Genomic DNA, 72,089 nt, shown 5'->3' on the forward strand with positions numbered 1-72,089 from the left:
GGTAGTTGAACCCATTTCCTCTGCATGACCTGTCATTGCCACAGTAACTAGATGAAACCCACTAGCATGTGTAGGAGTTGTTTGAGCCATATGTATGTGTTGTTCCTACCTTGCTATGCCTGCTATGCTTAGAGTCGTGTCAGGTCTGGTTCATCTGGGTGATGGGCTAGAGTGAAATGTTTATGTCAGTAATGAGAGTGGTGTGGTGAACACGATTTGGTAAAGGTATCGATGAGAGGCCATGTAGGAGTACATGGTGGGTTGTTTCATTGAAAGCCGACCTTAAGCACTGAGTTCTGTATGTGTGATTTAAGAATCAGCTACTACCATGCATTGGGCCCGAAACCAATGGACCCTCTCGGCTTCTTATTCACCCTAGTTCTCCGTCCAGGAATTGCAAGTAGTTTCTGGTGTTTGTAGCCTACTGGAGGCCGTGGACAGCGCTGACCGTAGGGGTGGGCTGTGATGCGGTAGGTACGTGGCACGGTGTACCGAATACCCGTTAGGTATCTCGGGAACCCTGTTCACATCGTTCGGGGCCGTATGGGAAACCTCGGCCGGACTCCCTGCGGATGGAACCTAGATAGGCGATAAACCTGGACTGGAGGCTTAGGTGATTAGGTAGGTCGTGGCCGACACCCACGTTGGGCTTCCGCTTGAAGGTTGCCGAGTACATGTCGTGTAAACGACGGTAAGTGGTGAGAGCGTGTATGAAGAAGTACACCCCTGCAGGGTTAACATGATCTATTCGAATAGCCGCGTCCGCGGTAAAGGACTACTTGGTTGCTTATACAGTTCATAGACAAGTAAATGGAAACTGTTAAAAGCCTCAAGATAAGTGTGAGTGCCGAGGATGGCTCTTCCGTAGGAAGACGGAGGCGGATCCTCGGTAGTGTATTGAATTGGTGAGTAGTGGACTCGTGTGCGCAAAACCATTTCAAGTTGGAGTCTCGTAGGATAGTCTAGCCAAGAGTCAAAGCTGGCTTGCTGCAATAACTCCACCAACCCTTCTTGATACTAAGCATGTATGTAGGATCTGATGTAAGTCTTGCTGAGTACCTTTGTACTCATGTTGTTATAATTTACATTTTTACAGAAGACGCTGCAACCCCTTCTGATGGGTTCTATGTAGACGTTGACATCAACGAGTAGGCTGAAAGACCCAGGTGGTGACCCTGAGCTTGTGAAGGACCTTGTAGTATAGCTAGGCTTCCCAAGCCTCTTTTATTTTACTAGTTGTCTGTACTCAGACAAGTTACTTCCGCTGCTGGTTTGTATGACTGTATGACTTGTATGTTGGGTCGTGAGACCCGTACCTTTGTGTATGTCATGTATGGCTCTCTGAGCCTTAAATAAAGTACTTGTGTCATAGAGTCATGTTGTGATGCTTCGTTGTATTTGCACATATCGAGCATATTGTGTGTATGATTGAAATGCTTGGTATGTGTGGGATCTGACTATCTAGTTGTTTATCTTTAGTAGCCTCTCTTACCGGGAAATGTCTCCTAGTGTTACCGCTGAGCCATGGTAGCTTGCTACTGCTCTGGAACACTTAGGCTAGCCGGCATGTGTCCTTCTTCGTTCCTGTGTCTGTCCCTTCGGGGAAATGTCACGCTTTGAGTACCGGAGTCCTGTTAGCCCGCTACAGCCCGGTTTACCGGAGTCCTGCTAGCCCAGTGCTACAGCCCGGACCCACTTGCTGATGACCGACACGTTCGAAGCTGGGTCATGAATGCCTGTCCCTGTAAGTCTGTGCCACTTTGGGTTTACGACTAGTCATGTCAGCCCGGGCTCCTTATCATATGGATGCTAGCGACACTATCATATACGTGAGCCAAAAGGCGCAAACGGTCCCGGGCAAAGGTAAGGCGACACCGTGGGGATACCGTGCGTGAGGCCGCAAAGTGATATGAGGTGTTACCGGCTAGATCGATGTGACATCGAGTCGGGGTCCTGACATCGTTGGCCATGTAGGAGTACATGGTGGGTTGTCTCATTGCAGCCGTCCTCAGGAACTGAGTTCTGTGTTTGTGATCCATGATCAGTTACTACCACACATTGGGCTCCGGGCGCTCCAAGCCCTCTCGACTTATTAATCAACTTGATCTCTGTCCAGGAGTTGCAACTAGTTTCTGGTGTTTGTAGGCAGTGTTAGTAGTCTACCAAGTGGCACCCGGTACAGGTGGGCTTGGGACAGACTAGGCACAGTGGCCCGGTGTACCAAGTGGCACCCGGATGGTGGGCTTGGGAACCCTGCACACATCGTTTGGGGCCGTAAGCGACACCCCGGCCGGATCTCCTTGCGGATGGAACCTGAATAGGCGATAAACCTGGACTAGAGACTTGTTCGGTTAGTCAGGTCGTGGCCGACTCCCTCGCCCGGCTTCCGCTTGAAGGTTGCCGAGGTACATGACGTGTACAGGGCGGTAAGTGGCGAGAGCGTGTGTGAAGAAGTACACCCCTGCAGGGTTAACATCATCTATTCGAATAGCCGGATTCCTCGGATATGGAAACGTGGACCCCTTATATCAGTTCATAGACAAGTGAAAGTGAATACTCTAAAATACGCAAGATAAGCGTGAGTGCTATGGATGGCGTTCTCGTAGGGAGACGGGAGCGGATCCATAGTGGTGTATTGATATGGTGAATATGTGGACTCGTGTGCGCCACCTCAAAAGAGTTACTTGCAGTCGTAGTTCAGGTTAGCCACCGAGTCAAAGCTGGCTTGCTGCAGTTAAACTCCACCACCCCCCCTTGTTGATAATGATGCATGTGTAGTTAGTTCTGATGTAAGTCTTGCTGGGTACATTTGTACTCACGTTTGCCTATTTTATGTTTTGCAGAGAGACTTCAGTCTCACTAGTAGTTCCGCTTGGACTTCGACGTTTAGCTTGTTACCTCAGCTACGATCTTGTGCCCTCGGCAGGATCTGGTAGATAGTCAGGCTTCTCAGCCTTTTTCAGTTAATAGATGTCTGTACTCAGACATGATAGCTTCCGCTTGTGTTTTGACTTGTATGCTCTGATTGTTGGGTCATGAGACCCATGTTTGTAATGTCTCGCTCCTCGGAGCCTATTGAATAAACTACTTGAGTCGTAGAGTCATTTTGTGATGCCATGTTGTATTGCACATATCGAGCATATTGTGTGTATGTTATTGAAATGCTTGGTATGTGTGGGATCTGACTATCTAGTTGTTTATCTTTAGTAGCCTCTCTTACCGGGAAATGTCTCCTAGTGTTACCGCTGAGCCATGGTAGCTTGCTACTGCTCTGGAACACTTAGGCTGGTCGGCATGTGTCCTTCTTCGTTCCTGTGTCTGTCCCTTCGGGGAAATGTCACGCTTTGAGTACCGGAGTCCTGTTAGCCCGCTACAGCCCGGTTTACCGGAGTCCTGCTAGCCCAGTGCTACAGCCCGGACCCACTTGCTGATGACCGACACGTTCGAAGCTGGGTCATGAATGCCTGTCCCTGTAAGTCTGTGCCACTTTGGGTTTACGACTAGTCATGTCAGCCCGGGCTCTTTATCATATGGATGCTAGCGACACTATCATATACGTGAGCCAAAAGGCGCAAACGGTCCCGGGCAAAGGTAAGGCGAGACCCGTGAGGATACCGTGCGTGAGGCCGCAAAGTGATATGAGGTGTTACCGGCTAGATCGATGTGACATCGAGTCGGGGTCTTGACACATGTGACAAACACATTTAAGTCTAACATACTTCCTATGCATAGGCATTTTATAAGCAAGCAAATTATCAAAACAAGAAAAGACTAGCATATGCAGGGAAGAAGAATAAAACATAGACAATCTCAACATGAAGAGAGATAAATTAGTAGCATGAAAATTTCTACAACCATATTTCCCTCTCTGATAATAATTATATGTGGGATCATATTCAAATTCAACAATATAGCTTTCACGTAACATATTCTCTATATGTTCCACATGCATGCAACGTTGACACTCTTCCAAAATAGTGGGATTATCATCAAATAAAGTAGTGACCTCTCCAAGCCCACTTTTATCAAAAAAAATCATAAGATTGAACACTCTCCAAATATGTGCGATTTTTTTTAGCTAAAGCTTACACTCTTCCAAACCCACTTTTGATATTATCGCAGGCATATTCAACATGAGGTTTAAATAAATTTTCAAGATCATAAGAATCATTATCACCCCCATCATGATCATTACAACAAGTAGTGGACAAAGCAGAATTAGCATCCCCAAGCTTGTGGTTTTGCATATTAATAGCAAAATTGACAATAATAGAATTTATAGTAACACCATTGCAATCATGCTTTTCATCCAAGGAGCTATCATGAATCACTTTATGAATTCCTTTGTTTAACACTTCATCACAATTTTCAGATTCATAAGTCTCCAACGTATCTATAATTTTTGATTGTTCCATGTTGTTATATTATCATTCTAGGATGTTTGACAATCATTTTATAATCATTTTATATCATTTTTTGGTACTAAACTATTGACATAGTGCCCAGTGCCAGTTGCTGTTTTCTGCATGTTTTTTACATCGTAAGAAATCAATACAAACGGAGTCCAAACACAGAGAAACTTTTTGTGGATTCTTTTGGAGCAGAAGACATCCAGTGGGCCAAAGAAGTACCGAAGAGGGAGCCTGAGGTGAGCATAAGACACCAGGGCGCGCCTGGAGGCCAAGGGCGCCCTGGTGGGTTGTGCCCACCTCGGTGGCCTCTCGAACCGCCTTTTGGCTGTATAAATACCCCAATATTCCAGAAACCCTAAGGGAGTTGAGGAAAATCAATTCCAGCCACCGCAAGTTCCAGAACCACCAGATGCAATCTAGACACCATCACGGAGGGGTTCATCATGTCCATTGGTGCCTCTCCGATGATGCGTGATTAGTTCTTTGTAGACCTACGGGTCCGTAGTTAGTAGTTACATGACTTCCTCACTCTCTCTTTTGATTCTCAATACAATGGTCTCTTGGAGATCCATATGATGTAACTCTTTTTGTGGGGTGTTTATTGGGATCCGATGAACTTTGAGTTTACGATCAAATCTATATTTTTATCCATGAAAGTTATTTGAGTCTTCTTTGATCTCTTATATGCATGATTGCTTATAGCCTCGTATTTCTTCTCCAATATTTAGGTTTTGTTTGGCCAACTTGATCTATTTATCTTGTAATAGGAAGAGGTGCTTTGTGATGGGTTCAATCTTACGGTGCTTGATCCCAGTGACAGAAGTGGAACCGACACGTATGTATCGTTACCATTAAGGATAACAAGATGGGGTCTATTTCTACATAAATAGATCTTTTCTACATCATGTCATCATTCTTATTGCATTACTCCGTTTCTCCATGAACTTAATACACTAGATGCATGCTGGATAGCGGTCGATGTGTGGAGTAATAGTAGTAGATGCAGGCAGGAGTTGGTCTACTAATCTTGGACGTGATGCCTATATAATGATCATTGCCTGGATATCGTCATGATTATTTGAAGTTCTATTAATTGCCCAATAGTAATTCGTTTACCCACCATTTGCTATTTTTCTCGAGAGAAGCCACTAGTGAAATCTACTGCCCCCGGGTCTCTTCTTTATTATATTTGCCTTCGCGATCTATTTTTATTTGCTTTTATTTTTAGATCTATTAAACCAAAAATACAAAATTACCTTGCTGCACTTTATTTTATTTGGCGATATATCTATCAATTTATTACAACTTTCTCACACCCACTTGCCAATTTCTGGCGCCGTTGCCCGAAGGGGATTGACAACCCCTTTAATATGTCAGGTTGCGAGTATTTGTTATTTATGTGCAGGTGCCGTTCATGTAGTGTTGCGTGGTTCTCCTACTGGTTCGATAACCTTGCTCTCATCACTGAGGGAAATACCCACCGTTGTTGTGCTGTATCATCCCTTCCTCTTTGGGAAAATACTAACATAGTTCAAGCAAGCATCAGTCCCCGTCACCGACCCCCTTCGACCTCGAGGTGAGACTAGCCAAATCCCCATGTTGATTATGATGTAGATGTTTTCATAGATGTAGTAGAGTAGTAGATGAGTAGTTGTGACAATTTCCATGGAATAGAAAATTTTCAATGTAGGTCTTTCAAATATGATGGAGAGTTAGACATGTGATATGTAGTGTTGTGTAGTACTAGTGCTTGCCCAAGTGGCCTATGTTTGCAGTGAACACCTCACAGTGGCCTATGTTTTGCCATAGTGTTGATTAATTTCCATTCCGGCAAATTCAGGCGTTCGATATATGTCCTTTTTAGCAATGGTCATATCGGATTTTTCTGTGAATTTTGGCATGACTTGTGCTAGAATATGTAGGAAATATTGAGTGGCCCGGATCTTGTAGAAAGATAATTAAACGACATTTCGGGTTGACTTTAAGTCTGTTGGGACTCCATCATATATATGAGAGAAGAAGAATGCCGACTATTGTCGTGGGTGTCGTTCTTCCTCTTCTTTCTTGTGATAGACCTTTTAGTAATGCACGAGAAGGAAGATAAGATCGACCATCACCGACGGTCACAAATGTCAGAGAGGAATCAGTGAGGGAGAGTCTCCACCATATATGAGAGGACAAAGAATCCCGACTGTTATCGTGTGGGTAGCTTCTTCTTCATTCCAAGGTGCTAGACATTTTGGTCTAATGCACTTTGGAATGACAGGAGTAGCTACCATCACCAACGGTCGAATATATACACCACGTGAGCTGAGAGTTTTCAAGAAAAGACTCGACGGACCGATACTCAACCCATGATGAATAATAATGATCTAATTTAGTTTTTATAGTACATATATTGAATTGTACAAGTTTAATCTTTGAATTATGAACATAGGAAATGTCTGACGACGACGATAGGCTCCCGGAGTGCGACTGGTGCGGCGACGACCAGGGTCTGTGCGACAGGCCTCACCTGGTAGACGGTCGGCGCTTCAGTATTAAGCTCCACAAGACCTTCGATGTTGAAACGGTACGCAACAACTACAAGTGTCCTTTTGTATTTAAGCATGACTTCTGCTTCTTCAACGTGTAATTTCCGTCTTTTACAATTCGACTAGCTTATCCCATGCCATGCAAGATGCTATGTCTTGGAGAAGCTGGATTTTGAAGATCATAAAAATATGGAGACAAAGATAGTTCACCTAAGGACCCATCATGGTTATGATTTTGCTGTAAATCTATACAATTCTGAGAGCGTATCCCATTTGGGTTGCCTAAATTGGGAAGCACTTTGCAAGCCATATGATTTTCATGAGGGTATGCTTGTCACCTTCGATCTTGGTGATCCTGACATCGACGAAGAGAATATGGACATTTGGGTCCTTGTTGATACGCTTCCACTTCTACCGCTATGTGAGTTTCTCAAACATATTTATTAAGTAATTTATATTGTTTATTTCAAAATAGTTGACAGCTTATTTTCATTCTTCAAAAATTGTACGGAAGATGGTGGACATAACCTACTACGCCGATAGCGCAGAATTAACTTATCAGGAGAAAGATCATCTTATCTTATTTATTATTGATGTTGAGAATTACAATATCAATCATGAAACTCCTGCACATTATGGTCAGTACGTGCCATTAGTGCACGTGTTGAACTACGATAACATCCATGGAGATGGCATTGTAAGATTTTTTTTTACTATTAATGACATCTGTGCATATTTTGCATAAATTCTTCTAAAGCTAAACTACATTGCTAACTACGATGTTATTATTATGTTTTTCAACAAAAAATCCCGAAGGATTGTGTGCCTGATCTTATGTTTCCGAAAGGTCACCTTGATGTTACTAGCTTACGGCCAGGTCATCCTAGGCTTCACCGCTGTTCATACTGAATTTCTAAAACCGATGAAGACATGACAATCAAAGAATGGAAAAAAATGTATGAACAATCATAGAGAGCTACTTAGAAGCAACATTGTGTGAAGCGCAAGAATTGGAGACATGGTAGTCTCCATTCTCCATAACGGAGCGTCAGGGCCTATCTTGTTTTATGCTATTTTACCTTAGAGAGGGTAGTAGGTCATATATGAGAGGAGTAGGTCCTAAGTATTAAGAATAATTAGTTAGTGTTGATTATGACTATGATGATGATTAGAAGTTGTTATTATGTGCTACAATGTGTTAGAGTTGATGATGATGAGGAGGAGGAGTTGTGATTATGACTAGTGACCAAGTTGTTATATGATGTATCATGGACGAAAATGATGGTCGTGATGAGTTGTTATATGACAATGATGTACTATGATGATAAGTTGTTATATGACAATGATGTATTATGATGATAAGTTGTTAATGATGATGATGATGATGATGATCAGTTATTATAATGGTGTATGAATACGACATAAAATAAAATAAAATTAGAATACATAGTAATAGTAGTAGTGCGGGCAGAGAGGCGCGCTGCCAGTAACTACCAGTAGCGCTTTCTGAAGTAAGCGCTACTACTAAGTAGGTATAGCAGTAGCGCGGGTGAGCCAACGCTACTGCTACACTTTAACTGTACTGTCGTAGCAGTAGCGCGGCCCAAAAACCAGCGCTACCGCTAGGCTTTTCCCTAATAGTGTTCCATAATCTTGACATGGTAATCAAAGCCTTCCTCTTTCATTGCATCTAGCAACCACCTTCTCCATCGCATCATCCAGCCTTTATCTTCATATCATCCAGCCTCCCATCTTCCCATCACACCCACCATGTCTTCCTTCAGGCAAACTATCTCCACCGGCTTGAACAATACCGTCTCTGAGCTTCTCACCAGACCCTACTATATTCTATGGCAAGTCCAAGCTCGCTCCCAGATCATGGGGATAGGACAATATGGGTATTTTGATCAAACCATTGCCGACCCACCAAAAACCATTGTTACTAAAACCTCCGAAGGGAAGGATCAAACCGTTCCCAATCTGGCCCATAGCCTTTGGCTTTCTCAAGATGCAACGGACATTCGGACGAGGAGGACGCAAAAAACATCCGGTTTGTGTCTGTTTTAGATCCAAATTTTCGACATAATGGATCCGAACGCACACAAAACGAACAGAAAATGGGAATGGGTGCCTTGCTTGGGCATCGTTTTTTGTCCGCGCGGGCACAAACGGATGCGGCTGGACCAAATGGGTCGCCGCGTTGGGTTGCTCTAAGAGATTGGAAATTTTCCACCGACCTACCACAATCATGCTAGGCAGTAATGTGATGGATTGTTTCCAGTATGTCTGTTATCTGATCATTGATGTATGGTTGAGAGGCATTTTGATCTCTTTGGTAAATTACACCAAAATTTATTTTCCTGGACTTTCGACTGCTACAAAATTTAAGTCCCGCGACTTGTTTTCCACTCTGCATTGAGAGGTTTGGGGGCTTGCCAAAAGTTGGAGGTGTTGGTGCTATTTTTATTTTATCTTTTGAGGTGGCTGACCAAATTACCTCGATTGAGAAGTCTTTCAAGAAAACATTTTTTTTCTAGATTGAGGCTAATTTGACTGTTTTTGCATGCCTCTTTTGAAACATCTTACGAACTACAACAGCATGAATGCATGATTGATCAACAAACGGTCGCACAAATATATCTGCATTTCCAAAGCAAAGGTGCCAAGAAATATTGACTATTTTTCCTTTACTTGGTCTAGCTCAAATATCACTACAATGAATGAATATATATAAATTCAGACCAAAATTACCATAAATTTCAATTTGTAAGCATTTTGCTGGCAGTTTAAAAAAACTGTTGAACACACTCTTGAAACAGAAAGAGAACCTCAACTAATACATGCACGCATTATAAATTTTGGGAACTCCACACAAAAGTAAAATATTAAAAACTCAAGGACATAATCAATACTGAATAAATGGACAACATGAGTTACTGGTACACTACTACATCAAGCAACCGAACAAACAACATTTAAAAATAACAAATTTTAATTATTTTGGATGTGTGCTCGCTCAGTTAGACGCTGCAGCGGCAACCTCTCGTGCCTTGGCGAACTCAAGCAGCCTGCCCACGTCCGGCAGGGCTGCCTTGGCCGCGTCGAGCCCGCTGAAGTGCTCCACCCACGCGGCCAGGAGCGGGGTCTTGGCAGCGTCGAAGATCTTGTCACCGGACAGCACCTCGGTTACCTTCATCCACGACAGCACGCCTCCCAGCGCAACGTCGACGAGCCCGACGCCGTCCCCGCCGAAGAAACCCCCTCCCTTGGAGCACTCCCTCAGGGCCCCTTCCAGGACCTCCACCGCCGCGAACGCCTGCTTCTTTCCCTCGGATTTCTCCTTCTCTGTCTTGCCCTTCAACCACTGCCTCCATGGGGCTACCAGCTGAAACACAGAGAAAGATAACGGTCAAAGATGCTCGTTGGATGCCTTAATAATAATATATCTACTGTAAATGGAAGGAACGGATGCCACTAGTTCAACCAATTGAGGATAATTTAAACCTTGTCGTCAACGTAGGCCACCCAGAAGCGAGCAACGGCGCGTTCGTAGGGGTCCACGGGCAGAAGCGACGGGCCGGTGCCGGTGAACACGTCGTCGATGTACTGCACAATGATCATGGACTCGCAGACCGGGGCGCCGTTGTGGATGAGCACGGGTATCTTCTTGTGCACCGGGTTGGACTTGAGGAGAAGCTCGCTCTTGTTGTACAGGTTCTCCTCCACGTCCTCGTAGCTCACGCCCTTGAAGGCGAGCGCCAGCTTCACCCTGGTAACAAACGGGCTTGGCCATGCGCCGAGCAGCTTGAGGTCATCTCCTCCGGCCATCTCCAACTAGCTAGCCTAGAACGATGGATGTGTGTGTGTGCGTGAAGGCTGAGATCGTTTTAGCTGTTTGTGATTTGCTGGGTACTGGCTTGATGAATGTATCGGAGGCATATCAACTGTTTATATAGTGACCATGTAATACAAACTGGAGTATACGTCATGGGTGATGCTGCTTCGAGGAGAGTGTCATCCGTGATGCCTGGGCGATCAGCAGATGCCGTCCTTGTAGTGCGTCGATGGATTTTTAAAGGCCTTTTGTTGGTTTCCTTCAATCATGCTTGACTGTGGAGATGCGTCTGTCTTAACTTATACACTTGAAATGTAGTTGAATTATTTCTGAGGCGCCACGTGCTGCTGCCTCCCCTCGCGCAAGCCCTTCCGTCAGCAGACCATCCATACAGGCGTCAATTTTTCTGACTTGGTTGCGAGCAGATGATTAAAATACCGTAGCTACAAGTTACAACAACATCCGCCTCTTTTGTCACTGAATGTGGAGATTGTATCTGGATTAAAATTTCAATGGCATAATTTTAAAAGGACCACCTACTCAACAGTTGCTCTTTTTTTGTGTGTGCTTTCCATCGATTTCGTTCAATCCAACTCCTGCTGGCCATCATCCTCCCCACCCCTTTTATGGAAAAGGGTTTCTCCCCGCTTTAGATTATAAAGCAACCGCCACAACAACATCCCTACTAGATACATTGTTCATCTTCTTCCTAGAACCGTCCCTGACACCCGCCCAACCGCCCGCTCCTTCCCCCTTGGCAGGCGAGCACTGCCTTGTAACCCCAACATGGCAGAGCATTTGCCTCCGCCGCCCTACAGCCGTCCCCGCCTCCCCGGCTTCCCTCTAGACCACACCAGATTCTAACCGGCAGCCCACCAGCACCCCCCCCCTGCCCTCACACGAACCCATTAACCTCTGACTCCTCCAGCAACACCACTGATGTGTCGTCCCTCGCCGTTGGCAACTTTGGAAGCACTGTGACGTGGTGGTCTTTCAGGGCTTGCCCCCATTGCTACCTCGGCTGCTACAGTTGTGTAGGGAAGATGTCATGCTTTGGCGTGTTCGCTTGCCTGCTGCCCTTAAACATGCATCAGATGCGTGGCTAGGCTGCCTGGTTGGTCCTTGGGCCACCTGATGATTGCCTTGCCCCCCACCCCCCCAAACTCTTCCCTCTCCCCTACTCTCCTTGTAAAAATGTACCTATGCATGTTGTCTTACTTGGGCATTTTGGCCCCGATATATGAAAATTCAGGTGGGGAAAACTTCCCTCGGTGAAAATTCAAAAAAAAAAGTTTTGATGAAAATGATCATGAATAATGTTTGGATTATTCCCTCCATCCCATAATGTAAGAGCATTTTTTTCACTACTGTAGTGTCAAAAATACTCTTATATTATGGGACGGAGGGAGTAGTTTACAAGCATTGGGACCACAATTGCACTACAAAAGTATAAGAGCGCTAGATGGTTGGTTAGTCTCCCAAAAGAAGAGGAAAGAATGCATTGTTGGTGATTATACAACCGTTGCGGTGCCCATCAACAAAAGCAGAGGGTAAAACAGTGTGCTAAAAAAACACAGGGTAAAACATGTAGAAAATATTTGAACATTGATTATTTGTATTGTATTGATCTCATCGTCATATGGGACATATATAGAAGTACAAACTTGAAGGGTAAGAAGCCTAGAGACTTGTGGTACAAGAAGATGTTTTATATCTACAATATTTTAATTTATCTCTAGTTCATAATCTCCAATGTGTTTGTATTCTAACATTCCCCCTCAGTCATAGCGGGAGTGAAGCTAATGATTACGACAAAATTTGAAGTATTGCGCTTATGTCGTCTTCTTCGCTGCGCCATCATCAATTGCATTTCTGATGGGTCGGCGCCTAGGGTAGTGACTACGTCCCCTTCTGTGCCTTCCTTGTCTTTCCTTCCCTCCCGCAGTCACAGCAGGAGTGGCATGGACGCTAGTGACAACACAGACGATGTTGACTGGAATTGTTGCCGATGAGTTATTGTAGACGTAGCTATTAATATGGATGTTGAGGTAGCCTTGATCGAGGTAGTCGTGTTCTGGAGTGCTGATGGTCGATACTTTCATGTAGTAGCTTGCTTTTGTGCCTTGTATCTACCATTTGGCGTTGCATCCTCGTTTTTTCTCTTATTTTTTGTTGTTTTGTTTGTTGTTATTTTGATATGGTGTACTAGTACTTTTTTAACTTCTCATGATCAATAAAAGCTAGTATCCCTACTATCCTCAGAGCAAATGTAGCAGATCCGACATGTTGGCAGCCTTGTGGAGCGAGCTCCATATGCATTTTGGAGGCTACCAAGATGATGCGCATACTCAGAGCCTCCATATTGGCTGCCTCCATATCGTAGGACTTAGTCGACAACATGACATATTTTGCCACAATCTCTCTGCCATCCCCATGTGAGGTGGGGGAAGGCAGCATGTGATGTTTCCTTCACAACACAAACAACTGTCATATGAAGTGCACTTTAAAGTTGGCTTCGATGCATCAAATATGGAGGCGGGGAGGCCAGATATGGAGGACCCTTCATAAATTATGGCAATTTTGATAGGTATGGCGACTCTGGTAGACTGTTATTCTGTTTGACATAATCGTCATATCGGTAGTTATTATGGCAATTGTTCCATTACGATGAGTCTGCTAAAAAACATAGGATTGCAGTGTCATACACATTTGAATATTACATAATTTTGATTTGCTTGATTGCATCATAGAAAAAACAAAACAAAAAAACTTTTTTCAAGGGGTTTGAGTGGATGCTAAAATTCTTATGAAATGTAGTACAACGAAAACTTTAGAAAAAATTTCTACAAAATCCAGTCCTTTGAAATAAACGACTAGCATATGAAAGATTCCTGAATCCGTTCAAAATACCTATGAAAATCCTTCGAATCAAAGAGAAATTAAGAAAGTGATCTTGATTAAGGACAACTTGACAAAGCGTAGTTGGGAGGATAGTAAATGGTGTTGTTTCTGTGATAAAGATGAATTCATCCAACATCTTTTTTCCTCAAATGCCCACTAGCCAAGTTACTGTGGTACAGTACATATCTCTTTTAATGCCAGTCCTCCTAATAGCATTGTCACTTTATTTGGGACATGGCTAAATGGAGTAGAGTATAATAGCGACGCATATTCGAGTCGGAGTGTGTATATTACTTTGAACTATACGGTATTGTTGGAATGACATAATTTTTAACCGACAAAACATCACAAAATTTACTCAGCCGTGCGGAAATCAAGTAGCATGTGGCATATGAGTGCAACTGTTGGGAGACGGTACCACATGATACTTACAACCGATTTAAATGACCGTCCAATAATAGAATAGGTGTTTAGTCATCTTGTCCTTATTTTACCGGTTGTGGCAATTTTTATTTTATTTAAGCTTGATTTGTGAACTTATATCGAACTACCTACTTGATGGCCACTTTGATAATATGGTTGTATACATTATTTTGATGTAGAGACCAGAAATAATCCTTTAAAAAAAACCATATCATGTGTCAGGTTGTGATGGAATCAAACTTAAATCCAAAAAAGAAATCACAAGGCTAACCATCCTCTGCCGAGAAGGAGCTCGTTGGTGAAGGGCCCGTAGGCGTCGGAGGTGTCCAGGAGAGTGACGCCGGCGGCGACGGCGTGGCGGAGGAGCGCGAGCATGTCGTCGTCTGGCTTCGCGGGGCCGTAGTTGCCGGACATGCCCATGCAGCCGAGGCCCTGCGCGGAAACCTCCAGCCCCTGCGAGCCCAGCTTCATCCGAGGCACCGTCGGCTTGGCCATGATGAACTAGCTAGCTGCTCACGGGTGATGATCGTCCTGTGTGACCTTTGCGGGGCTAAATTTCGTGTTTTGATCCTTTTATGCAATCTATTCAAGATTCGATCCTAATTTGAATTTTTTTTAAAATATGACTCTTTTGCTACCGCCATGGCGGTATGGTATAACAGCCTACCGTCAAGGTCCCTGGCGGTAGGGTTGCATGCCCTATCGCCAAAAACCTCCTAAATATTGAATATAGTGCGTGCTCGTGCTTACCGCCAAGCATCTTGGCGGTAGGGTTGTGCAGGCTACCGCCAGCCCGGTTGGCGGTAGCGATGTTTTCTACCGTCAAAGTCCCTGGCGGTAGGCTGTTAGACCCTATCTTCATGAACTCTGGCGGTAATAAAAGGGTCAGATCTTGATTTTTTTTAAACTAGGGCCAAATCTTGAATAAGTTTTAAAAAAGAGTCAAAACATGAAAATGCCCCTTCGCGGCGCTGGCGAGTCCGCTTTATACAGATTTTTGTTTTGTTTCGGCCTCCTGTCTTTGTGTGTTGACGGAAGTGCTTGCATCACGCATCAACAGAGATTCTTTTTCCGCTTTAGTCTACTGAATGTGACCAAAGACATGGTAAGTTTAATCAACCACGGAGCCCTGGTAGCACTAGCAGCCTGATCCCTTTTTACATTTTTTCTTGCGGGTGCCCTTTTTACATTTCTGCTCTCATCAAATTTTAGACATGTGCTTGTTCTCATGTGCAGTAAATATTTCAGGCAAGGCAGTGTTTTAATTCCAAGGAAATAGGGAAGGCGATGGTTATGAAAGTGAGCCTTGTGATGCAAATAGAGAGGAGTGAAGGGAGGGTTGTTGGCGACGGCGACCGGTGGGGTGGGAGTGCAGGTGGCCACCAAGTTCGGGGTCAAGTTCACCGAGGCGCCGCCGGGGTGAGAGTTCTGCGGCTCGCCGGCGTACGTCCGGCAGGCGTGCGAGGCCAGCCTGCGGCGCCTTGGAGTCGACTGCATCGATCTCTACTACCAGCACCGCATCGCCACCCGTCTGCCCATCGAGATCACGGTCAGCCTTGTTCCAGGATCCAGGCAGATGTCCTCGATCATCACAGCAAAGAAAAGTTCAGTCACTCACGGACCGTATCTTCAATTTTCACAGCTGACCAGCTGTTTGTTTTGCCACTAGATGGGGGAGCTGAAGAAGCAGGTGGAGGAGGGGAAGATAAAAGTACGTGGGCTTGTCGGAGGCCTCCGCTTCCATCATAAGGCCAATTCCACCGTGCGATCTCAAATGGACGTCTGTTTTATCCGGATTCTGTTCATTTGACTAGAAGAACGCCCGTGCGTTGCAACGGGGCCACATTAACTTTAAGAGTTCAATATTAATCATGTTAATAATACATTTAATATTCTCATACATATCAAGTGACATATGAAAATACGGTAAGAGTTCAATATTAATCATGTTAACTTTAAAAGTTCAATATTAATCATGTTAATATTCTCATACATTTAATAATCATGTTAATAATACATTTAATATTCTCATACAACTACAAACATGAAAAATGATAGCACCCTATGAAATATGGTAAGATTATGTGTTTTTGCACGCAATTGTTGTGATTTATGTGTGATTTTTTTAATGTGATTTCGTACAAACAATTATAGTGAATATATACTACTACCACTACCAACTACAACTTGTGACCAATCACATAAAGATATATATTTAGAAAGATGTGCATTGCTACGACTTCTAAATTGATATATCATACTGTATTTTGTCTCTTTTCACTTCTTTCCTCTCCTCATCTCGTTGGCTAGTCTTCTCTGATTATTTGTTGTCAATCCTTTTATCAAGGTTATGCAAAAAGAAAGTTCAAAATGTTCAGATCAAAAATAAATCTCTATGAAAACTAATTATTCAAGAGCGACGATGCAAATTAAAAGATGAGACAACACCTTGATGAAAAAATGCAGATCCACTTGTATGGCGTCCAAATATGTTACCCAGTGGGTTTCTTGTTCACTGAGCAAATTTCAGCACTTTCATGGAATTAATTAGTAGAATTATTGTAACACCAAGCATGTACAAGTATCCCAAGATGACCACGAGTGAAATTTCTACTGTAGTGCATACTAAACATACCTGACCTTTTTCTTCTTGAATCCATCAAATTTTCATTTCATTTAGAGCATCATGATGTCGTGAATACAACTTCAAAACTATTTAGAGCATCATGACCTCAACACTTCTAAGTCTGAAATCATCTCTATAAATGATCTGTGGAGCAATTCATAAACTGCAGTCAGTAGACAAATTAATTAGATTGTGCATGCATGAGACGATGGATTGTGTAGATGATCCCTAAGCTGTGGAACAGTATAACCAGAGAAAATAGCAGTCAAAGGGAGGAATTAGCTAGTTAGATTGTAGATGCATGCATGAGTCAGCCGGTGCAAGGGAAGTCGCGCGGAGCGCCATGACGAACTCGGAGTCTGGGCCCGAGCCGTTACACCTCGGCGGCAGACAGCGGCCAGCACAGCCGCTGCCCGCTGGGTCGCTACTCGTTAGTGCCCACCGCGCTGTTGAATCCACCGCCGATTGTAGCCACTGCATACAGTGTTCGCGCCGCCATGATGGTGCCCGACGAGGACGGCACAGGGCGGCGGAGTCGTGCATATCCAGCGGTGAGATCGAACAGCGAGGCGAGGTGACCGGTAGCGAACGGGCAGGACCTGCGGCGTCGGCTGCAGATCTCCTGGAACAGAGAAAAAGAGAGAGAGGTAGAGACTGAGGAAGGAGAGGTAGGGCGCAGGAAGAGGAGTGGGATACTGGTGTCCATGGCGAGGCCTCCGTTGTCCACCGGCAAACCTCCATGGCTAAGGTAAGGTGCACCTACACCCGTAACACACCAGCATGACCTGACGGTGAACGGGTTCACGTGACGAGCGCGGGGCTGGCAATCAACGTTTCCTAATCCTCCTCGCTGATGCATAACGGGCACGCATCGCTGCCTGGGTCGCTCACCATGAAGAAGAAGATAGGGTGGAGGAATTGAGCGAGGGAGGAGGAATCGAGCGGCTTGTACGGCAGGGGGCCAAACCATGATAAAAATCAGTACAACCCGTGCGAGGTGGAGAACGAAATGACTTGCCTATAGCTCATGATTCGATTGAGATGATAGGGAAGGAAGGAAAATTGTGATTTAGCCAGACAAAGTTTTGGAAAGTTCTGATTCAGCTGAGAAATAGATGGAAATAATGCCCCAGGATGAGGAGGTCACGATTAGGGTATGGCAAGAAGAACTTTTTTGGAAAGCTTTGATTCTGGTGATAATTACCATATTCGAAATTTCCTTAGTTATAGCCTTACCATACATGGATTGATTTATTACTATAATTATCATATTTGAGATTTCTAAGTTTATAGCCTTACCATACGTGGATTAATTGTGATTGATTACCATAAATACGTTGGGTATTGTCGGCCAGACGAGAAAGAGAAAAACCGATGGGAGGGGGGTGGTGGGAGGTGGGACGAAAAAAAAACCGGTTGAAAATAAACCGGTTGAAAGTGGGGGGGACTATTCAACCAATTCGTCCATTAGGAGTAGAGATTAGGACGATGGGGTCGTGTCCAAGCGTGTCCTAGGATGCGGTGGTCGTGTGCCCAGCGCGCGGCTCATTCCCTTTGCCCCATCCTATCCGCCAGGTCAAAAATGCCCATATTTTCATTAAAACTAATTTTACAACCTAAATATTTGTCTGAAAATTATAATAGTTTTACAACCAAATCTAAATTGTCTTGACTGAACATAAAATGGACCAATACATCTATTGGTTGCCAATGTGATCCCATACGTGCTCAACCAAGTCATTTTGAAGATTCAAATGAGTGTGCGAATCACACATCTCACGATAGAATTGAGCAAACTGTTCAAATGTGGCCGGGTCTTGATGCAGGGGCTCAATATTTTCACCTTGATAATCAAATCATTGGTCGAAGATACTCTCATCATGCTCGTCCTCGACGATCATGTTGTGCATGATCACACAAGCAGTCATCACCTTCCAAAGCTTCCTTTCATCCCATGATAGTGCAGGGTTTCGAATGATACCCCACCGGGATTGAAGCACACCAAAAGTACGTTCCACATCCTTTCTAACACTCTCTTGCATTTGGGCAAATCTCTTTCTCTTCTCACCTTGAGGTTTCGAGATTGTTTTAACAAAAGTTGACCACTGAGGATATATGTCATCTGCTAGATAGTATCCCTTGTTGTACTGGTGCCCGTTGATCTCAAAGTTGACAGGTGAGGAGTGGCCTTCTGCAAGCCTTGCGAAGACTGGAGAACGCTGCAGCACGTTGATATCATTGTGAGAACCTGCCATGCCGAAAAAAGAATGCCATGTCCAAAGATCATGTGATGCCACCGCTTCTAATATGACAGTGCACCCGTTGACATGCCCCTTGTACTGGCCCTGCCAAGCAAATGAACAGTTCTTCCACTCCCATGCATACAATCTATGTTGCCAAGCATGCCTGGAAAGCCTCTAGCTGCATTGGTCGTCAACAATCTCTCTGTATCAGCGGAGGCCTCAAGTACTCTGGGCCAAACACCTCGATCACAGCCTGGCAAAACTTGTACGTTGACATCAGATATGTTGTCTCACTCATACGCACATACTCATCCACCAGATCGCCTGGAATTCCATATGCAAGCATGCGGATGGCCGTGGTGCATTTCTGGTAAGAGGAGAATCCAAACTTGCCAAGGGCATCCGTCTTGCACTCGGAGTATGGGTCATGAGTAACCACTCCCTCTCGGATATGATTGAACACATGCCTTGACATTCGAAAACGGCAACGGGATTTATCCGGCTTGAAGAACGGGGTGTTGGCAAAGTAATCGGCATAGAGCAGGGCGTGGCCTCTCTCCCTGTTGCGGTTCAGGTTGGGAGCACGGCCAGGGACTGACCCCCTGTACCGAGGAAGCTGCCGTTGAATGTGGTCGTGAACGACCAGTGCAGCCACCACAAGATCTTCATCATCCGACAATGAATCATCCTATGAACAAAGGAAGTGATGGAAGTGAAAGTGTGTTATATCGACTAGAGGGGGGTGAATAGGCGATTTTTATGAAAGTCTTCAAAACATGGAAGTTTCGAAGACAAATGATAGAAATGAACCTATTTCCATGCATCGGAAGATAGACTACACTAGACAGACAATAGTCAAGCATTCAATGAAGTGAAACCACAATGACTAATAGTGTTGGGGAATGTAGTAATTTCAAAAAAATTCCTACGCACACGCAAGATCATGGTGATGATATAGCAACGAAGGGAGAGTGTTGTCTACGTATCCTCGTAGACCGAAGCGGAAGCGTTGACGCAACGTAGAGGAAGTAGTCGTACGTCCTCCGGTTCAACCGATCCAAGTACCGTTACTCCGGCACCTCCGAGTTCTTGACACGAGTACAGCTCGATGACGCACCCTCGATCTCTGATCCAGCAGAGGCGCCGAGGGGGAGTTCCGTCAGCACGACGGCGTGGTGACGATCTTGATGTTCTCCTGTTGCAGGGCTTCGCCTAAGCACCGCTACAATATGACCGAGGTGTAATATCGTGGAGGGGGGCACCGCACACGGCTAAGGAACGATCAATGATCAACTTGTGTGTCCTAGGGTGCCCCCCTACCCCCGTATATAAAGGAGGGAGGGAGGAGGTGGCCGGCCCTAGGGGGGGCGCGCCATGAGGAGGGGGAAACCTACTCCAAGTAGGTTTCCCTCTCTTTTCCTTATCTTATTTGGAGGGGAAAGGAAAGAGTACTAGTATTAGGAAGTAGTACTAGTAGTAGTAATAGGAAGAGGGGGAAGGAGAAAGGAAAGGGGGGCCGGCCCCCCTCCCCAATTCGGATTGGGCTTGGGGGGGCGCGCCCCCTTCCCTTGCTCCTTCTCTCTTCCTCCTACATGGGCCCAATAAGGCCCATATACCTCCCGGGGGGGTTCCGGTAACCTTCCGGGGCTCCAAACTTCTCCGGAACCTTTCCGGTGTCCAAATATATCCGTCCAATATATCAATCTTTATGTCTCGACCATTTCGAGACTCCTCGTCATGTCCGTAATCATATCCGGGACTCCGAACAACCTTCGGTACATCAAAATACATAAACTCATAATATAACTGTCATCGAAACCTTAAGCGTGCGGACCCTACGGTTCGAGAACGATGTAGACATGACTGAGACACATCTCTGGTCAATAACCAATAGCGGGACCTGGATGCCCATATTGGTTCCTACATATTCTACGAAGATCTTTATCGGTCAAACCACATAACAACATACGTTGTTCCCTTTGTCATCGGTATGTTACTTGTCCGAGATTCGATCGTCGGTATCCAATACCTAGTTCAATCTCGTTATCGACAAGTCTCTTTACTCGTTCTGTAATACTTCATCTTATAACTAACTCATTAGTTACATGCTTGCAAGGCTTAGGTGATGAGCATTGCCGAGAGGGCCCAAGATACCTCTCCGACAATCGGAGTGACAAAACCTAATCTCGAATTATGCTAACTCAACATGTACCTTCGGAGACACCTGTAGTACTCCTTTATAATCACCCAGTTACGTTGTGACGTTTGGTAGTACCCAAAGTGTTCCTCCGGTAAACGGGAGTTACACAATTCTCATAGTTACAGGAACATGTATAAGTCATGAAGGAAGCAATAGCAGAATACTAAACGATCAAGTGCTAAGCTAACGGGATGGGTCATGTCAATCACCTCATTCTCCTAATGATGTGATCCCATTAATCAAATGACAACACATGTCAATGGTTAGGAAACATAACCATCTTTGATTAATGAGCTAGTCAAGTAGAGGCATACTAGTGACTATATGTTTGTCTATGTATTCACACATGTATCATGTTTCCGGTTAATACAATTCTAGCATGAATAATAAACATTTATCATGATATGAGGAAATAAATAATAACTTTATTATTGCCTCTAGGGCATATTTCCTTCAGCCTCCCACTTGCACTAGAGTCAATAATCTAGATTACATAGTAATGATTCTAACACCCATGGAGTCTTGGTGTTGATCATGTTTTGCTCGTGAGAGAGGCTTAGTCAACGGGTCTGCAACATTCAGATCCGTATGTATCTTGCAAATCTCTATGTCTCCCACTTGGACTTGGTCCCGAATGGAATTGAAGCGTCTCTTGATGTGCTTGGTCCTCTTGTGAAATCTGGATTCCTTTGCCAAGGCAATTGCACCAGTATTGTCACAGAAGATCTTCATTGGTCCCGATGCACTAGGTATGACACCTAGATCGGAAATGAACTCCTTCATCCAGACTCCTTCATTTGCTGCTTCAGAAGAAGCTATGTACTCCGCTTCACATGTAGATCCTGCCACGACGCTTTGTTTAGAACTGTACCAACTTACAGCTCCACCGTTTAATAAAAACACGTATCCGGTCTGCGATTTAGAATCGTCCAGATCAGTGTCAAAGCTTGCATCGACGTAACCATTTACGACTAGCTCTTTGTCACCTCCATATACGAGAAACATATCCTTAGTCCTTTTCAGGTATTTCAGGATGTTCTTGACCGCTGTCCAGTGATCCACTCCTCGATTACTTTGGTACCTACCTGCCAAGCTTATTGCTAAGCATACGTCAGGTCTGGTACACAGCATTGCATACATGATAGAGCCTATGGCTGAAGCATAGGGAACATCTTTCATTTTCTCTCTATCTTCTGCTGTGGTCGGGCATTGAGTTTGACTCAACTTCACACCTTGTAGCACAGGCAAGAATCCTTTCTTTGCCTGATCCATTTTGAACTTTTTCAAAATTTTGTCAAGGTATGTACTTTGTGAAATTCCTATTAAGCGTCTTGATCTATCTCTATAGATCTTGATGCCCAATATGTAAGCAGCTTCACCGAGGTCTTTCATAGAAAAACTTTTATTCAAGTATCCCTTTATGCTATCCAGAAATTCTATATCATTTCCAATTAATAATATGTCATCAACATATAAAACTAGAAATGCTACAGAGCTCCCACTCACTTTCTTGTAAATACAGGCTTCTCCAAAAGTCTGTATAAAGCCATATGCTTTGATCACACTATCAAAACGTTTATTCCAACTCCGAGATGCTTGCACCAGTCCATAAATGGAACGTTGGAGCTTGCACACTTTGTCAGCACCTTTTGGATCAACAAAACCTTCAGGTTGCATCATATACAACTCTTCTTCTAGAAATCCATTCAAGAATGCAGTCTTGACATCCATTTGCCAAATTTCATAATCATGAAATGCAGCAATAGCCAACATGATTCGGACAAACTTAAGCATCGCTACGGGTGAGAAAGTCTCATCGTAGCCAACCCCTTGAACTTGTCGAAAACCTTTTGCAACAAGTCGAGCTTTGTAGACAGTAACATTACCATCAGTGTCAGTCTTCTTCTTAAAGATCCATTTATTCTCAATGGCTTGCCGATCTTCGGGCAAGTCAACCAAAGTCCATACTTTGTTTTCATACATGGATCCTATCTCAGATTTCATGGCCTCTAGCCATTTTGCGGAATCTGGGCTCATCATCGCTTCCTCATAGTTCGTAGGTTCATCATGGTCTAGTAACATGACTTCCAGAATAGGATTTCCGTACCACTCTAGTGCGGATCTTACTCTGGTAGACCTACGAGGTTCAGTAGAAACTTGATCTGAAGTTTCATGATCAATATCATTAGCTTCCTCACTAATTGGTGTAGTTGTCACAGGAACCGGTTCTTGTGATGAACTACTTTCCAATAAGGGAGTAGATACAGTTATCTCATCAAGTTCTACTTTCCTCCCACTCACTTCTTTCGAGAGAAACTCCTTCTCTAGAAAGGATCCGATTTTAGCAACGAAAATCTTGCCTTCAGACCTGTGATAGAAGGTGTACCCAATTGTCTCCTTTGGGTATCCTATGAAGACACATTTCTCCGATTTGGGTTCGAGCTTATCTGGTTGAAGTTTCTTCACATAAGCATCGCAGCCCCAAACTTTGAGAAACGACAACTTTGGTTTCTTGCCAAACCACAGTTCATAAGGCGTCGTCTCAACGGATTTTGATGGTGCCCTATTTAACGTGAATGCGGCCGTCTCTAAAGCATAACCCCAAAACGATAGCGGTAAATCGGTAAGAGACATCATAGATCGCACCATATCAAGTAAAGTACGATTACGACGTTCGGACACACCATTTCGCTGTGGTGTTCCAGGTGGCGTGAGTTGCGAAACTATTCCACATTGTTTCAAATGTAAACCAAACTCGTAACTCAAATATTCTCCTCCACGATCAGATCGTAGAAACTTTATTTTCTTGTTACGATGATTTTCTACTTCACTCTGAAATTCTTTGAACTTTTCAAATGTTTCAGACTTGTGCTTCATCAAGTAGATATACCCATATCTGCTCAAATCATCTGTGAAGATGAGGAAATAACGATATCCGCCACGAGCCTCAACATTCATCGGACCAAATACATCTGTATGTATGATTTCCAACGAATCTGTTGCTCTCTCCATAGATCCGGAGAACGGTGTTTTGGTCATCTTGCCCATGAGGCACGGTTCGCAAGTACCAAGTGATTCATAATCAAGTGATTCCAGAAGTCCATCAGTATGGAGTTTCTTCATGCGTTTTACACAGATATGACCTAAACGGCAGTGCCACAAATATGTTGCACTATCATTACCAACTCTGCATCTTTTGGATTCAACATTATGAATATGTGTATCACTACTATCGAGATTTAATAAAAATAGACCACTCTTCAAGGGTGCATGACCATAAAAGATATTACTCATATAAATAGAACAACCATTATTCTCTGATTTAAATGAATAACCATCTCGCATCAAACAAGATCCAGATATAATGTTCATGCTCAACGCAGGCACCAAATAACAATTATTCAGTTCTAAAACTAATCCCGATGGTAGATGTAGAGGTAGCGTGCCGACCGCGATCACATCGACTTTGGAACCATTTCCCACGCGCATCGTCACCTCGTCCTTAGCTAATCTTCGCTTAATCCGTAGTCCCTGTTTCGAGTTGCAAATGTTAGCAACAGAACCAGTATCAAATACCCAGGTGCTATTGCGAGCATTAGTAAGGTACACATCAATAACATGTATATCACATATACCTTTGTTCACTTTGCCATCCTTCTTATCCGCCAAATACTTGGGGCAGTTCCGCTTCCAGTGTCCAGTCTGCTTGCAGTAGAAGCACTCAGTTTCAGGCTTAGGTCCAGACTTGGGTTTCTTCACTTGAGCAGCAACTTGTTTGCCGTTCCTTTTGAAGTTCCCCTTCTTCTTCCCTTTGCCCCTTTTCTTGAAACCAGTGGTCTTGTTGACCATCAACACTTGATGCTCCTTTTTGATTTCTACCTCCGCGGCTTTCAGCATCGCGAAGAGCTCGGGAATAGTCTTGTTCATCCCTTGCATATTATAGTTCATCACAAAGCTCTTGTAGCTTGGTGGCAGTGATTGGAGAATTCTGTCAATGACGCTATCATCCGGAAGATTAACTCCCAGTTGAATCAAGTGATTATTATACCCAGACATTTTGAGTATATGCTCACTGACAGAACTGTTCTCCTCCATCTTGCAGCTGTAGAACTTATTGGAGACTTCATATCTCTCAACCCGGGCATTTGCTTGAAATATTAACTTCAACTCCTGGAACATCTCATATGCCCCATGACGTTCAAAACGTCGTTGAAGACCCGGTTCTAAGCCGTAAAGCATGGCACACTGAACTATAGAGTAGTCATCAGCTTTGCTCTGCCAGACGTTCTTAACGTCGTCAGTTGCATCAGCAGCAGGCCTGGCACCCAGCGGTGCTTCCAGGACGTAACTCTTCTGTGCAGCAATGAGGATAACCCTCAGGTTACGGACCCAGTCCGTGTAATTGCTACCATCATCTTTCAACTTTGCTTTCTCAAGGAACGCATTAAAATTCAACGGAACAATAGCACGAGCCATCTATCTACAAACAAACATAGACAAGCAAAATACTATCAGGTACTAAGTTCATGATAAATTTAAGTTCGATTAATCATATTACTAAAGAACTCCCACTTAGACAGACATCTCTCTAGTCATCTAAGTGATTACGTGATCCAAATCAACTAAACCATGTCTGATCATCACGTGAGATGGAGTAGTTTCAATGGTGAACATCTCTATGTTGATCATATCTACTATATGATTCACGCTCGACCTTTCGGTCCCCGTGTTCCGAGGCCATATCTGTATATGCTAGGCTCGTCAAGTATAACCTGAGTATTCCGCGTGTGCAACTGTTTTGCACCCGTTGTATTTGAACGTAGAGCCTATCACACCCGATCATCACGTGGTGTCTCAGCACGAAGAACTTTCGCAACGGTGCATACTCAGGGAGAACACTTCTTGATAATTAGTGAGAGATCATCTTAAAATGCTACCGTCAATCAAAGCAAGATAAGATGCATAAAGGATAAACATCACATGCAATCAATATAAGTGATATGATATGGCCATCATCATCTTGTGCTTGTGATCTCCATCTTCGAAGCACCGTCGTGATCACCATCGTCACCGGCGTGACACCTTGATCTCCATCGTAGCATCGTTGTCATTACGCCATCTATTGCTTCTACGACTATCGCTACCGCTTAGTGATAAAGTAAAGCAATTACAGGGCGTTTGCATTTCATACAATAAAGTGACAACCATATGGCTCCTGCCAGTTGCCGATAACTTTGGTTACAAAACATGATCATCTCATACAATAAAATATAGCATCATGTCTTGGCCATATCACATCACAACATGCCCTGCAAAAACAAGTTAGACGTCCTCTACTTTGTTGTTGCAAATTTTACGTGGCTGCTACGGGCTTAAGCAAGAACCAATCTCACCTACGCATCAAAACCACAACGATAGTTTGTCAAATAGACTCCGTTTTAACCTTCACAAGGACCGGGCGTAGCCACACTCGGTTCAACTAAAGTGAGAGAGACAGACACCCGCCAGCCACCTTTAAGCACGAGTGCTCGTAACGGTGAAACCAGTGTCGCGTAAGCGTACGCGTAATGTCGGTCCGGGCCGCTTCATCTCACAATACCGCTGAACCAAAGTATGACATGCTGGTAGGCAGTATGACTTATATCGTCCACAACTTACTTGTGTTCTACTCGTGCAAATAACATCAACACATAAAACCTAGGCTCGGATGCCACTGTTGGGGAACGTAGTAATTTCAAAAAAATTCCTACGCACACGCAAGATCATGGTGATGATATAGCAATGAAGGGAGAGTGTTGTCTACGTACCCTCGTAGAACGAAGCGGAAGCGTTGACGCAACATAGAGGAAGTAGTCGTACGTCCTCTGGTTCAACCGATCCAAGTACCGTTACTCCGGCACCTCCGAGTTCTTGACACGCGTACAGCTCGATGACGCACCCTCGATCTCCGATCCAGCAGAGGCGCCGAGGGGGAGTTCTATCAGCACGACGGCGTGGTGACGATCTTGATGTTCTCCTGTTGCAGGGCTTCACCTAAGCACCGCTACAATATGACCGAGGTGTAATATCGTGGAGGGGGGCACCGCACACGGCTAAGGAACGATCAATGATCAACTTGTGTGTCCTAGGGTGCCCCCCTACCCCCGTATATAAAGGAGGGAGGGAGGAGGTGGCCGGCCCTAGGGGGGCGCGCCATGAGGAGGGGGAAACCTACTCCAAGTAGGTTTCCCTCTCTTTTCCTTATCTTATTTGGAGGGGAAAGGAAAGAGTACTAGTATTAGGAAGTAGTACTAGTAGTAGTAATAGGAAGAGGGGGAAGGAGAAAGGAAAGGGGGGGTCGGCCCCCCTCCCCAATTCGGATTGGGCTTGGGGGGGCGCGCCCCCTTCCCTTGCTCCTTCTCTCTTCCTCCTACATGGGCCCAATAAGGCCCATATACCTCCCGGGGGGGTTCCGGTAACCTTCCGGGGCTCCAAACTTCTCCGGAACCTTTCCGGTGTCCAAATATATCCGTCCAATATATCAATCTTTATGTCTCGACCATTTCGAGACTCCTCGTCATGTCCGTAATCATATCCAGGACTCCGAACAACCTTCGGTACATCAAAATACATAAACTCATAATATAACTGTCATCGAAACCTTAAGCGTGCGGACCCTACGGTTCGAGAACGATGTAGACATGACTGAGACACATCTCTGGTCAATAACCAATAGCGGGACCTGGATGCCCATATTGGTTCCTACATATTCTACGAAGATCTTTATCGGTCAAACCGCATAACAACATACGTTGTTCCCTTTGTCATCGGTATGTTACTTGTCCGAGATTCGATCGTCGGTATCCAATACCTAGTTCAATCTCGTTATCGACAAGTCTCTTTACTCGTTCTGTAATACTTCATCTTATAACTAACTCATTAGTTACATGCTTGCAAGGCTTAGGTGATGAGCATTGCCGAGAGGGCCCAGAGATACCTCTCCGACAATCGGAGTGACAAAACATAATCTCGAATTATGCTAACTCAACATGTACCTTCGGAGACACCTGTAGTACTCCTTTATAATCACCCAGTTACGTTGTGACGTTTGGTAGTACCCAAAGTGTTCCTCCGGTAAACGGGAGTTACACAATTCTCATAGTTACAGGAACATGTATAAGTCATGAAGGAAGCAATAGCAGAATACTAAACGATCAAGTGCTAAGCTAACGGGATGGGTCATGTCAATCACCTCATTCTCCTAATGATGTGATCCCATTAATCAAATGACAACACATGTCAATGGTTAGGAAACATAACCATCTTTGATTAATGAGCTAGTCAAGTAGAGGCATACTAGTGACTATATGTTTGTCTATGTATTCACACATGTATCATGTTTCCGGTTAATACAATTCTAGCATGAATAATAAACATTTATCATGATATAAGGAAATAAATAATAACTTTATTATTGCCTCTAGGGCATATTTCCTTCAAATAGTAGCTAGGCAGTAAGGATCAGGTACACAGTGAAGACAAATAGATAAAGCAAATAGGCACTGACTTTACAAGAGCCAACTGTAAATAAAGAGATGAGAAGGATAGAACCAGTGTGCGTGACGGAGACAAAGGTTTGGTAGACCAGTTCCAACTGTTGTGACAGTTCTACGTCTGGTTAGGGCAGATAGGTATTTAAACCTGAGGACACCCAGTCCCGGACACTTAGTCCTGAGCACATAGCTCAGAACACTTAGTCCTCTCCATATTCCCCTTGAGCTAAGGTCACACAGACCTCGCCCAATCACTCTGGTAAGTCTTCAAGGTAAACTTCCAAACCTTCACAGACTTCATTCACCGGCGATCCACAATGACTCTTGGATGCTCAGAATGCGACGCCTAACCGGCTACAGGATTCACAGTCCTCAAGTGTAATAAGTCTTCAGATCACACAGACAAGAAGACTTAAGTGATGCCTAACACTCTTTGGCTCTGGGTGGTTAGGGCTTTATCCTCTCAAAGAATTCTCTCTCAAAGGCTTCGAGGTGGGTTGCTCTCAAACGACAAAAGCCATACTTTAACTCTGAGCAGCCAACCGTTTATGGTTGTAGGGGGTGGGCTATTTATAGCCACTAGGCAACCCGACCTGATTTGTCCGAAATGACCCTGGGTCACTAAGGAACTGACACGTGTTCCAACGGTCAGATTTCAAACACACACGGCAACTTTACTTGGGCTACAAGCAAAGCTGACTTGTCCAACTCTGAACAAGATTCGCTCTCATAGTCTTCACTCGAAGACATAGGATTTTGGTTAAGCATCACTTCAGTCATTCTGACTGGTTTTCTTGGACCCCAGTTAATAGTATGGTGGTTCCTATGACTCAACAAAGAAGAAAAAGAACTACGAAAGATCTAAGTCTTCGCGCTCCCTAGTCTTCATGCGATGTCTTCTCTTGTCATAGTCTTCAAGGTGAATGTCTTCACTTACCACCTTTGACTTCAGTGTCTTCATACATTTTTAGGGGTCATCTCTGGTACGAAAACCGAATCAATGAGGGACTTCTACCTGTGTTATCCTGCAATTCTCACAAACACATTGGCCCCTCAACTAGGTTTGTCGTCAATACTCCAAAACCAACTAGGGGTGGCACTAGATGCACTTATAATCTCCCCCTTTTGGGTGATTGGTGACAAACTAGTTGAAGTTTTCAACGGGGAATATAATATGTGAAATTGTAAAGGATAAGGAATTGTCTTCATAAGTTGCAAGGGCTCCCCCTGAAGATGTGCATATAAGTAATTTGCTTTTGGAATGCAAATGCACATGGCAGGTTGTACTCGTGGAGATCCTCTTCAACTTATGATGACAATTTATCATGCATGAAAGGTATGTGAAGATAATGACATGCATAATGAAAAATATACGTCTGCAAAATGATCTAAGTGTGGAATTTATCGTCGCACATGCGGGATTTATCATCGCATCACAAAATAGCAAATAAGTAGCAGACGACCATCGAGTTTAAGTGTTACAACTCAAAGAATCAAATGTATCAAAACAAGAGTTGTAAACACTAGGCAAAACATAAAGTAACCGCCCATATGGACCCGCTTGAAGACTATCAAACTCATATGCTTCTCCACCTTTTGTCAGTGGGGACCAAAAAGGTTTGAAGACATAGAGCATCTACTCGTTCCCATGAAGAGTAGGTGAAGCAGCAGGGTCGTCGGTGGTGTTCGGCGGTGAAGAAGAACTTGGGGCAGTGTCGAGGCGTGCAGAAGTAGGGGGCGGTGAAGTGGCATCATCTTCATCCTCGATCACTCTGGCATTCACAGTTCCTGCAGAGGAAGAGAACTCAGAGTCTTCAAGAGATGGAGTTCGTCACAGCATAGTCCTTCGGGGAGGTGTGGACTCAAACTTGAAACGTTCAGAGAAGCCATCCTCTTGAAGATCATCCTCAGAACACATAAGTGTCAGCCCTTTCCATGTACGCCGATAGGTTTTATGGGCAACAAAGGCATTCTTGGTGGCAAGATTGCGAATGCGGTTGACATCCACCAAGAGGCTGTGCATTTGGTGCTTCAGCCAGTCATGATGCCTATCCTGTTTCTGATGAAGAGCAACCAAAAGCTCTCGGTCATTGAGAACATGAGATTGCTTCTTAGGTCGTTGGGCAATAGTGCTTTCAGTGGCTTCAGTAAGGGCACGATGAGGTGCATGTGTAGTACCAGCCAGAGGATAAACACGAGTGACTGCTTCAACTCCTTCAATGTTTTGAGTGAAACTTTGATGCTCCGCATTCTGAAGACTAAGAGGTTCCTTGGCAGGCTCTGGATAAATGGCTTCAACGGGCATATCCACATCAGGCAGAAAGATCCGATGATTGCGAGCAGATGGCTGATATGAGATAGCTGAGTGGAGTTTAATCAGCGGCATTATCCATGGAGCGTAGAACTTCAAGCCAAAAAGATCAGATCCTGATGCAGCAAGTTGGCGGATGAAGAAGTCTTGTGCATTGAAGCATTTTCCATGAAGAATATAGAAGACCAAAGTCTTCATTGCACCTTCCAGTTTTGCATGTGGAGAATGTCCTTTGATGGGCCAGAGAGTTCGCCTTATAATGTGATAGATAGTCCTTGGCAGATACTTAAGGTCTTCAACAAAGAACTCCTTAGGATATGCAGCATCTTGTGGCAAAGGCTTCATCATACTGAGCATCTGACTCATGTTCGGTTCAGACTTCTGAAAGATGCTCTCCATAGCTTCACTGTGAAGCTGACAGCCAGGTTCATAGAGATCTCCAGGAGTGGGCAGACCAGTGAGCTCAATGATATCAAAGGATTTGGCTTCGTGATGAACATTTCCTGTCATCCACTCAAGGACCCAAGTCTTCGGACCTCTGTTGTAACCACGTATGTGAAGTGTGGCATAAAATTGGAGCAGCAACTCTTCGTTCCAGTGCTCTTGGTCGGTGACGAAAGGCAACAATCCAACCTCTTTGAAGCAATTCAGAGCTTTTCCAAACAAGGCAGACCAGCTATTGCTTCGGTGTCAAGACGCATATGTGGGAAGATGCGACCTTGATTATACAGAATGCAGGAGTAATAGCTTCATTGCGGATAGCTCCAGAACCGATCAAAAGATATTCGTTCCCTTGAGTAGGGGTTCTTGGAGCTATTGAAGAAGGTATTGTCTGCTTTGAAGCCATTGACATTAAAGGATCCAGGTGCTGATGCAGGACCTGGAAACCTGGGAAACCTTGGCATTGGCTTCTGTACCTGAGGCCTATGCTCAATATGATAGTCAAACTGAGGACCAACAGCAGGCGCAGGAACAGAAGCAGTAGCATCATTGGCTTCGCTGACTTCTGGTTCTTGGGTTGGTGTAGGCTCCACATTTGCTTCAACCATGACAGCGTCAGTGGCTTCATTGGTGTTGGTGGTGGTAGCCTCAAGATTTTCTACCTCCACTTGATGAGCTGGAGGGTCGGGCACAGACACGTTCTCCTCGAGAACAGCTTCTTTAGTAGTTGGGGGAGTAGGGACACGTTCTTCTTCTTGGGTGTCATCGGCTGATGCAGCCGGAATGTCTTCAGCAGTTTTAACCTCAGACTCGGAGACTTGAGACCTTGGTCCTTTGCGAAGCCTGCGTAACGCTGGCGACGCCTTTGGAGATGGAGTTGGCTGGGCCTCAAAGTCATCTTCTTCTTCTTGCCGGGGTGGTGTGACTTGTTGTTGTGGGTGATCAGCCCATGATGCATCCTGAGCAATTGGCGTCAGAGGACGACCAATGCTGATGAGTTCGCTGTGCTTAAGCACAGGCGATGATACCTGTTGGTGCTCGATCTGAGGAAGAACTACATCATCTTCAACATGGTCATGGTGACCAATGTCTTCAGCTGCGATGGGATCAGCTGCTGGAATGTCTTTAGCTTCATGAGCCTCTGTAAAAGCAGGCTCATGGACAGTCAGTTGGTGCTCTTGATGTTCAGCGGCAGGGCGAACCATGGAGATAGGTTCAACAATTAAGGACTCTGTGGGAGCAGCCCGTTCCTTCTTGGTCTTCCGCTTCTTCTTGGAGGGAGCAGCAGCAGAGGCTTCAGGATGTTTCCTCTTTCTGGCTTCAGCCTCAACAGTTCTCGTCTTCTTCAGTTCTGAAGTGGTAGACCTGGCTTTTGGCTTCGAGCCAGTCATGCTGGTTGGGAAGACAATGGGATGTGCTTCCTGCCTTGGTGCGTCGGGTTCGGCCATAGCGGGCTTCTTCTTCTGCTTTGCAGCCATCCTGGGGTCGATGCCAGGACGCCCAAGGGCCTTGCGCTTCCCAGCCTCATTGTAGGCTTGCACACACTTGTCAGCCAGGCTCTTCATGCGCTCACGAGAACCTTGAGCTTCTTCACGCTTCTTGAGAAAGGCTTCTTTGAGCTCATGCAGCATGATCTTGAAGTTCTTGACCTCTTGCACGCTGAGCTTGGCCATATGCTTCTTGAACTGAGCTTTCTCAAAGTCAATCTTCTGCTTCAGTTCAACGATGCGCTGGGCTATATCTAACTCTGAAGCAATGGCGCCATGGAAGGCAACACTGAGGCCAATGGGAAGTTACAGATCTTCAAAGCTGAGGTTGGGCGTGTCAAACCACTCATCGATGGAGTCGTGGATGATTGCCACGTCAAAGAGAGGCAAATTGTTGAAGATTTCTGCTTCTTGTTTGCTCTTGATCAGTTGCTCAAGAGCGTCATCTGCAAGATCTTCATCACTGGACAGATCAATGGCATCATTGCACAGAATAGCAGCAACAGTCAGTTCTTGGCCGGTATGTGGCAGAGGCATCTTGACTCTCGAGGGCTTGGAGATGCGTGACAGATCTTCAGACTGCACACTATCTTCAGGAGGTGCAGTAGCCATTGGCTTCGCCCGTGAGATTTTTGGTGCTGAGGCAGGCTTTGAAGCTTTAGGCAGCTTTGGCTTCTGCGGCTTTGGAGTAGGAGCTGGGGCTTCATTAGTGTCAGCATCATCATCAGAATGATCCACTTTGGCACCTTGAACAGAGATGTGAGTGATGAGGCCATCCAGGTTGTAGAACGGACCGACGACATTGGGTTCGGCATCACGGGTGCCATATGCACGGGGAGCAGAGGGACCAGGGTTGAAGTCTAGTCCCAATGACTTCTTGTTCTGCTTCGCCGAATTCTGGGCAAACTGGAAGTTGCGCTTGAACAGATTGTCGTCACGACACCATAGCAGTGATGATGGGTCAGCATCTGCAGGCTGTGGTCCACGGACCATGCAGGGATAGAAGCCTTGTTCAATGGCTTCATCTCTGGACCTGGGTTGAAGATTTCTGTATAGGATGTCTCCCCATGGTCGCTTGATGGTATTCTTCTCAGCATATTCCTTTGTCACAAACCTGTACTTGAACCACTGTTCTGCCCAATATCGTCGAATCCATTGGATTCGTGTCTTGCGCTGATTGTAATCCTCTTTTGGATCTGTCTTGTACAGTTCTGAGAGGTCATCGGGCAGATCTCTTGATGTTTCACCTCGACGCTTTCTACCACCCTTCCTTGCTGATTTCTCTGCAGCCATGAACTTTAAACTGAATGGCTTCAATACGTTCAAAGGCTTCAAAGGCTTTCGTTTGCTGGACAAACAGGAACTGGCTTCGGGAGAATTTATATGATGCTGTAAGAATTCTGCAAATGAATGCAGACTATGAGAACCAAGGGATTCTCCCACGGACATGTACCTGTGACAGCATTAAGGTGCGAGGGAAGGGGAAGAGGTCATATGCATTCTCAGAAGATTTTGAAGATAAATCAGTTTAGAAGACATTGACCTCATCGTGCGAAGACATTCACTCATAGATAAGAAGTTGGTTCCAGATTTGTACGAATCCACAGATCAGTACAAGTGAGGAATCTAACTACTTTGTGGCGCATAAGTGAACATACTAGGCATAATATGAGATGCAGTATGAAGTGGATCCAACTTGTGTGAACAGAAACTGCTTGTGATAGAAAGTGACAAATCTATAGGATCAAAGGGGCCATAAAAAGGAAGTTTTATTTACCACACAAGGAACTGCTAGACAGAGTGGAAGAGGAGGCCGAGCAGTTCGATCATCCGTGCCCTAACTTGGCGACGGAGGACACCTACGGCGACGGCAGAGAAAGACGATGTCCGCGGCCGGCGTGAAGACGGCGTCGGAGAGGCCGCGACAGCTAAGCGCTTCGTTGCCGGTGTCGTCGAGGGCTAGTGGTGGCGCTAGGGTTTGTACGAGAGTGGAAGAAAGGATAATGACTATGGTGAGGCATGTATTTATAGGGACAGGGACGGCACAGCGTTATTACACAGGTGCCCCTGGCGATTCACATCTGAAGAACACGTGGCCATCATGCAACATATCAGAGGTTGTTCCACGTTCCCACGCATGCCTGGATTGTCGGGTGGTCATTCCCACTTCTCCGGGTTTCAGATGAAGGAATTAGCATTGAAAACAGACTTAATGTTTGTCTCTGTATCTTCTGCTGATAAGGACGCATAGAAGATATTCGACAGTTTCAATAGAATGCATATGATTTGGAGAGATAGAGTTTGAGATAGAAAGCATAGAGAGGTTAGGGTCCGATCACATTCACTTAGTTCAAAAGATTCAACAAGAAGACATAGCTTTAAGTGAATGTTGTAGAGGACAGAACACTAGTATATATATATATGATCAACATAATGAAGATAATCACGAAGACATATTGAGATTGAAGCCAAATCAAATGTGAAGACACAGCAAATGTAACACCATGGGTAAAACACTTCAAACAGACAAATTTTGTGGTGGCGTTACCCACCGTATAGGAAGTATTAGACCCAGACACGGCGCACAATTATCGTGGCGCTCCGAAGTCAAATTCCACATTAATGTATTCACACTTAGAATGTATGTCTTCATTGATTGAAGATATACTTTACTTTGTGTGTTGCACATCTGAGTCATCAATATGCATAAGTGTTAGGATGTGTGCCTGATCACAGGACATTTGAGGATTCCAAGATATTTAGCTCACACCGTAACTTGCAAAATCTCTTCTCATCCAAGGGCTTGGTGAAGATATCTGCCAATTGCTCTTCAGTGTTGACGTGTATGATATCAATATCTTCCTTTACAACATGATCTCTGAGAAAGTGATGATGAATTTCAATGTGTTTTGTCTTTGAGTGCTGAACTGGGTTGTTGGCAATCTTGATGGCGCTTTCGTTGTCGCAGTAGAGTGGCACTTGCTTCAGATGAATGCCATAGTCTTTGAGTGTTTGCTTCATCCACAGAAGCTGAGCGCAGCAAGATTCAGCAGCAATGTATTCAGATTCAGCAGTGGAGAGAGATACACAGTTCTGCTTTTTTGAAGACCAACATACAAGTGATCGTCCCAGAAAATGACATGTGCCTGATGTAGACTTGCGATCCACCTTGTCACCAGCATAATCAGCATCCGAGAATCCAACCAGATCAAACTCTGAGCCCTTTGGATACCATAGTCCTAGAGTTGGGGTGTAAGCCAAATATCGAAGAATTCGCTTCACAGCTAAGTGATGCGATTCCTTTGGTGCCACTTGGAATCGAGCACACATGCAAACACTAAGCATAATATCTGGCCTAGATGTACATAGATAAAGTAAAGAACCAATTATGAAGCGGTATACCTTTTGATCAAACTCTTTACCATTGTCGTCGGGACCCAGATGATGTATGGCTGGCATTGGCGTAGTGAAGCCTTTGCAGTCTTGCATACCAAACTTCTTCAGGCAATCTTTGAGATACTTCTCTTGAGATATAAAGATGTCATTGCGTTGCTGACGTATTTGAAGACCAATGAAGAACTTCAGCTCACCCATCATGGACATCTGATATTGCTCTTGCATCATATATCCAAACTCTTCACTGTATTTCTGATTGGTGCAGCCGAAGATAATGTCATCCACATATATTTGGCACACAAACAGTTCACCATCATATGTCTTCGTGAAGAGAGTGGGGTCGAGGGAACCAGATTTGACGCCTTTGCTCTTCAGGAAGTCTTTGAGTGTGTCATACCAAGCCCGAGGGGCTTGTTTGAGGCCATACAGTGCCTTGTTGAGCTTGTATACCATGTCAGAATGTTTTGGATCTTCAAAGCCAGGCGGTTGTGCAACATACACTTCTTCTTCGATCTTGCCATTGAGAAAAGCGCTCTTCACATCCATTTGATATAGAAGTATGTTGTGATGATTTGCATAGGCCAGCAGTATGCGTATGTCTTCAAGTCTAGCCACAGGAGCAAATGTTTCATCGAAGTCAATCCCTTCAACTTGAGTGTATCCTTGAGCAACGAGACGGGCTTTGTTTCTGACAACTTGACCATGCTCATCTTGCTTGTTGCGATATATCCATTTGGTGCCTATTATATTGTGCTTCCGAGGATCAGGACGCTTAACCAGTTCCCATACATTATTCAGCTCAAACTATTGAAGCTCTTCTTGCATAGCTTGAATCCATTCAGGTTCCATGAAGGCGTCTTCAACTTTCTTGGGTTCTGTTATTGAGACGAATGCGAAGTGCCCACAAAAATTTGCTAGCTGTGTTGCCCTTGAACGAGTGAGTGGACCTGGTGCATTGATGCTATCGATTATTCTCTCAATCTGCACTTCATTTGCAACACGACGATGTACAGGACGAAGATTTTGCTCTTGCTGATCATTGTCATTGTTAGAGGGATTGTCTTCAGGCTGAGCATTGTCTTCAGGTTGATCAGGTGCGGAGATGATAAGTTCTTCTTCAGGTTGAGCTTCAGAAGGTATGATTTCTCCAGTTCCCATAAGTTTCATTGATTCACTGGATGGAACTTCATCTAGCACATTTGGCAGTTGCTCTCTTTGTGAGCCGTTAGTTTCATCGAACCGCACATCCACTGTTTCAACCACTTTGTAATGGAAGAGATTGAAGACTCTGTAGGAGTGCGAATCCTTTCCATATCCAAGCATAAAACCCTCATGTGCTTTTGGTGCAAATTTTGAAGTGTGATGTGGATCCTTGATCCAGCACCTGGCGCCAAATACTCTGAAGTAATTGACATTTGGCTTCTTGCTAGTAAGGAGCTCATAGGATGTCTTGTTCAGAAGCTTGCGAAGATAAACACGGTTGATGATATGGCATGCAGTGTCAATGGCTTTAGGCCAGAATTTTCTCGGAGTCTTGTATTCATCAAGCATCGTTTGAGCCATCTCAATAAGTGTTCTGTTCTTGCGTTCGATGACGCCATTCTGCTGTGGCGTGTACGGAGCTGAGAATTCATGTGTGATGCCCAAAGTATCAAGATATGTATCTAGGCCAGTGTTCTTGAATTCAGTGCCATTGTCACTTCTGATGTGCTTTATCTTGGCGCCATAGTTGTTTATTGCTCGATTGGCGAAGCGTCTGAAGACATCCTGCACTTCAGTCTTGTAAAGGATTATATGCACCCAAGTATATCTTGAATAATCATCAACAATGACAAAGCCATAGAGACAAGCAGTAGTAGTAAGAGTTGAGTAATGAGTGGGACCGAAAAGATCCATGTGTAGTAGTTCGAAGGGTTGAGTCGTTGTCATGATTGTCTTCGAGGGATGCTTGGCCCTTGTCATCTTTCCTGCTTCACAGGCACCCCATAAGTGATCCTTCTTGAACTTGACGCCCTCAATGCCTATGACATGCTTCTTCCTTGCAAGGGTGTGGAGGTTCCTCATGCCAGCATGCCCTAGCCTTCGATGCCAGAGCCAGCATTCAGAAGCTTTTCCTAGAAGACATACTGCAAGTTGTGGTCCTGCTGAGAAATCTACAACATACAAATCATCTTTTCGATACCCTTCAAACACTAGAGACTTGTCAGATTCCATTAGTACAAGGCAACGATATTTTCCAAACATCACAATCATGTTTAAATCACAAAGCATTGAGACAGACATTAAGTTGAAACCAAGGGATTCAAGAAGCATGACTTTATCCATGTGTTGATCCTTTGAGATTGCAACTCTACCTAGACCCAATACCTTGCTTTTACCAGTGTCAGCAAATGTGATGTGACTTTTGTCTGATGGACGTAAAGTTGAGTCCATGAGAAGGCTTCGCTTGCCAGTCATGTGATTTGTACACCCACTATCAATAATCCATTCTGAAGCAGCTGGTGTCGTACCCTACAGTGCAGTTAGGGGGATAGGCTTCACGAAGAGAATTGTGAAGCAAAAACATTTGACGAACCAGTGGATTATTAAAGCTTAGATCGAGATTAGGACTGATAGGGCAAGTTGCAAGCGATTCAGAAACAAAGTACATAGTAAGACCATTTGGGCATTTGATCTTGCGCCCTACAAGATGTTTAAGGTCCCCAGCAATAGTGTCAGATAATTTTGGTTTTCGGCGTGAGACCTTTCCCTGCAAAAGAGAGTTAAGCTTTCTTAGCCACCCACATCTTCAGGGGTGGCTTCGAAGCAATAAGTCTAAGTGCAGCATCTGAGAACTTTGGCTTTGGAGCCCTAGCAAAAAGTCTTGCAGGTGGACAATAGTATTCATAAGAATAAGCAGAATAGTTCTTGGTCTTATGAACATGGCGGTTTGATGAACCGCGGTCATATTCATAGGCCTGAGTATGGCTTCCCTGCAAAGCATTTGCGTTAGTATGACTCAGGTGAGTCCTCTGTCTGTATGAAGCCTTTGGACCGTATGAATCCTGTGGTCTAGGGTTTGTCTTCTTCACCTGTAGTGTCATGATGACATTCATAGGAAGATTCTCCAAACACCTTTTCGGTACCCAGATCTTCTTTATAGGCGGTCCATTCCTGCTGTTAGTACCAATATATCTGGCAAACACTTCACCATTTTGATTCTTAAACAGTTTATAGTTTGCATCAAAGGATTCATCAATAACAATGGGGTTAGCACAAGTGAAGCCAGATAGAGTGGATGGATCTGCTGAAGGTTCCTTTGCAGCAACCCATGTGGTTTTGGGGTACTGCTCAGGTTTCCAGTAAGAGCCATCAGCATTCATTTTCCTTATGAACCCAACACCCTCTTTCCTAGGGTTTCAGTTTAGAATCTGCCTTTTGAGGACATCACATAGTGTCTGATGCCCTTTGAGACTTTTGTGCATCCCTGTTTCAAGCAGTGTCTTCAACCTAGCATTCTCATCAGCAATAGCAGTGGTGTCCTCAGCAGAGGGGTTAGTTTCCACATCAACAGTTGAAGATATTGCAACAGTAGCAGCAGTAGAACATTCAACAATAGGAGTAGCGTTATCACGCTCAATGCATTTAAGACATGGTGGTTCAAATCCTTCCTGAGCTGACCTGATCTGTTCGGCGCGAAGTGACTCGTTTTCCTTTTGAAGATCTTCACGAGCCGCTCTCAATTTCTCGAGTTCTTCATGAGTTGTTGAGAGCGTTTCATGACGACTTTCAAGCTCTTCATACTTAATATGAAGATTTTTTATGTCTTCAATTAAGGACTGAGATCGAGTCATTTCAGCGTCCAACAGGTCATCGCTTTTGTCTAACAGTTTTTGAATATGTTCCATAGCTTTTTGTTGTTTAGTGACAAGGGAAGCAAGTTTTGCATAGCTGGGTCCAAATTCATCACCAGATTCATCATCACTGGATTCAGATAGATAGCATTCAATTACCTTAGCATCATTTGCCATAAGGCATGATGCAGAAGATGATGATTCTGGTTCGGAAGTCATCGCTTTGAGTGACTCCTTAAAGTCCTCGAACTGAGGATCATGACGAGTTCGATGACCCTCATAGACCTCCGAGAGACGGTCCCAGATGAGCTTTGCATGATCGAGATGCATGACATTCCTAAACTGATTTTGAGATAGACAGGAGCAGATGACGTCCTTCGCCGTGAGGTTGAGAAGAGTGTACTTGCGAATGTCATCAGCTTCCGCCATTTTGCACAGATCGGTCAGACCAATCTCAGTGACGGTCCACAGCTCGCTGTTTGTTGCCATGAGGCGCTTCTTCATCATGACCTTCCACTTGGGATACTCGTGACCGTCAAAGATGGGGCATGACACAGTCTTCATACCTATGGTCGACATAACTGAAACTCCAAACAGTTAAACCAAAATCACACGGAACAAGTGAGTACCTTACTCTGATACCAATTGAAAATGTGTTATATCGACTAGAGGGGGGGTGAATAGGCGATTTTTATGAAAGTCTTCAAAACATGGAAGTTTCGAAGACAAATGATAGAAATGAACCTATTTCCATGCAGCAGAAGATAGACTACACTAGACAGACAATAGTCAAGCATTCAATGAAGTGAAACCACAATGACTAATAATATCTAGGCAGTAAGGATCAGGTACACAGTGAAGACAAATAGATAAAGCAAATAGGCATTGACTTTCCAAGAGCCAACTGTAAATAAAGAGATGAGAAGGATAGAACCAGTGTGCGTGACGGAGACAAAGGTTTGGTAGACCAGTTCCAACTGTTGTGACAGTTGTACGTCTGGTTAGGGCGGATAGGTATTTAAACCTGAGGACACTTAGTCCCGGACACTTAGTCCTGAGCACGCAGCTCAGAACACTTAGTCCTCTCCGTATTCCCCTTGAGCTAAGGTCACACAGACCTCGCCCAATCACTCTGGTAAGTCTTCAAGGTAAACTTCCAAACCTTCACAAACTTCGTTCACCGGCGATCCACAATGACTCTTGGATGCTCAGAACGCAACGCCTAACCGGCTGGAGGATTCACAGTCCTCAAGTGTAATAAGTCTTCAAATCACACAGACAAGAAGACTTAAGTGATGCCTAACACTCTTTGGCTCTGGGTGGTTAGGGCTTTATCCTCTCAAAGAATTCTCTCTCAAAGGCTTCGAGGTGGGTTGCTCTCAAACAACAAAAGCCGTACTTTAACTCTGAGCAGCCAACCGTTTATGGTTATAGGGGATGGGCTATTTATAACCACTAGGCAACCCGACCTGATTTGTCCGAAATGACCCTGGGTCACTAAGGAACTGACACATGTTCCAACGGTCAGATTTCAAACACACACGGCAACTTTACTTGGGCTACAAGCAAAGCTGACTTGTCCAACTCTGAACAAGATTCGCTCTCATAGTCTTCACTCGAAGACATAGGATTTTGGTTAAGCATCACTTCAGTCATTCTGACTGGTTTTCTTGAACCCCACTTAACAGTACGGTGGTTCCTATGACTCAACAAAGAAGAAAAAGAACTACGAAAGATCTAAGTCTTCGCGCTCCCTAGTCTTCATGCGATGTCTTCTCTTGTCATAGTCTTCAAAGTGAATGTCTTCACTTACCACCTTTGACTTCAATGTCTTCATACATTTTTAGGGGTCATCTCTAGTACGAAAACCGAATCAATGAGGGACTTCTACCTGTGTTATCCTGCAATTCTCATAAACACATTAGCCCCTCAACTAGGTTTGTCGTCAATACTCCAAAACCAACTAGGGGTGGCACTAGATGCACTTACAGAAAGAAAAAATCGTCTCCATTGTCCATACCTTTATGGGCAAAATGCCGAACACCTTGCGGTCATGGTGGTGAAGAGGTCGCGATGATCACCTCGGCGCAGCAGGGGTGGTTGCCGGCCGGCTACTGACCGCTCTGGAGCTCTCGTCGGAGGTTGCCGAGGCCGCCGTGGTACGGCGCCGGCGGTCGTCTTCGCTCTGCGACCGACAAAGACGGCGACGGCCAAACCTCTGATCGACGGCCAAAACTACGGCCAAAGCGCGGGTGTGGTGGCGGCCATGTCGAGACGTGGTTTGGTAGGGACGGCCGGGGGCTGCGCGGTGAGGAGGCGGCCGGAGAATAGCGGCGGCGCCGGCGGCGGGGCGGGAGAGAGAGGGTGGAAGCGTTGGGAGCGGAGGGATTGCTAGTGTCCCCGACAGACGGGCCACGTGGGGGGACAAGGGCGTGCGTGCAGGCCGTCCGCGCGCGTCCGTTTCACCCCAAACCGAGCGCAAGTTTGGGTCGGTGATGGATCAAAAACGGACGGAATCCGGATATTTGTCTGTTTGAGACCGCACGCTGGGCCACACTATTCGTTTGTTTTGTCCCAAACGAATGCGCGCGAATAGGATGGGATCACGCGGTGGAGTTGGTCTAGAAGAGCTCACGCCGTTCATCCCATCACCGCGGTGCAGCTCGAGTGGTCCCTCTGGACCACAGACTCTGAAGATGAGATCATCCCTACCTGCAGGTCCAAACCATTTCATATCATTTCAATTCAGGCATAATACATAGTTACATTGTTCTCTTCTTACTGTGCAACTGTCAACATATTTATATGTTGGTTCGTTCTACAAGGAGCTTGGCATCGGCATAGTGGCATACAGCCCCCTTGGCGGGGGATTCTTCGGCTCAGGAGCAAAGTCGGCAGATAATCTGTCAGACCACGACATCCGCAAGGTAATGCATTTTCATCTTGAATACATAGTCCGAATTTCATGATCACACAGTATACAAAATTTAGTTTCAACCCATTTCATCTGTGCAGAATCTGCCTCGGTTCCAAGCCGACAACCTGGAGCACAACCAGTTGATCTTCGAGAGGGTGAACGAGATGGCGACGAGGAAAGGATGCACGCCGTCGCAGCTCACTCTGGCCTGGGTACACCACTAGGGACCGGACGTGTGCCCGATCCCGGGACTACTAAGATGGACAATTTCGACAGCAACCTCGCGGCGCTCGCCCTCAGGCTTACCCCGGAGGAGATGGCGAGCTAGAATCTTACGCCGCCGCGGACGCTGTGAAAGGGTTCAGGACCTACAATGCAGCGAACACGTGGATGAGCTCGGATACCCCTCCGCTCGAGTCGTTCAAGGGAGAGTGACTGACTAATTGCGTCACTCCACCTTTATGCTTACCACCTTAGATGACTCCCCTGTGCCTTGATGATTTACTAGAGGCAAATGCGCGCTTCACCGCTCCGTTCTTCACTCGTTGGAGAACTCTTTTATATCTAGAAGATTATTAAAATTGGTTGTTTTGTTTGGATTTTTTTCTGTGTTGACTTGTCTTTAAATTATGTTTTGGCGGTGCCTTTTCATCCATATATCGTGTCAGGTTGATGTTGAAAATAGTATTTGTTTAGAGAGGAGAATCGAGTTGTTTGTTGCGTGGTTCTGGTGTCTTCACTTTTTTGACCTCGTTATCAGTTAGTGGTAGTCATTTAAGCATCTTTGGAGTTCCTGTTCCACGATAAAACCGTGGAATTGTTGTTATAATGCCCACATGGGCCGGTCCACAAAGCTCTCGTTTGCTTAGCTTTTATTTGCTCGCCCCACTATTATAGCTTAGATAAATTGGCTATCTGTTTTAAATTTGGAAATTTTAATTTAATTAAGATATATTCAAGGATTTCAAAAATATTTGAAATCGTAAAAATTAAAGAATTTTAGAAAAATTTCATGAATTTTAAAAATCCACAAGTTGAATATGTTTTCCAAATTTAAAAAATGTAATAAATATTATTGAATCTAAAAATGTGAATTGTAATTTTTATTTTCACAGATTTTAATAAGCTAAAAATGTGTAAAAAAGAAAAAGAGAAGGAGAAATAGAACTAAACAGCACACAATCTTACGTGTACGACCCTCACCAATCCCACAACCCTCGAAGAACCAGAACGCTTAAATTATGGGGCTTCAAATTTTAAAAATGTTCACAGACATTTAAATTGATTATGAAATATCCATGAATTTAATAAATACTAATGAATCTAAAAATGTGAATTGTAATTATTATTTTTCTTTTTAATGTTCAAATTTGAATAAGTGCCCATGAATTACAATGTGTAAAAAAATAAAAATGAGAAGGAAAATAAAATTAAACAGGACACACCTTACAGGTAGGGCCCTTAGCGGTTTCACAACCCTCAAAGCACCAGGACGCTTCAAATCATGGGAGCTTAGTATGTTTTCCAAATTTCAAAAATGTAATAAATATTATTGAATCTAAAAATGTGAATTGTAAATTTTTTTATTCACGGATTTCAATAAGCGCTCATGAATTAAAATGTGTAAAAAAGAAAAAGAGAAGGAGAAATAGAACTAAACGGCACACAACCTTACGTGTACGACCCTCAGCGGTCCCACAATCCTCGAAGAACCAGAACGCTTAAATCATGGGGCTTTCAAATTTTAAAAATGTTCACAAACATTTAAATTGATTATGAAATATCCATGAATTTAATAAATATTAATGAATCTAAAAATGTGAATTGTAATTATTATTTTTCTTTTTAATGTTCAAATTTGAATAAGCATCCATGAATTACAATGTGTAAAAAAATAAAAACAAGAAGGAGATATAAAATTAAACAGGACACACCTTACAGGTAGGGCCCTCAGCGGTTTCACAATCCTCAAAGCACCAGAACGCTTTAAATCATGAGAGCTTAGTGTCTCATAGGTCTTTAACCATCTGTTCTTGTAGTTCGGTGTGGGTAGTAGTAGTCCACCTTCTGTTCTTGTATGCGTCCACAGTTAAACTTTACTTGTGAGGCTTTTATCCTTTTCTTCACCGTATGTTGAAACTTAATAAAGCTTCCACTCACAAATCGTTTTTTTTTTTTTGAAAATGGAGGTTAAAACCCCCGGTCTCTGCATCAATTGATGCATATGGCCATTTTTATTTATTATTCAACATAGATCTAATAAGAACATACATCAAGCCACCCAAAACCACCATTCACATCTATAAAACTCGATAATGTGGAGTGCTCTCACTCTTCATATCTAAAATTGGTGTCATCGCCGATCCATCCACGTAACGTATCGGAACGAATAGGCGGTGCAGCAGACCTAAAGCATACACCACATGCACACGTTTTAGAAGCCGCCATCATCATCGGACCGCTGACCCATCTTTAGGAGAGAGATCCGCATCATCCTTGTCAGTTCGTCCATCCGTCGACGCCACCATGGCGCTCAACGGCGCCACCGCCCTGCGCTCGTCCATCCAGACACGGAGATTCTGGAGGATTTGTCGTGCGTAGCACCTACCGACTAGGCATGACACAACATAGCACCTGCTAGCTAGGCATGACTTGACATCTCCATCGAAGCTCCGTGCAAGACAAAGCCGCTCCACTTCCTGCCTCTGTCTTCCAGCGCTGCTCCACCGACGATGCTCCCAAGAAAGAAACGACACCGTAGTACCGCCATCGTCCGATCTGGAAGACCAGATCCTAGGATTTCCCCCGAAGCAGCACGAGTGGATCGACAAAAGTTACACGACGATGCCTTCATCAAGGTAACGGCGCAGAACGCCGCCATCGCCTGCCATCGGCTCGGTTTTCACCGGCAACTCTGTCTTCTCGACTCGCAGCCGGGACTAGATGACGGATCTCGAGATCTGGCCATCCAGCCTCAGGCCAACCACCTCCGACGGAGGAGATAGCCACCACCACGGGCTACACTGGTCGGATCAGATCTGGCCAAAGGCGCCGCCGAATAGTCCACCAGGCCCTCCACGCCGCCGTTGCTGATCCGATGCCTGATGGCGCGCCGCCGCCAACCGCAGCCACCGCCCTTCGTGGTACAATGACGCGCCGCACCTGCAGCTGCCGCCGCCCAAGGCAGGGCCGGCCACCATGTCGGCACCTGCCGCAACCATTGTCGCCGCGACGCATAAATTGGATCGGCCACGTCACCACGCGTTTAGGGGCACTGCACCACCCCTAAGACGCGGGAGAGAGGGAGTCCCCCGCCACCGCCGTCGGCATCCGAGCTTAGCCCGGCGGCGTCCTCCGGTGGCGGCGGAGGGAGGGGAAGAGGGAGATCACGGCCCCGACGGCTAGGGTTTGGGCGCCACCCAAGCAGGGAGCGACGCGAGGGCTGCGTGAGATATGTGGGGCGCCTCTCACAAGTCGTATGCGTTTATAAAATCCTGTTGGGGGCGATGCTTTTCTCCCTTCTCCCTTCTTGTGGTGGATATGGTGTTCTCCCTTCTCGCTAACAGTTCCCTCACGGCTTCACCGATCCCTGCCATTTACTCTTCGCTAATATATGTATATCGAAATGAACTAAATTTTATGTGCGCTAAACGTATGCACACAAAGTCACAAAATACCGTTGCAACCAAAAGTTTCTCAAGACTGAACTATACAAGTGCATAAAACAATTGCAACTATATATACAGATGTTGCTATTTCTGACCATGTCCTCCACCGCCCGCTGGTCTGGTATTTCTTACTGGCATTTGATATTGTATCTGCGTTCTTTGATCATATGAATTCGTGTCTTATACCTGTTTCAGCAGACTCCTAAGAAAGTTACTGAAAGAACAGGTAATGGTTGTGAAATAGCATCACTAGGTGCATCGCTGATGCTTGCAAAGGAGAAAACTAGAAAGCATCCAATGGTTAGGTCTCAGAACGTTGTCGTTGATTGCATCTGATGTGTCCAACGAGGCATTTAAAATCTATCTTCGGGGTATCTAGAAATTTTTAGTATTTTGACATTTAAGAATCACATATCATTGCGATATTCAGTTGATATTCTTATGTTCCGTTTAGTGTTTACATACCAGCAGAACGTAAACAGATGATCTTTTGTTTCATCATGGTGGTTCGTTTACAAGACAATCATCATATTGAAATCTTACCTGTGATAGCTCCACATGTGTGGCTGTGCATAATGGAAAATAAAACTAGCATCATGTGACAGTGTGATGGTTGCAACCAACGGTGTCCTGTGTACATGTACTTTTTATTGCAGAAGTCAATCAATTTACCTTTATGGTGTACTCCCTCCATCCCAAAATAAGTGTATCAACTTTATACTAACTTTAGAAAGTATTCCCTCCGTTCCAAAATAGATGACCCAAGTTTGTATTAAAGTTAGTACAAAGTCGAGTCATCTATTTTAGAACGGAGGGAGTACATAATAAAAAGATGTGTAGCCCATCAAAAGTGTGATACCTTCCATGCTTGCTTAGCTGTTTGGTATTGGCAGATTATTGGATGTTAACAAAGATGCTATGTTGCCTGTAATACTAGGTTTACAACCTAATGTGTCATGCTTATAGCTCTCCTTAATTTGTTTAAACAGCACAGCCTAATAACCTATATGTTGTTGCAAGGGAAAACTATATGTTGTTAGCAGTCACCGCCAGCAATCTAAGGCAATGGTTGCCAAGGGAAGGTGAGGAACGAAAACTGAAATGCGAACAATCTGAAAATTGCAACTCAGCAGGTAGCACACACCGCATTCTCGTGCAGTTAACCAGCATGGCAATTCAGTAATCCACTACTAAATACTACTACAACTCTATATAGACAGCGGGTCTGTAAACCACACCCATTGCAGTAGCAACTAGCAAGGAAGACCAAAGCATCGTCAAACAACTATATGGCACACAATGACAATGCAATGTACTCCCCCTGTTTATGTGTTGGAATGTCCGGGGCCTCAACTGTCCGGATAGACGAGCTACTGTCAGCGCCACCATCGCTGCTTCTTCTTGCCATATTGTGTGTCTACAGGAAACAAAGCTTCACAATGTCGACATCTTCACAGCTTCCTTCTTAGGAGGGAGCAGACTCCGCAGTTTTGCGCAAAGGCCGGCGGACGGCACTCGTGGAGGCATTTTGCTGCTCTGGGACGATCACCTTGTGGAAATGTCCAACATCACAGCTACCACCTTCTGCCTGTCCGCCATGGTCCGTATTCGTGACTCCGATGTGCAATACAAGCTCACCACCGTGTACGGCCCCGCGGATTCTTCTCGCAAAGATGCCTTCTTCGCGGAGCTTATCAGCCAAAAACCGCCCAATGGCATGCCATGGCTTGCGGCTGGGGATTTCAACCAAATTTATCGTGCAAGAGACAAAAATAAAAGGCATGTCAATCGAAGTAGAATTAATCGGTTTTCGAGCGACACTGCAAAGTTGTGAGCTTAAAGAGATACACCTGCAAAATAGGAGGTTCACTTGGAGCAACGAGAGGGAAAACCCGACTATGTGCAAACTGGACTTGTTTTTTTGCAATGCCGAGTGGGACACCACTTTCAGCACTCATCTGCTTCACGCCCTCTCGTCCTCTCTATCCGATCACTGCCCGCTTCTCCTCGCAGATGATAAGGGGCCTCGGAGGCCTAGAACCTTCAAGTTTGAAATTTTTTGGATTGCTATGCCCGGCTTTATGGAGGTGGTCAAAAAGGCTTGGATTGAGCCGCTCGAGCATGTTGAGCCATATCAAGTCCTGTTCCATAAGCTCAAGAAGGTGGCTCTCCGCCTTTCCGAATGGAGTAGGGGCCTTTTCTCCAAGGCAAAGGTTCACCTACACGCTGCACTATTCGTGATCCTACGCCTCGACATCGCTCAAGAGACCCGACAACTCTCTCCCGAGGAGAGTGACCTTAGGGCGAGGCTTAAAAGGAGGGTCATTAGCTGGGCCGTGCTTGAGAGAGGTCGGAAAAAGCAAAGTGCGAGAATTGCTAACCTCAAGGAGGGTGATGCCAACACCAAGTTCTTCCATCGCCGGATTAATGCTAGAAGGAGGAAAAATCACATTCATAGGCTAAAACATGACCAAGGGTGGGTCACCGAGCATGACGCTAAGGAGAAGCTCATTCTGGACCACTTTTTTGAAGTGATGAAAAAAGGAAACACGTGCAATAAGGATCTAAACTGGGAGGAGCTCAACTTAGAGGTACATGACTTGCACGGCCTCGACTCACCCATCACCGTTGAGGAGGTACGTGAGGCAATCAATGACATGCCAAGTGACAAGGCGCCCGGCCCAGACGGCTTCACTGGAGCTTTTTTTAAGAAGTGTTGGGACGTCATTAAGTTCGACATGATGAGGGTGATACACCAGTTTGACTCCCTTCACACATCTAGTCTCCATTGGCTCAACTCCGCAAATATAGTGATGTTGCCCAAGAAAGAGGGCGCGGAGGGGATTGCGGACTACAGGCCCATTAGTCTCGTTCATGCCGTCGCCAAGATTATCGCAAAAATTCTTTCCATCCGTCTCGCCCCGCGCATGAACAGCTTGGTCTCTAACGCCCAAAGTGCATTCATCAAGAGCAGAAGCATCCACGATAACTTCATGTGTGTTCGGAACTTGGCCCGTAGGCTACACAAATGCAAGACTCCGTCTCTCCTGTTCAAGCTAGATATACGCAAAGCCTTCGACTCGGTCAGATGGGAATACATCCTCGACCTCCTTCGGCGGAGGGGGTTTCCCCCCAAGTTTCGGGATTGGATTGCGGCTCTTCTTTGCACATCATCTTCTAGGATTCTGTTAAACGGGGTGGCTGGCAACCCCATCAAGCACGGTAGGGGCCTTCGGCAGGGGGACCCCCTATCCCCGCTCCTTTTTGTCATTGCAATTGACACACTCCAACAACTACTGGAGCTGGCAACCCGAAAAGGACTACTCCACAAAATTCGTGGGAGAGGGATCATGGTGCGAACTTCACTATATGCAGACGATGCGGCTGTTTTCATGGCTCCAATCAAAAAAGATATTGACAACCTCTCGGCCATTTTGCGCGGATTTGGGGAGGTCACCGGACTATGCACCAATTTTCACAAGAGCTCGGTTTTGCCCATTCGATGCAATCACCTAAACCTGGAGCACATTCTGCAAGGATTGCTAGCTAACAGGGCGTCCTTCCCCATAAGATACTTGGGTCTTCCATTGTCCGTCTGGCAGCTTAAGAAGGTGGATTTGCAATTTCTTGAGGACAAAATTGCGGCCAAGTTGGTGACATACGAGGGGCAAAACAGCACCACCATTGGACGAACGACACTTGTTAAGTCTGTCGCCACCTCGCAAGCGGTCTATTTCATCACATCTTTGGTCATACCGCCGGGCATTCTTCACAATATCAACAAACTGGAGCGGGCTTTCCTTTGGTCGGGATCGGATAAGACGACGGGCGCCAAGTGCAAGGTAAACTGGGAAATGGTTTGCCGCCCGTGCGAATATGGCGGCCTAGGGGTTCTCAACACCGATAAATTCGCTCGGGCCTTGCGCTTGAGATGGCCATGGTTTGAATGGACGGCACCACAAAAGTTGTGTGTGGGCTTGGGAAATCCATGTAATGAGGAGGACCTTGACTTCTTCTATGCATCCACGACCATCACCATGGGGAACGGCGCTAAAACGCCTTTTTGGGAGTCACCATGGCTCCATGGGTGCAAGCCTAAGGATGTTGCCCCGCTCGTCTTTGTGGCCTCCTCAAGGAAGAATTGGAAGGTGCGGGAGGCCCTACAAAATAATGCATGGATCCTCAAGATCAACACCTCCACGGTTGTCTCCGCTGAGCACATCCGACAATTCTTCACACTATGGACACTTGTGAATGATGTACATCTGGATGCACTCTCTGAAGATACTATTGTGTGGAAGCATACGACAAGCGGGCACTACACTGCAGCCTCCGCCTACAAGGCCCAATTCCTTGGCTTGGTTCTCTCTCCCATGGACCAAATGGTTTGGAAAACTTGAGCGCCACCAAAGGCTAAATTCTTCGCTTGGTTGGCTATCCAAGACAGAACTTGGACCGCGGATAGACTACAAAAACGTGGATGGCCAAATTGTGGTCTTTGCACCCTTTGCAAGCGAGAGCAAGAAAGTGGACCGCACCTTTTCTTCAAGTGCCGCTTCACTATTAGGCTATGGAACTTGGTCATTGCAAAATTTGGGCTTCATCATATGGACACCTCTATGTGGCATCTTGAGAGTTCGGTCAAGGAATGGTGGACAAATAGGACCGGCGCCGGAGTCCCCAACAGGAAGGCCATGGCCTCTCTAAACATGCTCGTGTCATGGACCATTTGGAACGAGCGGAATGCCCGTGTTTTCCGGAACAAGAGTGCTCCGCCACCAATCTTGCTAAACAACATCATCTGCGAGGCAAACCTTTGGATCACCGCCGGAGCAGAAAAATTAGGGAACATTATTTTGTGTGAGTAATCTTCCATACCGTCTAAAAGTGTGCCCTTGTAACAAACTCTATCCTCTTCTTATTTAATAGATGAGGCAAATCTTTTGCCTCCGTTTCGAAAAAAAAATGTACTCCCCCTGTATGTCAGCATACCCAAGCTCAAGGCTTGATCTTGTAGCTCAAAACAGTGTCCCAGATCATCTGCACCGCGGAGTCCAGCATCCCCTTCAGAGTGTCCACCTCTTCATTCCCATCCTGGTAAATGATTAAGGAGACAGAGTCATCGTGCTGTTCAATCCACAGTCGGTTAGAAAACACAAAGCACTCATATGTTGGTAGGAGAACAGAATATTAGGTGTGCACATGACATGGTAATTCCAATTGAGAGTAGCCAAATGTCAGCACTAAAATAGGATATTAGGTGTGCGCATTACATGCGTATGAAATAGCCACAAGAGGGTTGTTGTTTGGACATTAGGTCAAGCAAAGCCAGTATAAAATGCAGGTAAGTCACACATGCAACGGGAAATACCCTTCAGTTCCTGGGTGTATATACACCTTATATGAGATTATTTTTTAATAATTACAAAAAAGTCAAAAGTTTAGAAGTTTTTTTGGAATAAACTTGACATTCTTTTGCACTAGTATATAAATTTCTGAGAACAAAAACTCAGCGTTGACTTCATGGCAAGAAAACAAAAATTATTTGCTATTATAGGTCACTGTTCACACTATTCTTGCCGAAACTTTTATTTTTTCTGAAAAGAAGTCAAAAGGTTTTTATCTTTTTATGGATTTTTTCTTACAAGCAATGGAAGGTCAACTTTAATTCAAAAATATTTTCAGAATTTTTTCACTTATTTAATTACTAATATGTTTTTCCATATAGGGTGTATATACACCCATAGACCAAAAGTTCCCCTACCACATGCAACCAAATAATTTGCTCAGGAACATCACAAATAAAAAAATGATATTATCTTATGAAAACGCGTCAAAAAATATATTATCTTATGAATTGATTTATCCTGTAGTAACCTGCAGTCTCTCAGATATGCCAGTTAGTTTGAAGGTAACTTCATTGGAAATCTCTCCAGTGGAGCTCCGGTGGTCAAACCGGTCAGCACACCTGAGCTTCAACCTTAAGGTTTTATTCCTGAAAGCACTATAGCTTGTATGCCACACCCCAACTATGCTGAACCTCTCACCAATCGACTCATTCCCAAGTGGCCATTTAAGTCCCCCTTTGGCATCAGGATCAACAATAGCTGAAGACACTAAGCTCTTTATGGCATTTTCCACTTCAGGCTGCAAGTGATATCAGATGAGTCTGCAGAAGATAAGATCGTAACAGAAAGGCTCAAGGTAGTTCTAATATGAACTCACGTCTATGTTCTTCAGGATCCTTTTTGTACGCAACATCAGCCTTAAATCAAAATCTTTGGACAGGCAGGATATGTCCTCCACCAGCTGCCGTATCTGGTTCAATTCAACCTGCACGAGAAGTAACAGTGGAGACTAATGAGAAAGAAAACCATTGTTAGCTGGCGGCTTGTAATGAATAGTATATCTGAGCAATTTAGCACAAGCCACAGTATGTGGGCCACGTATTATAACCTAACCAACTGGCCCTATACATGGTATAAATGAAATTTTGCACATCTCCTCACCTATCTAAGGGAAAATGTTATGCCCAACAAAATCAGCAGTAGAATGAAAAGAAACAAGGCAAAAAAGAATAATAATCGCATCGACTATAGCCTACATCTGCCAGTGAAACAATCTCCATTCAACTCATTTCAAGCAAACATAGTTGCTTTTCCATAACAATGCTGTCACACTGAGTTTTATTGCTGCAGTTTTTTGAGTTAAAAAACATACTGAGTTCAGAGCTAATTGTCCAAGTTATAGACCACAAACAAGAGACACGGCTGCTTTAGAGAAAGAAGGAAACACCGCCCACTTGAGTGGCAATCAGAAGACCACATATAGTGGTACGCATATAGTGAATGATATCGTGTATACAAACTGATTCTATTTACGCATTCCTTCATCTGAATTGCCCAAAAATTTCCTTTGAACAAAGACAAGCATGATAATTGATGGCTAAAAAGTTAGCAGCATACATCGTCTCAATGAATACCAACTTATAAATTGAGACGACTTAATTGTCAGGCGTAAAAGAACAAAACTATGCACAATCCCAATATTTCATACTGTGTTAGCGCTAAACGTTAACTGTCACGCTGAGATCTGAAAACCAAAAGAAAGGACATAAATGTATACTATACAGACCTTGTGGATCACAAGCTTCCCATCCTCTTGCACGGTGCATTTGCAAGACATCGTCGTATCACTTCGCTGCTTGTCAAACACCTATCAGGTATTTACAGGCCCCAAAGTCAATTCACACTCATCTGAAAAATAACCAGGTATAACTCTCAAACTGTCGGGACGTCCGAACCTTGACATGGTAGTGCTTTTTTGATGAATCGAACTTCAGATCCGTCAGCTTCCCAATATACATCCCAATCTCATCCACACACTTGCCGGGCAAATTCGTATAGAACGATTTACGGACCTGGCTCCTCGATCCTTCTGCCCCTGCTTTTGCTGCGTCGCGGACAGAGTCCAGGGAGACGGGTCCGCCGCTAGGTCCGCTACACAACATCACCCAAAGAAAGCAGCTCTTTGCGCATTAATCACAATGTGATGTGACACGAAGCACAGGTTCAAGAAATGAAATGGTGGACGGACAAATGTAGGAGAAGACTCACGGTTGGAACAGGACCTTGCCCACCCTTGCCACGAGGCTCAGCTTTACCTCCTCGTCTTCCGTGGGCGCATCGCGCGCCGTCGCCCTCGCCCTCTCCGCCGCGGCTAGGAGGTCCGGCAAGAAACTCTCGGTGATGGCCGCGACCGCGGCCTCCGCGGAGCCGGGGGCGCTTTTCGGGGAGGAGAGGGCGAGGACGAGGGGCTTGGCGCCCGTCTCGCGCTCGATGGGATCGCAGGGGAAGGGGACGAGGCGGAAAGTGTCGGCGTCGCCGGAGCCGGGGGGGAAGGGCGGGAGCGGGGACCAGCGGGAGACGCAGCCCGCGGCGTGGATGATCTTGTTGTTGGACGGGCGGAGGTGGTGACGCCCGCGACCGCGAGGGGAGGAGATGGAAAGGGACTGGAGGGAGGAGATCGGTGGGAAAGGGGTTGGGGCGGGCTCGGAGCTGCTGGAGTGGCGCCGGTGGGGCGGGAGGTAGGCCATGGCGGATGCCCGATTGGCCGGCGGCGAGGAGGTTACCTTTTTCCTCTGAGATTGAGGTTTTGGGAAGGGGAGAAGGGGAAAGAGGGAAGTTGGCGATGGACTGTGCTGGAAACTGACCGTGGTCGCCTCTTTGTTTCAAGACCCTTTATTTCTCCCAAATGATAATGCTCACACACGTTTTAAGTCCGTTTATTTTTCCCAAATGATAATGCTCACACACATGATATGAAGTAATTCCGTCCATATGTTTTTTGATGGTCACTTTAGACTAGCTACAATGAAAGTAATTTTAGCAGTAACATCGAGTCCAACTCAGCAAATTTGCTTATGTGGTAATGAATTAATAAGGAGAGATGTAGTTTGAGTAACTTAGCTAGTTACTGTAACATCACATGTCTCAATGCAATATGAGTTTATAACCTAATAAATAAGCCTTTGCATGACACCACACTTATGTTACTACCCACTATGAAGATAGTAATATAGTCTAGGGATATGTGTATGTTACTAGTGTATGTTACTCTCCACTGTAGCTAGTCTTAGTTACAAAAGGATGACAACTTTAACTAGCCACAGTGGGAGTAACTTCAGCAGTAACATCAAATCCAACTCAGCAAATTTGTTTATGTGGCAATGAGTTAATGAGGAGAGAGGTAGTTTGAGTAACTTAGCTAGTTACTGTAACATCACATGTCCCAATTCAATATGAGTCTATAACCTAATAAATAATGATTTGCACTTATGTTACTACCCACTATGAAGGTAGTAATATAGTCTAGGGATACGTGTATGTTAATCTCCATCGTGGCTAGTCTTATGAAGTATGGCAACTTTCTGTTTGAATGACAAGTTTCAGTTTTTTTGAGATTTGTTTTTTTTAGATGGCAACTTTAGTGTAAAAACGTGTGGGCGATGTTACTACATGCCGCACGATGTGGCAATTATCGTGTTGGGGAACGTAGCAATAATTCAAAATTTTCCTACATGTCACCAAGATCAATATAGGAGATGCTAGCAACGAGAGAGAGGGAGTGCATCTTCATACCCTTGAAGATCGCTAAGCGGAAGCGTTACATGAAACGCGGATGATGGAGTCGTACTCGCGGCGATTCAAATCGCGGAACATCCGATCTAGCGCCGAACGGACGACGCCTCCGTGTTCAAGACACGTACAACCAGGGGACGTCTCCTCCTTCTTGATCCAGCAAGGGGAGATGAGAAGTTGAGGGAGAACTCCGACAGCACAACGGCGTGGTGGTGATGGAGCTCGTGGTTTTCCGACAGAGCTTCGCCAAGCATTATGGAGGAGAAGGTGTTGGAGAGGGGGAGGGGGCTGCGCCAGGGGAAGGGTGTGGCAGCCCTCCCATCCCCCCCCCCCCCATATTTATAGGGGAAAGGGGAGAGAGGGCCGGCCCCCTAGATCACATCTACAAGGAGGGGGCGGCGACCAAGGGGGGACTTGCCCCCCAAGTCAGGTGGGAGGCGCCCCCACCCCCTAGGGTTTCTAACCCTAGGCGCCTTGGGCCCCTTTGGGGGGCGCACCAGCCCACGAGGGGTTGGTTCCTCCCCCCTTTGTTCAGCCCATTAGGCCCATCGAGGTAGGTGGCCCCATCCGGTGGACCTCCGGACACCTTCCGGTGGTCTCGGTACAATACCGATAACCCCCGAAATTATTCCGGCGACTGAAACAAGACTTTCCATATATAATTCTTCACCTTCAGACCATTCTGAAACTCCTCGTGACGTCCGAGATCGCATCCGGGACTACAAACAACCTTTGAACCACATACTATTTCCCATAACAACTCTAGCGTCACCGAACCTTAAGTGTGTAGACCCTACGGGTTCGGGAATCATGCAGACATGATCGAGACATCTCTCCGGCCAATAACCAACAGCGGGATCTGGATACCCATGTTGGCTCCCACATGTTCCACGATGATCTCATCGGATGAACCACGATGTCGAGGATTCAATCAATCCTGTATGCAATTCCCTTTGTCCATCGGTATGTTACTTGCCCGAGGTTTGATCATCGGTATCCCCATACCTCGTTCAATCTCGTTACCGGCAAGTTTCTATACTCGTTCTGTAACGCATGATCCCGTGACCAACTCCTTAGTCACATTGAGCTCGTTATGATGATGCATTACCGAGTGGACCCAGAGATACCTCTTCGTCATACGGAGTGACAAATCCCAGTCTCAATTCGTGCCAACCCAACAGATACTTTCGGAGATACCTGTAGTGCACCTTTATAGCCGCCCAGTTTCGTTGTGACGTTTGGCACACCCAAAGCATTCCTATGGTATCCGGGAGTTGCACAATCTCATGGTCTAAGGAAATGATACTTGACATTAGAAAAGCTTTAGCAAACAAACTAACGATCTTGTGCTACGCTTAGGATTGGGTCTTGTCCATCACATCATTATCCTAATGATGTGATCCCGTTATCAACGACATCCAATGTCCATGGTCAGGAAACCATGACCATCTATTGATCAACGAGCTAGTTAACTAGAGGCTTACTAGGGACATATTACGATCTATATATTCACACATGTATTACGGTTTGCGGTTAATACAGTTATAGCATGAACAATAGACAATTATCATGAACAAGGAAATATAATAATAACCACTTTAGTATTTCCTCTAGGGCATATTTCCAACAGTTCCCACTTGTACTAGAGTCAATAATCTAGTTACATTGTGATGAATCGAACACCCATAGAGTTCTGGTGTTGATCATGTTTTGCTCGCAGAAGAGGTTTAGTCAACGGATCTGCGACATTCAGATCCATATGCACTTTACAAATATCTATGTCTCCATCTTGAATATATCCACGAATGGAGTTGAAGCGACGCTTGATATGCCTGGTCTTCTTGTGAAACCTGGGCTCCTTGGCAAGGGCAATAGCTCCAGTGTTGTCACAGAAGAGAGTCATTGGGCCCGACGCATTTGGAATAACTCCTAGGTCGGTGATGAAATCCTTCATCCAGACTGCTTCTTGTGCTGCCTCCGAGGCTGCTATGTACTCCGCTTCACATGTAGATCCCGCCACGACGCTTTGATTGCAACTACACCAACTGACTGCCCCACCATTCAAAATGTACACGTATCCGGTTTGTGACTTGGAGTCTGATGACCCACAAGTATAGCGCATCTATCGTAGTCCTTTCGATAAGTAAGAGTGTCGAACCCAACGAGGAGCAGAAGGAAATGATAAGCGGTTTCCAGCAATGTATTCTTTGCAAGTACTGAAATAAGTGGTAACATATAGTTTTGTGATAAGATAACTTGTAGCGAGAAACAAGTAACAAAAGTAAATAAAGTGCAGCAAGGTGGCCCAATCCTTTTTGTAGCAAAGGACAAGCCTGGACAAACTCTTATATAGAGAAAAGCGTTCCCGAGGACACATGGGAATATCGTCAAGCTAGTTTTCATCACGTTCATAAGATTCGCGTTCGGTACTTTGATAATCTGATATGTGGGTGGACCGGTGCTTGGGTACTGTCCTTACTTGGACAAGCATCCCACTTATGATTAATCTCTATTGCAAGCATTCACAACTACAACAAAAGTATTAAGGCAAACCTAACCATAGCATGAAACATATGGATCCAAATCAGCCCCTTACGAAGCAACGCATAAACTAGGGTTTAAGCTTTTGTCACTCTAGCAACCCATCATCTACTTATTACTTCCCAATGCCTTCCTCTAGGCCCAAATAATGGTGAAGTGTCATGTAGTCGACGTTCACATGACACCACTAGAGGGATGACAACATACATCTCATTAAAATATCGAACGAAGACCAAATTCACATGACTACTAATAGCAAGACTTCTCCCATGTCCTCAGGAACAAACGTAACTACTCACAAAGCATATTCATGTTCATAATCAGAGGGGTATTAATATGCATATTGGATCTGAACATATGATCTTCCACCAAATAAACCAACTAGCATCAACTACAAGGAGTAATTAACACTACTATCAACCCACAGGTACCAATCCCGGACTTGGAGACAAGAGATGAACTAGGGTTTTGAGAGGAGATGGTGCTGGTGAAGATGTTGATGGAGATTGCCCTCTCCTGTTGAGAGGAGCGTTGGTGATGACGATGGCAATGATTTCCCCCTCCCGGAGGGAAGTTTCCCCGGCAGAACAGCTTCGCCAGAGCCCTAGATTGGTTCCGCCAAGGTTCCGCCTCGTGGCGATGGAGTTTCGTCCGAGAAGATGGCTTATGATTTTTTTCTCATCGAAAGACTTCATATAGCAGAAGATAGCCACCGGAGGGCCACCAGGGGGCCCACGAGGTAGGGGGCGCGCCCAGGGGGTAGGGGCGCCCCCTCCCCCACCCTCGTGGGCAGGGTGTGCCCCCCCTGGTGAACTTCTTCCGCTGAGTATTTTTTATATATTCTGAAAACGTCTTCCATGAAGTTTCAGGACTTTTGGAGCTGTGCAGAATAGGTCTCTAATATTTGCTCCTTTTCCAGCCCAGAATCCCAGTTGCCGACATTCTCCCTCTTTATGTAAACCTTGTAAAATAAGAGAGAATAGGCATAAGTGTTGTGACATAATGTGTAATAACAGCCCATAATGCAATAAATATCGATATAAAAGCATGATGCAAAATGGACGTATCAACTCCCCCAAGCTTAGACCTCGCTTGTCCTCAAGCGAAAGCCGAAATCGAAAAATATGCCCACATGTTTAGAGATAGAGGTGTCGATAAAAATAAAATATGGACATGAGGGCATCATGATCATTCTTAGAACAGCAACTTATATAATTCTTGTCATATGATTTCTTATGCTAGAGTAATAAGTCAATCACAATTTCAAGTATGAATCGTAAACTTCATTGAAAACTAACAAACTATAATCTCAGTCATTGGAGCAATTGCAATTTATCATAACATAGGAAATAGTCAATATATAAGAGCTTTTCAACAAGTCCACATACTCAACAATCATATAGTCTTCCACAATCGCTGACACTCACGCAATACTTATGGGTATGGAGTTTTAATAGGACACAGAGAAAGATATGGGCTTATAGTTCTGCCTCCCATCGTTTTACCTCAAGGGTAATGTCAACAATAATAGTTCATGGAGACTCACATCCAATTAGCCATATATACTAGGATCTTTCCAACATATTGTGCTTGACAAAGGATAAAATGTAAAAAGGAAGGGTGAAGATCACCAGGACTCTTATGCAATGTAGGAGATAAAAGTAAAAGATATGCCCTTCGCAGAGGGAAGCAGAGGTTGACATGCGCTTTTATAGTTGGATGCACAAAATCTTAATGCGAAAGAACGTTACTTTATATTGCCACTTGTGATATGGACCTTTATTATGCAGTCTGTCGCTTTTATTTCTTCCATATCACACGATCGTATAAAGTTTATTTTCTCCCACACTAATAAGTCATACATATTTAGAGAGCAATTTTATTGCTTTGTACCGATGACAACTTACTTGGAGGATCTTACTCAATCCATAGGTAGGTATGGTGGACTCTCATGGCAAAACTGGTTTAAGGGTATTTGGAAGCACAAGTAGTATCTCTACTTGGTGCGATGAATTTGGCTAGCATGAGAGGGAAAGGCAAGATCAACCATGTTGGATGATCCATGACAATATAATTTATCTCAGATGCAAGAAAACATAACCCATTACGTGTCTTCCTTGTCCAACGTCAACTCTTTAGCATGTCATATTTTAATGAGTGCTCACAATCATAAAAGATTTCCAAGATGGTATATCTATATGTGAAGACCTCTCTTTCTTTATTACTTCATATTAATTGCAACGATGACCAAAACTATGCTTGTCGACTCTCAACAACTTTTATTCATCATACTTTTCTATGTGAGCTCATTACTCTCCATGAGATACACATGATCTCTTTGTTTCTTTTTATTTCTTTCTCTTTTCTTTTATTCACTTAAGATCATGGCAAAAGAATCAAGCCTTTGACTCAACACTAATCTTTATTATATAGCTCACAGACTCGATTACATAAAGGAATTATAAAGCAAAACTCACAACTAGATCATACTAAGAACTTTTATTCTACTAGATCAAGATATTACCAAAAGGATTGAACTAAGAAAAACGGTAAAGATAAAAGTGATGGTGATACGATACCGGGGCACTCCCCCAAGCTTGGCGGTTGCCAAGGGGAGTGCCCATGCCAGATACTCAATTCTTCTTTGTTGGTGGAGACAGTGATGATTTTGTTGATGGCGTAGGCTTCTTCCTTAATTTACGCTTGAGGACAGAATTTTGGTCCCTTAGGTCCTCGATCTCTTGCTCCAGGCTCAGTATCTTTTTGCATAGTTCCTGCTTATTTTCCGGCAAGAGGCGAACAGGGATAAACTCGATCTTAGGTTTCTTTACTCTATCCGGGAGGCTTGACTTTTTGAACTCCACATGCATGTCCCCAGGTTGAGGTAGTGGGACTTCATCTTCATCTGAGCTCGTCTCCTCCTTTCCCTTAGGTTCGTAGTCCTCTTCTTCTTCCGAAGTCCAACCACAATGCTCCACATCCCCATAGACCTTAGGATCTGCAAGGTAATCAGCCACATAACTTTCTCCTTCTGAATCCTGGGACGACATGTTGCTCTAATCTGCAGCAGGACAGCTCGAAACAAAGACAAGAGATACTTGCGTGATACGGGAGTCAAAACCTCCGGGAGACTATATAATGAATTTTTACCGACCAAAATACGTAACGTGTACGAAAACGGAGTCCGGAGAGCACACGAGGTGCCCACGAGGTAGGGGGCGCGCCCAGGGGGGTAGGGCGCGCCCTCCACCCTCGTGGAGCCCTCGTGTCCTTTCCGGACTGCTTCTTATTTTTCTATTTTTCTAAATATTCCAAAACGGAGAAATATTGCCTTAAAAACTGTTTTGGAGTCGGTTTACTTACCGTACCACATACCTATTCCTTTTTGGAGTCTGAAACATTCCGGAAAGTGTCCCTTATGTATTCCTCCGGGGTTACGGTTTCAATAACATTTGTTTCAACATTTATGTGATTACCTGAGATATAATGTTTGATTCTTTGACCGTTCACCACCTTTGGATTTGTGCCTTCGAAGTTGTTGATTTTTATGGCACCGGAACGATAGACCTCCTCGATAACGTAAGGACCTTCCCATTTGGAGAGGAGTTTTCCTGCAAAAAATCTTAAACGAGAGTTGTATAGCAATACATAATCACCTACATTAAACTCACGCTTTTGTATCCTTTTATCATGCCATCTTTTAACTTTTTCCTTAAACAACTTGGCATTCTCATAGGCTTGGGTTCTCCATTCATCGAGTGAGCTAATATCAAATAACCTCTTCTCACCGGCAAGTTTAAAATCATAATTGAGCTCTTTAATAGCCCAGTATGCCTTGTGTTCTAGTTCGAGAGGTAAGTGACATGCTTTTCCATAAACCATTTTATACGGAGACATACCCATAGGATTTTTATATGCAGTTCTATAGGCCCATAATGCATCATCAAGTTTCTTGGACCAATTCTTCCTAGATCTATTAACAGTCTTTTGCAAAATTAATTTGAGTTCTCTATTACTCAATTCTACTTGACCACTAGACTGTGAGTGACAAGGAGATGCAATTATATGATTAACATCATACTTAGCAAGCATTTTACGGAAAACACCATGAATAAAATGTGAACCACCATCAGTCATTAAATATCTAGGGACTCCAAATCTTGGAAAAATAACTTCTTTAAGCATTTTAATAGAGGTTTTATGATCAGCACTACTAGTTGGAATAGCTTCTACCCACTTAATAACGTAATCAACAGCAACTAAAATATGTGTATATCCATTAGAGGAAGGAAACGGTCCCATATAGTCAAAGCCCCAAACATCAAATGGTTCAATAACGAGTGAATAGTTCATAGACATTTCTTGACGTCTACTAATATTACCAATTCTTTGACATTCATCACAAGATAAGACAAACTTACGGGCATCCTTGAAGAGAGTAGGCCAATAAAAACCAGATTGCAATACCTTATGTGCAGTTCTATCTCCAGCATGGTGTCCTCCATAAGCTTCGGAGTGACACTTGCGTAGGATCTGTTCCTGTTCATGCTCAGGTACACAACATCTAATAACACCATCTACTCCTTCTTTATAAAGATGTGTGCCATCTCAAAAGTAATGCCTCAAATCATAGAAGAACTTTTTCTTTTGCTGGTATGTGAAGCTAGGTGGTATAAAGTTAGCAACAATGTAATTAGCATAATCAGCATACCATGGAGCAGTATGAGAAGTATTTATGACATTTAATTGATCATCAAGAAAGCTATCATCAATAGGTAGTGGGTCATCAAGCACATTTTCTAACCTAGACAAGTTGTCTGCAACGGGGCTCTCAGCTCCCTTTCTATCAACAATATGTAAGTCAAATTCTTGTAGCAAGAGAACCCATCTAATAAGTCTAGGTTTAGCATCTTTCTTTTCCATAAGATATTTAATAGCAACATGATCAGTGTGAATAGTTACTTTAGAATCAACAATGTAAGGTCTGAACTTATCACAAGCAAATACAACTGCTAAGTATTCTTTTTCAGTAGTAGCATAATTTCTTTGAGCCTTGTCTAGGGTTTTACTAGCATATTGAATAACATTTAATTTCTTATCAACTCTTTGCCCTAGAACAGCACCTACAGCATAATCACTAGCATCACACATAATTTCAAAGGGTAAATTCCAATCAGGTGGCTGAACAATAGGTGCAGAGATCAATGCTTTCTTAAGTATTTCAAATGCTTCTACACAATCATCATCAAAGACAAATGGTATATCTTTTTGTAATAAATTAGTCAGAGGCCGAGAAATTTTTGAGAAGTCCTTAATGAACCTCCTATAAAATCTGGCGTGACCAAGGAAACTTCTTATACCTTTGATGTCCTTGGGACATGGCATCTTTTCAATAGCATCAACCTTGGCTTTATCAACTTCAATACCTCTTTCGGAAACTTTATGCCCCAAGACAATACCTTCATTAACCATAAAGTGGCACTTTTCCCAATTCAAGACAAGATTAGTTTCTTCACATCTCTGCAAAACTCGATCAAGGTTGCTTAAGCAATCATCAAAAGAAGATCCATAGACGGAGAAATCGTCCATGAAAACCTCACAAATCTTTTCACAAAAGTCAGAGAATATAGCCATCATGCATCTTTGAAAGGTAGCAGGTGCATTACATAAACCAAAAGGTATACGTCTATAAGCAAAAGTACCAAAAGGGCAAGTAAAAGTAGTCTTTAATTGATCTTTAGCTGACACAGGTATTTGAGAGAAACCAGAATAACCATCTAGAAAGCAAAAATGTGTATGTTTGGATAATATTTCTAGCATTTGATCGATAAAATGTAAGGGGTAATGATCCTTTTTAGTGACCTTATTTAATTTACGAAAATCAATTACCATCCTATATCCTGTAATAATGCTTTGAGAATCAATTCATCTTTATCATTAGGAACGACAGTAATACCTCCCTTCTTAGGGACACAATGGACAGGGCTTACCCACTGACTATCAGCAACGGGATAGATTATACCTGCCTCAAGGAGCTTTAGTATTTCCTTTCTTACCACTTCTTTCATTTTAGGATTTAGCCGCCGTTGATGATCACGAACTGGTTTAGCATCTTCTTCCAAATTTATTTTATGTTGACATAGAGTGGGACTAATGCCCTTAAGATCACCAAGAGTATACCCAATAGCAGCACGATGCTTCTTCAGAGTTTTCAATAATCTCTCTTCCTCATGCTCTAAAAGGTTAGCACTAATAATAACAGGATATATCTTTTTCTCATCAAGATAAGCATATTTAAGAGTATCAGGCAACAGTTTAAGCTCAAACACGGGATCACCCTTGGGTTGAGGAGGATCCCCTAGGATTTCAACAGATAAATTGTTTTTCAGAATAGATTCCTGTTTAAAGAATACTTCATCTATTTCCCTTCTTTCATTCATAAACATATCATTTTCATGGTCTAGCAAATATTGTTCTAAAGGATCACTAGGAGGTACGGCAATAGAACCAAGACCAATAATATCCTTACTAGGTAATTCTTCTTCATGGTGTTGTCTACTAAATTTTGAGAAATTAAATTCATGAGACATATCATCTAAACTGATAGTAACAACATCCCTTTTGCAATCTATGGTAGCATTAACAGTGTTCAGGAAGGGTCTACCGAATATAATAGGACAAAAGCTATCTTGTGGGGAACCAAGAACAAGAAAATCAGCAGGATATTTAGTTTTCCCACACAAGACTTCAACATCTCTAACAATTTCCATTGGTGAAATAGTATCTCTATTGGCAAGTTTAATTGTAACATCAATATCTTCTAACTCAATAGGTGCAATATCATGCATAATTTCTCTATATAGGCTAATAGGTATTGCACTAGCACAGACACCCATATCACATAAGCCATGGTAACGATCTCCTATTTTAACAGAAATAACAGGCATGCCTACCACAGGTCTAGGTTTATCTTTAGCACACGGTTTTGCAATTCTAGCAATTTCATCACAGAAATAAATAACATGCCCATCAATATTATCAGACAAGAGATCTTTAACAATAGCAATATTAGGTTCAACTTTAACTTTCTCGGGAGGTGTATAAGTTTTAATATTGCTTTTACGAACTACAATTGAAGCTTTAGCATGATCCTTTATCCTAACAAGGAAAGGTGGTTTCTCAACATAAGAAGTAGGAACAACAGGATCATTATAAGTGATAATCTTTTCTTCAACTTTAATAGGTGCATCTACTTTTACTTCTATGGGAGGATGATATTTAAACCACTTCTCCTTGGGGAGATCAACATAAGTAGCAAAAGATTCACATAAAGAAGCTACTATGTCAGAGTCAAGTCCATATTTAGTGCTAAATTTACGGAAAACATCGGTATCCATAAAGATTTAACACAATCAAACTTAGGTGTCATACCTGACTCCTTACCTTCGTCGAGGTCCCAATCTTCAGAGTTGCATTTAATCCTTTCCAATAAATCCCATTTGAATTCAGTAGTCTTCATCATAAAAGAGCCAACACAAGAAGTATCAAGCATGGTGCGATTGCTATCAGAAAGCTGAGCATAAAAATTTTAAATAATCATTTCTCTTGAGAGCTCATGATTGGGGCATGAATATAACATTGATTTAAGCCTCCCCCAAGCTCGAGCGATGCTTTCTCCTTCGCAAGACCAAAAATTATATATATAATTGCGATTACGATGAACAAGATGCATAGGATAAAACTTCTGATGAAATTCCAATTTCAATCGTTTGTAGTTCCATGACCCCATATCATCACATAGCCTATACATGTCGATGGATATCCCTTCAAAGATAAAGGGAAGACCTTCTTCTTAACAACATCTCCGGGTACACCTGCAAGCTTAAATAATCCACAAACTTCATCCACATATATTAGATGCTCATCGGGATGCTTCGTTCCATCTCCTACAAAAGGATTAGCTAGCAGTTTTTCTATCATACCCGAAGGAATTTCAAAGCAGACATTTTCATTTTCAGTAGGTTCAGTAGGTTGAGGATCAACTCTTTGCTCTACTGGTCAGGGTGAAGATACCCCGAACAAGCCCCTCAGAGGATTACTTTCCATAGTAACAAGTGACAGTAATTTTCAGCACACTATATAAATTTTTCCATACCAAATTCCACCTACCAAAGGCGATTCACTCCCTAGCAACGGCGCTTGAAAAGAGTCTTGATGACCCACAAGTATAGGGGATCTATCGTAGTCCTTTCGATAAGTAAGAGTGTCGAACCCAACGAGGAGCAGAAGGAAATGATAAGCGGTTTCCAACAAGGTATTGTTTGCAAGTACCGAAAGAAGTGGTAACAGATAGTTTTGTGATAGGATAACTTGTAGCGAGCAACAAGTAACAAAAGTAAATAAAGTGCAGCAAGGTGGCCCAATCCTTTTTGTAGCAAAGGACAAGCCTGGACAAACTCTTATATAGAGAAAAGCGCTCCCGAGGACACATGGGAATATCGTCAAGCTAGTTTTCATCACGTTCATAAGATTCGCGTTCGATACTTTGATAATCTGATATGTGGGTGGACCGGTGCTTAGGTAGTGTCCTTACTTGGACAAGCATCCCACTTATGATTAACCTCTATTGCAAGCATCCGCAACTACAACAAAAGTATTAAGGCAAACCTAACCATAGCATGAAACATATGGATCCAAATCAGCCCCTTACGAAGCAACGCATAAACTAGGGTTTAAGCTTCTGTCACTCTAGCAACCCATCATCTACTTATCACTCCCCAATGCATTCCTCTAGGCCCAAATAATGGTGAAGTGTCATGTAGTCGACGTTCAAATGACACCACTAGAGGGATGACAACATACATCTCATCAAATATCGAACGAAGACCAAATTCACATGACTACTAATAGCAAGACTTCTCCCATGTCCTCAGGAACAAACGTAACTACTCACAAAGCATATTCATGTTCATAATCAGAGGGGTATTAATATGCATATTGGATCTGAACATATGATCTTCCACCAAATAAACCAACTAGCATCAACTACAAGGAGTAATTAACACTACTATCAACCCATAGGTACCAATCCCGGACTTGGAGACAAAAGATGAACTAGGGTTTTGAGAGGAGATGGTGCTGGTGAAGATGTTGATGGAGATTGCCCTCTCCCGATGAGAGGAGCATTGGTGATGACGATGGCGATGATTTCCCCCTCCCGGAGGGAAGTTTCCCTGGCAGAACAGCTCCGCCAGAGCCCTAGATTGGTTCCGCCAAGGTTCCGCCTCGTGGCGGCGGAGTTTCGTCCGAGAAGATGGCTTATGATTTTTTTCTCATCGAAAGACTTCATATAGCAGAAGATAGCCACCGGAGGGCCACCAGGGGGCCCACGAGGTAGGGGGCGCGCCCAGGGGGTAGGGGCGCCCCCCACCCTCGTGGGCAGGGTGTGGCCCCCCTGGTGAACTTCTTCCACTGAGTATTTTTTATATATTCTGAAAACGTCTTCCGTGAAGTTTTCAGGACTTTTGGAGGTATGCAGAATAGGTCTCTAATATTTGCTCGTTTTCCAGCCCAGAATCCCAGCTGCCGGCATTCTCTCTCTTTATGTAAACCTTGTAAAATAAGAGAGAATAGGCATAAGTATTGTGACATAATGTGTAATAACAACCCATAATGCAATAAATATCAATATAAAAGCATGATGCAAAATGGACGTATCAGAGTCATCCAGATCTGTGTCGAAGCTAGCATCGACGTAACCCTTTACGCCGAGCTCTTCGTCACCTCCATAAACCAGAAACATATCCTTAGTCCTTTTCAGGTATTTTAGGATATTCTTGACCACTGTCCAGTGTTCCTTGTCGGGATTACTTTGGTACCTTCCTACCAAACTTACGGCAAGGTTCACATCAGGTCTGGTACATAGCATGGCATACATAATAGACCCTATGGTTGAGGCATAGGGGATGACACTCATCTTTTCTCTATCTTCTGCCGAGGTCGGGCATTGAGCCGTGCTCAATTTCACACCTTGTAATACAAGCAAGAACCCCTTCTTGGACTGATCCGTATTGAACTTCTTCAATATCTTGTCAAGGTATGTGCTTTGTGAAAGACCAATGAGGCGTCTCACTCTATCTCTATAGATCTTGATGCCTAATATGTAAGCAGCTTCTCCAAGGTCCTTCATCGAAAAACACTTATTCAAGTAGGCCTTTATGCTTTCCAAAAGTTCTATATCATTTCCCATCAATAGTATGTCATCCACATATAATATGAGAAATGCTACAGAGCTCCCACTTACTTTTTTGTAAACACAGGCTTCTCCAAAAGTCTGCGTAAACACAAACGCTTTGATCATTTCATCAAAGCGAATGTTCCAACTTCGAGATGCTTGCACCAACCCATAGATTGAGCGCTGGGGCTTGCATACCTTGTCAGCATTCTTAGGATCGACAAAACCTTCCGGTTGCATCATATACAATTCTTCCTTAAGGAAACCATTAAGGAATGATGTTTTGACGTCCATTTGCCATATCTCATAATCATAGAATGCGGCAATTGCTAACATGATTCGGACGGACTTCAGCTTCGCTACGGGTGAGAAGGTCTCATCGTAGTCAACCCCTTGAACTTGTCGACAATCCTTAGCGACAAGTCGAGCCTTATAGATGGTCACATTACCATCCGCGTCAGTCTTCTTCTTAAAGATCCATTTATTCTCTATGGCTTTCCGATCATCGGGCAAGTCTGCCAAAGTCCATACTTCGTTTTCATACATGGATCCTATCTCGGATTTCATGGCCTCAAGCCATTTGTTGGAATCCGGGCTCGCATCGCTTCTTCATAGTTCGAAGGTTCACCGTTGTCTAACAACATGATTTCCAGGACAGGGTTGCCGTACCACTCTGGTGCGGAACGTGTCCTTGTGGACCTACAAAGTTTAGTAGCAACTTGATCCAAAGTTTCATGATCATCATCATTAACTTCTTCTCTAGTCGGTGCAGGCACCATAGAAACATCTTCCTGAGCTGCACGACTCTTCGGTTCAAGAGGCAGTACCTCATCAAATTCTAATTTCATCCCACTTACTTCTTTCGAGAGAAACTCTTTCTCTAGAAAGGATCCATTCTTGGCAACAAAGATCTTGCCTTCGGATCTGAGGTAGAAGGTATACCCAATAGTTTTCTTAGGGTATCCTATGAAGATGCATTTTTCTGACTTGGGTTCGAGCTTTTCAGGTTGAAGTTTCTTGACATAAGCATCACATCCCCAAACTTTCAGAAACGACAGCTTACGTTTCTTCCCAAACCATAATTCATACGATGTCGTCTCAACGGATTTTGACGGAGCCCTATTTAAAGTGAATGTGGTAGTCTCTAAAGCATAACCCCAAAATGATAGCGGTAGATCGGTAAGAGACATCATAGATCACACCATATCCAATAGAGTGCGATTACGACGTTCGGACACACCATTTCGCTGAGGTGTTCCAGGCGGCGTGAGTTGTGAAACAATTCCACATTTTCTTAATGCGTGCCAAACTCGTGACTCAAATATTCCCCTCCACGATCTAATCTTAAGAACTTTATCTTTCTGTCACATTGATTCTCTACCTCACTCTGAAATTCCTTGAACTTTTCAAAGGTCTCAGACTTGTGTTTCATCAAGTAGACATACCCATATCTACTTAAGTCATCAGTGAGGGTGAGAACATAACGATAGCCACCGCGAGCCTCAACGCTCATTGGACCGCACACATCAGTATGTATGATTTCCAATAAGTTGGTCGCTCGCTCCATTGTTCCGGAGAACGGAGTCTTGGTCATTTTGCCAATGAGGCATGGTTCACACGTGTCAAATGATTCATAATCAAGAGATTCAAAGTCCATCTGCATGGAGTTTCTTCATGCGTTTGACACCAATGTGACCAAGGCGGCAGTGCCACAAATATGTGGGACTATCATTATCAACCTTACACCTTTTGGCATTCACACTATGAATATGTGTAAGATCACGTTCGAGATTAAACAAAAATAAACCATTGACTAGCGGGGCATGACCATAAAACATATCTCTCATATAAATGGAACAACAATTATTCTAGAATTTAAATGAGTAGCCATATCACATTAAACGAGATCCAGATACAATGCTCATGCTCAAAGCTGGTACTAAATAACAATTATTAAGGTTTAAAACTAATCACGCAGGTAGATTTGGAGGTAGCGTGCCGACGGCGATCACATCGACCTTGGAACCATTCCTGACGCGCATCGTCACCTCGTCCTTCACCAGTCTCCGCTCATTCCGTAGCTCCTGTTTTGAGTTACAAATATGAGCAACCGCACCGGTATCAAATACCCAAGAGCTACTACGAGCGATGGTAAGGTACTGCAGGAAATATTCCCTAGAGGCAATAATAAAGTTGTTATTTATATTTCCTTATATCATGATAAATGTTTATTATTCATGCTAGAAGTATTAACCGGAAACTTAGTACATGTGTGAATACATAGACAAACAGAGTGTCACTAGTATGCCTCTACTTGACTAGCTCGTTGAATCAATGATGGTTATGTTTCCTAACCATAGGCATGAGTTGCCATTTGATTAACGGGATCACATCATTAGAGAATGATGTGATTGACTTGACCCACGCGTTAGCTTAGCACGATGATCGTTTAGTTTGTTGCTATTGCTGTCTCCATAACTTATACATGTTCCTATGACTATGAGATCATGCAACTCCCGAATACCAGAGGAACACTTTGTGTGCTACCAAACGCCACAACGTAACTGGGGGATTATAAAGGTGATCTACATGTGTCTCCGATTGTGTTTGTTGAGTTGGCATAGATCAAGATTAGGATTTGTCAATCCGATTGTCAGAGAGGTATCTCTGGGCCCTCTCGGTAATGCACATCAATATAAGCCTTGTAAGCAATGTGACTAATGAGTTAGTTGCGGGATAATGCATTACGAAATGAGTGAAGAGACTTGCCGGTAACGAGATTGAACTAGGTATTGAGATACCGACGATCGAATCTCGGGCAAGTAACATACCGATGACAAAGGGAACAACGTATATCGTTATGCGGTTTGACCGATAAAGATCTTTGTATAATATGTGGCAACCAATATGAACATCCAGGTTACGCTATTGGTTATTGACCCGAAGACGTGTCTCTGTAATGTCTACATAGTTCTCGAACCCGTAGGGTCTGCATGCTTAACGTTCAGTGACGATCGGTATTATGAGTTTATGTGTTTTGATGTACCGAAGATAGTTCGGAGTCCCGGATGTGATCACGGACATGACGATGAGTCTCGAAATGGCCGAGACATAAATATTGATATATTGGATGACTATATTCGGACACCGGATGAGTTCCGGGGGCCACCGTATAATTATTGGAGTGTCGGGGGGTTATCGGAACCCCCGGGGGAACTAATGGGCCAACATGGGCCTTGTGTGAGAGAGAGAAGGGGCCATAGCGCTGCCCCCCCCCCCCACTTGGGAGTCCGAATTGGACAAGGAGGGGGCGGCGCCCCCTCTTTCCTTCCCTCTCTCCCTCTCTTTCCTTCCCCCTCATTCTTCCTAGTTGGACTAGGAAAGGAGGAGTCCTACTCGTACTAGGAGGAGGACT

General features: G+C 44.2%; 2 protein-coding genes and 1 pseudogene across 4 annotated transcripts; 1 reads left to right on the forward strand and 2 right to left on the reverse strand.

Moving 5' to 3' along the window:
• Window positions 1–9,756: 9,756 nt before the first annotated feature.
• Window positions 9,757–10,869, reverse strand: LOC119315429 (probable glutathione S-transferase GSTU6). The gene is made up of 2 exons (XM_037590062.1): window positions 10,451–10,869; window positions 9,757–10,331 (listed from the first exon to the last, which is right to left on the reverse strand). The coding sequence occupies exons 1-2, from the start codon at window positions 10,772–10,774 to the stop codon at window positions 9,963–9,965; spliced, it is 693 nt and encodes a 230-aa protein (XP_037445959.1). The 5' UTR covers window positions 10,775–10,869; the 3' UTR covers window positions 9,757–9,962.
• Window positions 10,870–14,747: 3,878 nt separating this feature from the next.
• On the forward strand, window positions 14,748–43,526 carry LOC119315741 (annotated as a pseudogene).
• A 4,330-nt stretch (window positions 43,527–47,856) lies between these two features.
• Window positions 47,857–54,963, reverse strand: LOC119315430. Of its 3 annotated transcripts, XM_037590064.1 has the most exons (8): window positions 54,376–54,963; window positions 54,063–54,258; window positions 53,894–53,974; window positions 52,985–53,092; window positions 52,637–52,906; window positions 51,638–51,853; window positions 48,610–51,560; window positions 47,857–48,492 (listed from the first exon to the last, which is right to left on the reverse strand). In XM_037590064.1, the coding sequence occupies exons 1-6, from the start codon at window positions 54,852–54,854 to the stop codon at window positions 51,758–51,760; spliced, it is 1,230 nt and encodes a 409-aa protein (XP_037445961.1). In that variant the 5' UTR covers window positions 54,855–54,963; the 3' UTR covers window positions 47,857–48,492; window positions 48,610–51,560; window positions 51,638–51,757. The 3 variants fall into 3 exon arrangements, with proteins under 3 accessions (XP_037445961.1, XP_037445963.1, XP_037445960.1); XM_037590066.1 differs by having other exon boundaries at window positions 47,857–51,560; window positions 52,728–52,906; XM_037590063.1 differs by having other exon boundaries at window positions 47,857–51,560.
• Window positions 54,964–72,089: the final 17,126 nt, after the last annotated feature.

Source organism: Triticum dicoccoides, chromosome 6A (assembly GCF_002162155.2).
Source record: "Triticum dicoccoides isolate Atlit2015 ecotype Zavitan chromosome 6A, WEW_v2.0, whole genome shotgun sequence".
Taxonomy (NCBI): domain Eukaryota; kingdom Viridiplantae; phylum Streptophyta; class Magnoliopsida; order Poales; family Poaceae; genus Triticum; species Triticum dicoccoides.

Excerpts from the sequence above, each read along its gene's own strand:
- LOC119315430 (XM_037590064.1), bottom strand. The coding sequence starts at position 54,854 with ATGGCCTACCTCCCGCCCCACCGGCGCCACTCCAGCAGCTCCGAGCCC. Across the intron at positions 54,259-54,375 it reads GGCAAGGTCCTGTTCCAACC|CGGACCTAGCGGCGGACCCG; the intron begins GTGAGTCTTCTC and ends GATGTTGTGTAG. Across the intron at positions 53,975-54,062 it reads AAAAGCACTACCATGTCAAG|GTGTTTGACAAGCAGCGAAG; the intron begins GTTCGGACGTCC and ends AATACCTGATAG.
- LOC119315429 (XM_037590062.1), bottom strand. The coding sequence starts at position 10,774 with ATGGCCGGAGGAGATGACCTCAAGCTGCTCGGCGCATGGCCAAGCCCG. Across the intron at positions 10,332-10,450 it reads TGGCCTACGTTGACGACAAG|CTGGTAGCCCCATGGAGGCA; the intron begins GTTTAAATTATC and ends TCTGTGTTTCAG.